The sequence below is a fragment of a genome, unplaced genomic scaffold (genome assembly GCF_019419815.1).
Source record: "Pyrus x bretschneideri cultivar Hongxiangsu unplaced genomic scaffold, Pyrus_bretschneideri_v1 Contig8, whole genome shotgun sequence".
NCBI classification, from domain to species: domain Eukaryota; kingdom Viridiplantae; phylum Streptophyta; class Magnoliopsida; order Rosales; family Rosaceae; genus Pyrus; species Pyrus x bretschneideri.
In genome coordinates this window covers 4,421,808-4,490,180 of record NW_025999820.1, presented here as the reverse complement: position 1 = coordinate 4,490,180, position 68,373 = coordinate 4,421,808, and the positions used below count along the sequence as shown (strand labels likewise).

The 68,373-nt window shown below is 38.0% G+C and overlaps 12 protein-coding genes across 14 annotated transcripts in view; 5 read left to right on the top strand and 7 right to left on the bottom strand.

Annotated features, from left to right (window-relative positions):
- Positions 1-3,866: 3,866 nt before the first annotated feature.
- LOC103957171 (cysteine proteinase COT44) lies at positions 3,867-6,596 on the top strand. The gene is made up of 3 exons (XM_048575400.1): positions 3,867-4,379; positions 5,612-5,847; positions 5,948-6,596. The coding sequence occupies exons 1-3, from the start codon at positions 3,935-3,937 to the stop codon at positions 6,365-6,367; spliced, it is 1,101 nt and encodes a 366-aa protein (XP_048431357.1). The 5' UTR covers positions 3,867-3,934; the 3' UTR covers positions 6,368-6,596.
- Positions 6,597-7,841: 1,245 nt separating this feature from the next.
- On the bottom strand, positions 7,842-9,493 carry LOC103957155 (F-box protein SKIP2-like). The gene has a single exon (XM_048575399.1). It carries the CDS (start codon positions 9,352-9,354, stop codon positions 8,131-8,133), a length of 1,224 nt encoding a protein of 407 aa, XP_048431356.1. The 5' UTR covers positions 9,355-9,493; the 3' UTR covers positions 7,842-8,130.
- Positions 9,494-15,645: 6,152 nt separating this feature from the next.
- On the top strand, positions 15,646-16,305 carry LOC103957748 (cysteine proteinase COT44-like). The gene has a single exon (XM_048575371.1). It carries the CDS (start codon positions 15,666-15,668, stop codon positions 16,074-16,076), a length of 411 nt encoding a protein of 136 aa, XP_048431328.1. The 5' UTR covers positions 15,646-15,665; the 3' UTR covers positions 16,077-16,305.
- A 6,515-nt stretch (positions 16,306-22,820) lies between these two features.
- Positions 22,821-24,757, top strand: LOC103957757 (UPF0481 protein At3g47200). Its single transcript, XM_009369963.3, has one exon. It carries the CDS (start codon positions 22,977-22,979, stop codon positions 24,573-24,575), a length of 1,599 nt encoding a protein of 532 aa, XP_009368238.2. The 5' UTR covers positions 22,821-22,976; the 3' UTR covers positions 24,576-24,757.
- A 663-nt stretch (positions 24,758-25,420) lies between these two features.
- Positions 25,421-30,753, top strand: LOC103957138 (phosphatidylinositol 3,4,5-trisphosphate 3-phosphatase and protein-tyrosine-phosphatase PTEN2A). Of its 2 annotated transcripts, none has more exons than XM_009369233.3 (13): positions 25,421-25,554; positions 25,973-26,263; positions 26,960-27,061; positions 27,152-27,208; positions 27,431-27,496; positions 27,878-28,054; positions 28,183-28,269; positions 28,366-28,430; positions 28,723-28,799; positions 29,270-29,316; positions 29,423-29,553; positions 29,922-29,988; positions 30,122-30,753. In XM_009369233.3, exons 2-13 carry the CDS (start codon positions 26,027-26,029, stop codon positions 30,596-30,598), a joined length of 1,590 nt encoding a protein of 529 aa, XP_009367508.2. In that variant the 5' UTR covers positions 25,421-25,554; positions 25,973-26,026; the 3' UTR covers positions 30,599-30,753. The 2 variants fall into 2 exon arrangements, with proteins under 2 accessions (XP_009367508.2, XP_009367516.2); XM_009369241.3 differs by lacking the exon at positions 25,421-25,554 and adding an exon at positions 25,561-25,706.
- A 35-nt stretch (positions 30,754-30,788) lies between these two features.
- Positions 30,789-35,087, bottom strand: LOC103957127 (small RNA degrading nuclease 3). Its single transcript, XM_009369224.3, has 12 exons — positions 34,907-35,087; positions 34,452-34,634; positions 34,275-34,364; positions 34,061-34,129; positions 33,422-33,562; positions 33,204-33,320; positions 33,034-33,103; positions 32,758-32,858; positions 32,282-32,416; positions 32,086-32,193; positions 31,741-31,848; positions 30,789-31,503 (listed from the first exon to the last, which is right to left on the bottom strand). Exons 1-12 carry the CDS (start codon positions 34,946-34,948, stop codon positions 31,102-31,104), a joined length of 1,566 nt encoding a protein of 521 aa, XP_009367499.2. The 5' UTR covers positions 34,949-35,087; the 3' UTR covers positions 30,789-31,101.
- A 2,849-nt stretch (positions 35,088-37,936) lies between these two features.
- On the bottom strand, positions 37,937-39,889 carry LOC103957116 (F-box protein SKIP2). Its single transcript, XM_009369213.3, has one exon. It carries the CDS (start codon positions 39,769-39,771, stop codon positions 38,167-38,169), a length of 1,605 nt encoding a protein of 534 aa, XP_009367488.2. The 5' UTR covers positions 39,772-39,889; the 3' UTR covers positions 37,937-38,166.
- A 10,909-nt stretch (positions 39,890-50,798) lies between these two features.
- Positions 50,799-52,521, top strand: LOC103957180 (cyclin-D3-3). The gene is made up of 4 exons (XM_009369294.3): positions 50,799-51,460; positions 51,547-51,748; positions 51,892-52,022; positions 52,142-52,521. Exons 1-4 carry the CDS (start codon positions 50,960-50,962, stop codon positions 52,400-52,402), a joined length of 1,095 nt encoding a protein of 364 aa, XP_009367569.2. The 5' UTR covers positions 50,799-50,959; the 3' UTR covers positions 52,403-52,521.
- A 3,677-nt stretch (positions 52,522-56,198) lies between these two features.
- LOC103957188 (ADP-ribosylation factor 2-B) lies at positions 56,199-57,868 on the bottom strand. Of its 2 annotated transcripts, none has more exons than XM_009369303.3 (6): positions 57,727-57,868; positions 57,439-57,598; positions 57,236-57,306; positions 56,845-56,964; positions 56,629-56,747; positions 56,199-56,433 (listed from the first exon to the last, which is right to left on the bottom strand). In XM_009369303.3, the coding sequence occupies exons 2-6, from the start codon at positions 57,584-57,586 to the stop codon at positions 56,331-56,333; spliced, it is 561 nt and encodes a 186-aa protein (XP_009367578.2). In that variant the 5' UTR covers positions 57,587-57,598; positions 57,727-57,868; the 3' UTR covers positions 56,199-56,330. The 2 variants fall into 2 exon arrangements, with proteins under 2 accessions (XP_009367578.2, XP_009367585.2); XM_009369310.3 differs by having other exon boundaries at positions 57,439-57,595; positions 57,727-57,863.
- Positions 57,869-58,035: 167 nt separating this feature from the next.
- LOC108867998 lies at positions 58,036-59,034 on the bottom strand. Its single transcript, XM_018650044.2, has 2 exons — positions 58,885-59,034; positions 58,036-58,800 (listed from the first exon to the last, which is right to left on the bottom strand). Exons 1-2 carry the CDS (start codon positions 58,903-58,905, stop codon positions 58,576-58,578), a joined length of 246 nt encoding a protein of 81 aa, XP_018505560.1. The 5' UTR covers positions 58,906-59,034; the 3' UTR covers positions 58,036-58,575.
- Positions 59,035-60,351: 1,317 nt separating this feature from the next.
- LOC103957207 (microtubule-associated protein RP/EB family member 1C) lies at positions 60,352-62,603 on the bottom strand. The gene is made up of 6 exons (XM_009369330.3): positions 62,422-62,603; positions 62,180-62,335; positions 61,932-62,038; positions 61,169-61,421; positions 60,982-61,095; positions 60,352-60,859 (listed from the first exon to the last, which is right to left on the bottom strand). Exons 1-6 carry the CDS (start codon positions 62,527-62,529, stop codon positions 60,581-60,583), a joined length of 1,017 nt encoding a protein of 338 aa, XP_009367605.2. The 5' UTR covers positions 62,530-62,603; the 3' UTR covers positions 60,352-60,580.
- Positions 62,604-66,197: 3,594 nt separating this feature from the next.
- The window catches only part of LOC103957217 (probable LRR receptor-like serine/threonine-protein kinase At4g37250), a 3,183-nt gene continuing 1,007 nt past the window's right edge, over positions 66,198-68,373 (bottom strand). The window contains exons 1-2 of the mRNA XM_009369342.3: positions 67,604-68,373; positions 66,198-67,075 (exon numbers count right to left, since the gene is read on the bottom strand). The exon at positions 67,604-68,373 is cut by the window's right edge and continues 1,007 nt beyond it. Coding sequence (XP_009367617.2) covers positions 66,390-67,075; positions 67,604-68,373 — 1,456 coding nt within the window. The 3' untranslated portion in view covers positions 66,198-66,389. The remainder of the gene's footprint in view (positions 67,076-67,603) is intronic.

Genomic DNA, 68,373 nt, shown 5'->3' with positions numbered 1-68,373 from the left:
AAAAGGATGAAGTAAGGATGTGGGGTCGGAGAAAATGTGTACGCAGAAATTTCAAATTTGACTGAGCATCTTGGCTCCAGCAAGACAATCCTAGGATTCCAGAATAGATGAATGGCTCAAAGACAAGGCTAGCAAAAACTTGAGTCTCGGGCCCATTTACTGGATAAAAAACTGTAGCTCTTAAAAGGAGAAGGTAGCTGGTGAGGGCAGTTCAGGGAGAAACATTTCAATGTATCAGAAATACGGCTCAATATATCAAGTATTATAATTTAAGTAGTTAAAAGAAAAGTTTAAATTTCAAACCACTTGTATCATGATATTTGATGTACAGCATCGTCTTCTCGACATACCGAAAAATCTCTTTGGCTGAGGAGACTTCCCCACAACTAAGGGGTGCCACATTGCTCTTGGACCAACGATATCATTTTACAAATTTACATAAGAAATTTAAAATGGAAGCATTTTTTATATGACCTTTTCACTTTATGGACATTAATTCTTTTGATTTGCTCAATGAAAATTTAAAGATAGACGGTTTAGATTGCTGAAGTTTGATGTATAAAATGAAGATCTTTTTACACCAAAAAATGAAGATCCCTCTAAATAAATGTTGTATATATACATATATGGAAGTCGAACACGTGTTCTTTCTTGTTTGATTAAATAGAATACAAGTCTACTTCACAATTTAACACTCCCCATCACGCCCCGTTTAGAGTATGGGTGAGTTAAATGTATGTAGGATTTGGTTTTGGAAGTTTATATGCTTCTTGTAGCTACCTAGGGTTTTCACAAACTCCATAACTTGCGATATGGGTCTAATATATGGCCTCTGCTACACATTTAAGGACTAGGGTGTGGGATGGAGCGGTGGAAAGAGAGTGAGGGAGGGAGATTGGGTATGGGTGCCTGTGAGGTCTGAGTTCATCACACATCAATTGTTAGTTGGATATCGTATAATATAAGGGTGACCTAACATTCCAAGTGAAGGATGGTGTAAGTTGACCCATCACCCATGCCATATCTCATTTTTATCAATAGATGGATGAGATAAAGTGATGCTATTCGCACACTCATTCTTACTTTCTACACACGTCTTAATTAATTTTTGTAAGTTAATCTTCTTCAGCTCATTAGATTTGACGACTGAAAATTAAAAAAAATGATGTGTGGATAGCACATCCCGTGTGATATATTGGATGGACGGATGGATAAATAGAGCGTGTGGCTTGTGGAAAAGCAAGCCCAATTCTTTTGCACATGCTTTCATCTTTGTGTGACTGGGGAGGAACATGCTATTATCTTCTTCTTCAACTTCTCTTATCCGTGAAGGCAAATGCTTTATTTATTTATTTTATTTATTATGAAATGAGTGATTGAGTATGAAGAAGATTTTTCACAATTTGTAGGGTTCAAAACTCTCAAATTAGCTATGTTTTCAATTTCAATATATTATTTTGTCTATATTCTATTATGCTCCACCACAATGACATGCAACAACAAAATATTCAACTAATAAAGCTCTCATGATTGCAGCCGTCCAAATGCTAGGTCAATCTAAAAAAGTTCCCTGTCAAAAATTAAGTGATCAAAATCATTGAGTAATATATCAATTTTCATTTTGATTGAATTTTTATTATATAAAGTATGACAATAAAAATAAACAGTTCAGATCATGAAATCACGTAGAACTTAAAATAGTTAGCATTTCTTTGGGCAATGAATCTAACTACATTTGCAGTCTCATGCGCCTCAAGTTGTTACTAAAAATAAATATAAAATAAAAAAGAAAGAAACAATAAAATGAAAACCATTTTATATAGATTCAATATTCAAATAGTAGATGTCATCGATGAGCACATGAATCTTTTTGTTTGGTTTTGTACCTTCATCTACCAAGCTAGTTCTTGCATATGCTTTGACTGTTAGATGGAATAGAGGAGGGAGAAATTTTTTATTATAATTGGAACACAGATGTACATCACATGTTTTTATATAAGTGATAAAAAATTGTATTTTATAATTTATTAACTTTTTAACACATATCTTATTATTTATATAATAACACGTGATATATCATCTCGTGTTCTGATTACATTAAAATTCCTCGGGAGTAGGAAAGTGTACACTTTACCTCCAACTTAACCAGTAAACACAAGCAGGGAGGGAGGGGGAGAGAGAGAGAGAGAGCAGTTCCTTCAAGTTGGCAAATTCTAAGTTCCAATCCCACAATTATTGGTTGCAGCTTGCGTGCTTCGTCTGTCGTCCATACTCCATACACAGTTGGAAAATATCTAGCGATTAATTAATTTACCCAACTCCCAGAAGGATACGATTTAGCCCTCCTTTCTGGACTCCTGCTCACCACCCACACCACATGGTATGTTTGAAGTATGAACACGTTTTAATCCCAACCCTACATGATCCCCTTTTCCGGAAAGGGATCCTCTCCCTTCTTACTAATTTATCAAATTAAAGGATTCGTGCTATTAAAAATTAAACCAAATATTACAAACAAGAGCCAACTTTAAAAGTTATAATAATTTTAGCCGTTTGATTACATTTCAACGGTATGAATTTTCTGATTTGGTAAATTAGGAGGAAGCGATCAGGAAAGAATCCCCTTTCTCCTTTTCTCATGAACTTGCCCTTAATTTATACTGATTTTTGGATTAATGACACAAAAGATCTTTTTGTTGTCAATGGAAACATAAATTACTAGAGCTATGTGAACAAAAAGAGGTTATTGATTGTGAATCTAAATTGCTTAGATCATCTCTAAAAGAAATGTTAAATTATATTTAATGGTTGATATAGTAATTTGAAATTTTATGTCAAATTTTGTACTTTTTTAACCGAATTATCAAATGTTATTTTATTATTTAAATAGTTGTTATTCTTAAATAAATGTTGAAACAAAATTTTATTGTTTGAAATGTTAGTGGAATAAGGAACCCATCGCTAAAATGAATTAAAAATATTGACTCAAAATCACAAAGCTTTCAAATCCATACAACAAATAACATTTTGGTTGAAGAGACTTTTGATGTCAAATATGTATAGTGGCATTCCACCTAAGATTTTGACATCTCATTTGGAGATGCCGTTACTAGGTTAATTTTTGTAAAAATGTTCCAAATAACTTGTACTTAGTATTTTGTTGCTAAATTTTATATGATTGACTATATATCGTTATGTGTTATTCAGTATTTGATTTTATATTAAGAGTTGAAACTAAGTTACTAGCCACTTGCAAAAACAACATAGTTACAACACCAAAGCCTGGCATCGAACCTTAGTAGTCCCAAACAACGAAGTAAAGATGAAAATAACAGTTCTAGGTTATAGCTTTCGAGTACACATACATTGATTCTATACTCTTAATGTCAAATTTAACTCTTAATATCAAATTCAACAAAAAGTGATCATGTATTTATTGATCATCTTATAACTAATCTACCTGCTGTAATATAAATTGTTGAAATTATAATTTCATAAGTAGGTGAAATTAGACTTTAAGGCCTAATATTATTAACGTGTTTCACGTAAAATAATTATAATCTAGATTCAAAGTCTAACATAGTAAATATCGGATTTGGATCCTCTACTGAGCCCAAGGAGAGGATCATTCTGATTAGGAGTGTGGGCCGTTAGATGAAAATTCAACGGCTACAAACAGAAGGTTCTTTTAAAATTATAATAATTATAACCGTTGGATTTTCATCTAACGATTCACGCTCCTTGGGCTCAGGAGATGATCCAAATCCGTAAATATCTGTATATACAAATACAAATCGGACAAGAAACTTATGGGACACCAACATTCTTGAATATTAAACTCCCTTGTTTTCCTTTATAAACCCAAACTCTTCACCCTTTTTGCACACCTCTCTCCTTGGAGAAACCACAAACACCAACCTCTCTCCCAAAATCCATGGCATCTACCATGTCTCTCGCCATGTTTACCATCCTTTTCCTCTCCTTCACCCTCTCACAGGCCTCCCCGATTGTCGGCTCTCGGAGCGAGGCCGACGTCAGAGCCATCTACCAAGAGTGGCTCGTGAAGCACCAGAAAACATACAACGGCATCGGGGAGGAGGAGAGGAGGTTCGAGATCTTCAAGGACAACTTGAAGTTCATCGACGAGCATAACGCAGTGGACCGTCCGTACAAGGTCGGTCTGAATGCTTTCGCTGACCTGACCAACCAGGAGTACCGTGCCAAGTTTTTGGGCACCAGGAGTGACCCTAAGCGCAGGGTCATGAAGGCCAAGAACCCGAGCCTGAGGTACGCTTTTCGCGCCGGCGAGAGGTTGCCGGAATCTGTGGATTGGAGAGTCAAGGGTGCCGTCAATCCCATCAAAAATCAAGGAAGTTGCGGTGAGTAATTATTTTTTTCTTGTACTGCGACTTTTTGTCAAGTTTCTTTATGTTGATACCTAACATGTTGATTGATTAATCGTGTCACGTTCAAATTGATTCTGAATTAACCACGTCATGTTCAAATTGATTTTCGGCGTGACACAAATTAAACACGTAACTAAAGTCAGATTCTTTGTATTTAGAACTAACCTCACTAGTTATTCATGATTAACTATTTGATTAATTTGATTAATCGTGTCACGTTTACAACGATGAGTCCAACTAATTATTCCGGTGTCATGTTCTGATTGATTCTTAACGTGACTCAATAAGCAAATCCATAACCAAAATCTCTACTAGTTTTAGTGTTTTTTTTTTCAATAATTCGAGTAGCCTTTATCTTCTCAGAAGAGACGAGGCACATCTCCATGGCCAGGAGAAAAGGCCTCGTGATATTTATTATTATTTTTTTTTCAAAAAGAAAAAGGAAAAAAAAAAGGTGTTTTGGTCGGTGGGAAAAGGTGAAGTCTTTGAATGGTGGGATGCCCTGCTATGCGCTCCACCACTGTTGAATTTTAGTCATGCACGAAAGCGATAAAAGTGTTGTTAGTGGAATGTTAGATAAGGTGGCAGAGGCTTGCTGGTGGTTTGGACTTTCAGTTGGAAGTTGGGATTCCTTACCCCTCACGTCAATATAAAATTGGAATATCACTTTTCTTTGTGGAAAAAAATTGAAAATGATTTCTTAAAGTCTTTTATAATATTTTATGATTCCTTTTTTTTTTTTTTTTAGGTTTTTTGTTTCAAACGATAAATTTTATTAAATTAAATGTTAAATTAATCATCGATGATTATTTATTAAAAGTATATTTATTTCGACCTCCCAAAACAAGTTATATTATTGGAAAACGACTCTTATGGTGGTAATATCATGACAATTTGTACTACTAAATAATATCACGTACAACGACTTTATACATAATATTATATCATTGAAATTGGATATAATGGTGTTAGTGTGTTTGTGTCATGAAATCCTTCTCGTAATATTGATTTGGGTGACATTATCCTTCAAACACTGGCTTTTTAATAACGTAACATATGTCCTAATAAATTCATATAGTAATGTTTATTAAGCACTAAAATGTTTCTCCAAGCTCACCCAAACCCGAACATGGCTACAAAAGTTCGGGTTAGGCCCACTGGATCTAATTCGTGCTCACAAAAACCTTGATATTTCTTGGTTGCAGGGAGTTGCTGGGCTTTTTCAACAGTGGCAGCAGTGGAGGGCATAAACCAAATAGTGACCGGAGAATTGGTGTCTCTCTCAGAGCAAGAGCTCGTCGACTGTGACAGGACTTACAACGCCGGATGCGATGGTGGTCTCATGGACTACGCCTTTGAGTTCATTATCCTAAACGGCGGCATTGACACTGAATCCGACTACCCTTACAAAGCATATGACCAAAAATGCAACGTTGCTCTGGTCAGTCCAAAGTTTTCAATGCCAATCCCCTATTTATACTCTTGTAGGGTAATATTTCATTTTTTCTAACGTCTTGCTTTGTTGCGCTATAATTTTGCAGGAGAAAAATACGGTTGTTAGCATCGACGGGTACGAAGATGTTCCGTCCTACGACGAGAACGCTTTGAAGAAAGCCGTTGCACACCAACCCGTTAGCGTGGCCATTGAAGCCGGCGGCATGGCCTTACAACTCTACCAGTCGGGTGTTTTCACTGGTGAGTGCGGATCAGCATTGGACCACGGTGTCGTTGCTGTCGGGTATGGCACTGAAAACGGCACAGACTATTGGTTGGTGAGGAACTCATGGGGAACCAACTGGGGAGAGAGTGGATATTTTAAGATAGAGAGAAATGTTGCAAGCACGTACACAGGCAAGTGTGGCATTGCAATAGAGTCTTCTTACCCAACAAAGAAGGGCCAAAAATACCCATCAAGCTCCTTCTCTGCTGAGCAAGACATCAAGATGGTCACAACTGCTTGAAGTTGAAATGATGGGGGCCTTTTCGTCAATTGCGGTACAAAATGCCCAATGTGTTCCCTTTTGTTGTCTAAGTTTACGAAAATGGTTGTGGGCTATTATTGGTATTATAGATTTGGGATGAAATCATTGTTTGTAAATAGATTTAAATTATGTTTAAATTGCACCTAGCAAAACTTATAATTTGTGCAATCACATTCCAAGTTTCAATCAAAAGTTACTTTTATGTGCACATTACTTGATTTACTGTTGTTTGCCTACTTTTTATTTTGTTGGGTATTCGTAAATCAATGGTATTCATCATGAAATTTTTTTTCGACCGTGAATCAAAACACACACGTAATATGATTGCAAAAACAATTGTTCTAAAATTCAAAACTAAAAGCGAATAAAAATGGCACGATCAACTTAAAAAATTCATCACCAGAATTTAGGAACCTGTATTATTTGCAAGAGTAACTTCAGAGAATCAATTGATTAATCAAAATGTGACATATGATTAACGAGAAAATTGTGTTATTAGGTCAATTTGGAGGTTCCTTAATTACTTCACCTTCATATTAAGGTCTATGACTTTTTGGTCCTTGTTAGACGGAATAATAGAATATTGAATCAAATATTTAGTTTAGAAATTAAGGCCTACAATTATATTGGTTAATTAAAAATAAATAAATAAATTCAAAAATATTTATAAAAACAGAAATAATTTGCTTGCTGCATAAATATTTATAAAAACAGTTTGCCAACAACGTGGAAATTGAGGCCACGATGAATTGATGATGATTGAACAGAGAAGGTAGGCATGGTTTTGTTTAAGTGTTGGCTCTTCCCACCTTGCTACCACGTGCAATAAAAGGTCGTAGGACCTTGTTTGCTTCAATTAAACTTCCTATGTGTATATGAAATACTTTGAGAAAATTGTAAGTGAATAACTAACTACGAGTTTAATGGTACTTCTCAAAAAGATATTACGAGTTATTTTAGCATTTCATTTTGTATTCGAGTATTGTGTTATGCCTAAAACAAATTTTTCCATATCAATCTTCACCTTTTTGAAGTTTTAACATTAAAAATGTCAAAATATTATTATGTTCACCCGTCTGTTTTATTTTGATTTGTCATATATATTTTAGTTATAACATGAATGAGAAAACGTGACAAGGAAGTTGGTATAGTTATAATACTTACAATTCATAGATGATCATAATGCTAAAGTGATTTTCGAATACAATTTTTCTTCCCAGCACAATTTTTTAACTTTTAATTTAAGTGGGTTGAATTTTGTGAGATGTTCCAACCACTGCTGAATGTGATTCCAAGAGCAGAATAACCCATAAAAGAGAATGTTTAACTGATCCATTTCGGATCGACTGAATTGGTACAGAAGTTGTAACATGGGAAAACCACCGAAAATACAACTTATTTGAATAACTTGGTGACCTCCCAATTGTAGAAGTAGGATCTTTGGCAAGCAATAAGCACTTCAATAGTACAATTTAAATGTACCGTCTTCTTTATCATTTCGGGAAAAACGTGCGAAAGGAAAAGGAAACAACAGAGGGATCTGAATCGAACCTAAATGGGAATGAAATGAAAAGTTTTTTTCAAAACATAGCAGTAAGGGCGTTACGATATACAAGAGGAATGGAGAAAAACTCATGATTGGTGTGGAGGGGAGGATCTGTTTATGATATAGTTCAAGAAAGAGTCGTCTCTTTTACTTACTTCTTTGTTCTTTCTAATTCATTTTGTTCTTTCTGATTCATTCACCTCAAGGCTCGTTCTGAATGTCGTGTAACATCATCTTCAACTAACATTAAAGGACAAAATGATCCGCTACCGCAGAGCGCCAACCTCTCCAATTTTTGGCAATTGGAGGCAATTGCAGTTAGACTCAAAGAGGTAGGATTCACACCAATCAGAACAAGCTCCTGTATGTTTGGGCACTCTTTGGCTATGGCAATCAAACCTTCGTCCCCAATCCTATTCGTCCTCCATCCATCAATGTGAAGCTTCCTAAGCATCTTGCAGTTTTTGGCAACACAGATAAGCCCGAAATTTGAACACTCAGGAGCCTTAACAATGTGCAAAACCTCCAAATTCGAGCATTTCGAAATTGCCGACAGCCCCAAATCGGTCACCTGCAACCTCTCCAGGTGAACTTCAATCAAACTCTGGTTTCCATTTTCAAGCTTTTCTAGAACCGTATCCCAATCCCCCAAACAGCGGATTAGCTTCAGGGTCTTGAGATTCTTGGAGCCGACGATAAGCGGCCCAAAGCACTGTCCGTTCAGTATCTGCCTCAAGGTTATCGATTTCAGCGACGACGACGCAATTTTGTCGCCGATCAGCTCCGAGCCGTCGTGGACACCGTGGAGCCGCTTCACGGAGAGCTCCTCGAGCGCCGGGCAGTGCTCAAAGACGGCGTTCATGGCTTTGGCGCCGAACAGGCAGGAGCCGTAGGAGAGCTTCTTCAGGCCCTTACAGTTCTGCGCAAACGCGGTCATTCCGAGGTCGGTGATTTCCCGGCAGCCGCGGAGCTTGAGGCGCGTCAGGTTTCTGCAGCGAATCGAGATCAGGAACAAAGCGTCGTCGTCCAGGCTGATCGATTTGCGATCGCATCGAAGCGCGAGCTTCGTGACCGAGTCGAAGCGGGCGAAGAGAGCAGGCAGGAAACGGAGGAGCCCGGCATGGGCGTTGAGAGAGAGGCGGTGCCGGCTCCGGCCGTCGACTCTCAGCCACCGGTGGCAGACGAGCGAGCTTCGTTTCCGGTCTCCGGCACCGAGGAAGTGAAAAATACTCGCCAACAACTCGTCGGGAAGATCGGAGGTGTAGTCACGGCCCTGGGTGACTTCCCCGTGAAACTCGGACTCTTTGTCGTTCAAGGATGAAACAATCGCCACCGGGTTGAAGCTGAAACGGCGGCTCGTTGATATTTCACTTGGACTGTGCTCCGCCGGAGACTCAGGAAACGAATAGGACTGTCCCATAGCGCAGCTGCGAGTGAACTGAACGCGCCGCCAAAGGGGAGAGAGAGAGATGGTGGTTGGTTTTCTCAAAGTTATCTAAAAATGTGAGTTCTTCTTGTGAGCATATAAAATGAGTATTTACCAAATGGAATGTGATATCCACCTATCCCATTTTATTTCTCACGCCTTTTTTTAATTTTGATCATTGGATATGATGAATTAAAGCAGATCAACGGATATAAATTATCAAGGGGTGTGTGAGAAGTAAAATGAGGTGTATGGATACTACACCCCTATCAAATATAGCAAACAATTAATCCTCAATTTCAAAAATGTCATTTTTTATAAAAGCCTTCAGATATATCCAAAATTTCATCTAAATAGACACAAATATCCTCAAATTTAACAATCAAATAAATTAAAGACTTTTTAGCCAAAATGATTCGTGACATTGACATAACTCCTTAATCTGGTCCTTAACAATTAATGATAACTAATAGTAGTGTTCTTGAATCTATCTATTGTGAATCATTTTAGTCTTTCTTTGAATTTGTCCATCGTGATCATTTTAGTTTTTTCGTGAAAAATCTGTCAATTGCTGACACACCTCGACCGAAATCAAGGCGTGCTGGGCATCACGTGAAGGTGACGTAGCCATGTGCACAGTGTGGAAGCAAAAATAATACAATTACGAATAAATAAAAACCAAACTACTAGATAAATTAGTTAAAGTAACACGCAAGTGCAAGACTAAGTGTGATAAACATAATCAGAGCACAAATAGCCTAAGTGCAGTCTAGTAGGACGAATAATAATTACACAACAACCAAAGGTGATCCTACACTGATAATAATCTGTCAGGGATGCCGAGAATTCCTCGTAAGCCACCACAAATCACTTCAAACTAGAACTTGGAGGGGCGCAAAACGGAAAATGTGAGTGGGCAAAAACAAAGTTTTTCAAAATCATCTCATTTCTCAAAAGTTTTAACCCCTCGTCGTAAAACCTGTATAATTTCCCAGAAAATAGAATATATCGAAACCATGCTCGAAATAGCAAAATCCACATATGTCATGTCAAATATCTCAGCATAAGATGTAAGTAACCCAGGTGATATCAATCAATGCAAATAATATGTCAGCCGGAGTCACCTAACGTGACCTGTACGGCTGAATCTAGAGCTCAAATCTACATCTAGACAACTATACCTGCACACGAGTCAGAATCACCTAGAGTGGTATGTACGATAGGACTGGATGTAAATAAATACGCTCAAGTGTTACAATTCCGTGAAGACTGTGCGAATAATCGCGGGTCACCTACTAGTCAAAACCACCTAAAGTGGTCTGTATGACAGGACTGTGCACCTAACTTGGATCCAAGGTGAGCGTATGGTGCGGGAGGTGAATATCACGTGAAGAACTATGCCCTAACTCTGGGCGAGAGCACTAACACCGAGGTGCAGGTTTATGAGCTCTCAATGCATCTCACATAACCACCAATTCACAACCATAAACTATAAACTTGCCTGGCACTTGCCTGGCACTTGCCTGGCACTTACCTGTGCGTCCGCAGCACCAAACATATATATATATGCAACTACTAATGCATAAATAAATAGGTAGACACTTTGCATGGCATTTTAAAACATATAAACATTCAATTTCATTTTCTGGGAAAACTCTCAAGTATATAGGTATATACGGAAAGCCAAAAGCCCACTCACTGGTATGTGGAAGGGTCGTAGCCCTCGAGCCTTAAGTTACTGCGCTCGTCCTCAGGATAGGTCTCACTTATATGCGAAATAACTATAAAAACGTCAATTAAAAGCACATAACCAAAACTAGGTAACAACTTATCATACAATGCTCAAATGAGGTGTTTGAATATATCAACGTGATCTACTCAACTTCACGAACATCCCCATAATTTTAAAATAATTTTCTGACCACCCACGCACCGCCATGCGCAGGCACGTGCGTGGCACACTGACGGTGGTAGTTAACGCCGTCGTAAATATTTCATCCAAAAGCAAGCATATTTCTTTAAAACTAACCTGACAATGTTACTGTCGTTATGAATATTCCATTAAAATTAACGGAATATTCTCCTTTCTTCTCCGGCTAGGCGCTGGACTCCGTCACCGTCGCCGGAAACTAAGAAAAACTTTCATTCGTCAAATCTCACTCATTTTTCAACCAAAATTCATGAATTTTGTACAAAAATGAAGCCCACGACATAAGGAACAAGTTCTCACCACTTTCAAGCCCTAGAACACACTGAAACTTGCCGGATAAATTCGAGAAGACCGGCCAAATCTACAACTCGAGCTTCCTGGCATCCAAAACACTTCAACTTTCTTCTCTGAGCTTCGTGAGAGTGTTCTAAAGCTCTCTATGACCTTAAAAATTCCTAAAAACCTGACATTAAATAGTGCATGAACTCTGAGGCTAGGGTTCTGGAGGTTTTCGAAGGTTTCAAGTCTCACAAATGGTATATAAGAACTCAGAAACTTACAAGGAGTTCGAATCTTACCTTCTAGACGCCAATCTGTGTGTGTAAGGTTGGTTTTGAAGTTCGTCCGTACAATTGTAAAGGAATGGAAGAAATCCGAGAAAGAGAGAGAGGGTCACGGGAGTGTGGTACGGGTGTGTGTGTGTGTGTGTGTGGTCCTGTTAAGTCAACAACCAAAAACAATTAAACAACACCCCACAACGCCAACTAACGTCCAAGGGCAATTTAGTCATTTCACTCCTACGATACAAATAATTCGAGACGGGCTGTCACAATTGATATGTTAGTGTGATGATGTGGCGCCACAAGGGTCTCACAAATACAATCATATAACAACATGTGGATTAACTTTAAAAACTATTTTTATATTTAAAATTAAAAGTGATATTAGTAAGAAAAAAGGCATTGAAGGCATGATTGAAATTCTGCTGCTCCCACTTGTGGTAACCGCAGCGTCGCTCAATGTCGGTGATGAGGAGGTCGAAGGGGATAAGGTTGTGGTGGTGGAGTTTAGAAGAAAAGGTGAAGTTGGACCGGAGCTTGAGACAACAGTAGCTAAAAAGCCTTTAATTTATTTAATTGTTAAATTTGAGGGTATTTGTGTCTATTTAAGTAAAAAATTGGATATATTTGATTTTTTTTTATAAAAAGTGACATTTTTGAAATTAAAAGTTAATTTTTGGCTATATTTGATAAATACTTCATATAAAATATAGAAAACTAGATTTTAATTCTTAAATAAGATGAAATTCAAAAAAATGTCTTACACAAGATTAAAAATTGATTTTAGTCCCCATACTCTATTTAATGCCACCATATGTATTCAATGTCTCTTATTTTTATTTATAATTTTATGAATTTAAATTTTAGGAAAATATTATAAGTTTTAATTCTCATTATAGTAAGCATCTTATATAAGAAAATATTTTCGTACAGATTTTTCAATGCACTTATTGTAACATCCCACATCGCTCAGGGAAATGATCCTTAAATGTATATTCTTATCCCTACCTAGCACGAGGCCTTTTGGAAGCTCACTGGCTTCGAGTTCCGTAGGAACTCCGAAGTTAAGCAAGGAGGGGGCTAAAGCAATCCCATGATGGGTGACCCACTGGGAAGTTGCTCGTGAGTTCCCAAAAACAAAACCGTGAGGGAATGGTAAGCCCAAAGCGAACAATATCGTGCTACAGCGGTGGAGTTGGGCACGGGAAGTGATCCGCCCCGGACGGGGATGTGACAATTGGTATCAGAACCTAACCCTGGTTGTGGTGTGCCGACGAGGACATTGGGCCCCTAAGGGGAGTGGATTGTGACATCCCACATTGCCCAGGAGAGTGATCCTTATATGTATATTCTCATCTCTACCTAGTACGAGGCCTTTTGGGAGCTCACTGGTTTCGGGTTCCATAAGAACTCCAAAGTTAAGTGAGTAGCGCGGACCTATCCCATGATGGATGACCCACTGAGAAGTTGCTCGTGAGTTCCCAAAAACAAAACCGTGAGGGAATAGTAAGCCCAAAGCAGACAATATCGTGCTACGGTGGTGAAGCAAGCCCGGGAAGTGATCCGCCCCGGGCTGGGATGTGACAATTTGGTATCAGAGCCTAACCTTGGTCGTGGTGTGCCGACGAGGATGTCGGGCCCCTAAAAGGGTTGGATTGTGACATCCCACATCGCCCAGGGGAGTGATTCTTATATGTATATTCCTATCTCTACATAGCATGAGGCATTTTGCGAACTCACTTGCTTCGGGTTCCGTAGGAACTCCGAAGTTAAGCGAGAAGGGGACTAAAGCAATCCCATGATGGGTGACCCACTGGGAAGTTGCTCGTGAGTTCCCAAAAACAAAACCGTGAGGGAATGGTAAGCCCAAAGCGGACAATATCGTGCTACAATGGTGGAACGGGCCCGGAAAGTGATCCGCATCGGGCCAGGATGTGACAATTTGATTGTAACATCCCACATCGCCCAGGGGAGTGATCCTTAAATGTAAATTCCTATCCTTACCTAGTACGAGGCCTTTTGGGAGCTCATTGGCTTCGGGTTCCGTAGAAACTCTGAAGTTAAGCGAGAAAAGGGCTAGAGTAATCCCATGATGGGGTGACCCACTGGGAAGTTGCTCGTGAGTTCCCAAAAACAAAACCGTGAGGGAATGGTAAGCCCAAAGCGGGCAATATCGTGTTATGGTGGTGGAGCGAGCCCGCGAAGTGATTCGCCCCGGGCCGGGATGTGACAGTTTGGTATCAAAGCCTAACCCTGGTTGTGGTGTGTCGACGAGGATGTCGGGCCCCTAAGGAAGGTAGATTGTGACATCCCACATCGCCCAAGGGAGTGATCCTTATATGTATATTCTCATCTCTACCTCGTATGAGGCCTTTTGGGAGTTCATTGGCTTCAGGTTCCGTAGGAACTTTAAAGTTAAACGAGAAGGGGGCTAGAGCAATCCCATGATGGGTGACCCACTGGGAAGTTGCTAGTGAGTTCCCAAAAACAAAACCGTAAGGGAATGCTAAGTCCAAAACAGACAATATCATGCTACGGTGATGGAGCGGGCCGGGGAAGTGATCCGTCCCGGGTCGGGATGTGACAATTTAGTATCAGAGCCTAACCCTGGCCGGGTGTGTGCCAACGAGGACATCAGGCCCCTAAGGGGGGTGGATTGTAACATTCCACATCGCCTAGGGGAGTGATCCTTAAATGTATATTCCTATCCCTACCTAGCACGAGACCTTTTAGGAGCTCACTGGCTTCGAGTTTCGTAGGAACTCCAAAGTTAAGTGAGAAGGGGGCTAGAGCAATCCCATGATGGGTGACCCACTGAGAAGTTGCTCGTGAGTTCCCAAAAACAAAATCGTGAAGGAATGGTAAGCCCAAAGCGGACAATATCGTGCTATGGTGGTAGAGCGGGCCCGGGAATTGATCCGCCTCGGACGGAGATGTGACACTTATGTTTTTACATATTTTCTTATTTGTCACTAATTCATTACAATATATTTAGTAACGAACATTTTGGTACACTGAGTTAGTATAATATGTTTAGGTACATACATTTCGGTACAATAGTTTAGTATAATATATTTAGGTACCGACATTTCGGTACACTAATTTAGTATCATATAGTTAGGTACGGATTTTTCGGTACAGTTATGGTTTTACATATTTTCTTAAGTGTCACTAATTCACTACAATATATCTCTTCAATAGCGTAACATTCAACTTTTTATGATCGAGTTAAGTCTGCTCACTGTAACATGGTGTTATTAACTCTTTTGCGTTTTATAATATTTATTATTTATCTATTAATACTATACCTTATAATAATATATGTTCTAATAAATTCATGTAGTTATGTTTATTAAATACTAAAATGTTTCTCCAAGCTCATCCAAACCCAAACATGGTTACATAAGTTTGGGTTAGGCCCACTGGATCTAATTAGTGCTCACGAAAACCTTTCCATTTCTTGGTTGCAGGGAGTTGCTGGGCTTTTTCAACAGTGGCAACAGTGGAGGGCATAAACCAAATAGTGACCGGAGAATTGGTGTCTCTCTCAGAGCAAGAGCTCGTCGACTGTGACAGGACTTACAACGCCGGATGCGATGGTGGTCTCATGGACTACGCCTTCGAGTTCATTATCCTAAACGGCAGCATTGACACTGAATCCGACTACCCTTACAAAGCATATGACCAAAAATGCAACGTTGCTCTGGTTAGTCCAAAGTTTTCAATGTCAATCCCCTATTTATACTCTTGTAGGGTAATATTTCATTTGTTCTAACGTCTTGCTTTGTTGCACTATAATTTTGCAAGAGAAAATTATGGTTGTTAGCATCGACGGGTACAAAGATGTTCCGTCCTACGACGAGAACGCTTTGAAGAAAGTCGTTGCACACCAACCCGTTAGCATGGCCATTGAAGCCGGCGGCATGGCCTTACAACTCTACCAGTCGGGTGTTTTCACTGGTGAGTGCGGAACAGCATTGGACCACGGTGTCGTTGCTGTCGGGTATGGCACTGAAAACGGCACAGACTATTGGTTGGTGAGGAACTCATGGGGAACCAACTGGGGAGAGAGTGGATATTTTAAGATAGAGAGAAATGTTGCAAGCACGTACACAGGCAAGTGTGGCATTGCAATAGAGTCTTCTTACCCAACAAAGAAGGAACAAAAATACCCATCAAGCTCCTTCTCTGCTGAGCAAGACATCAAGATGGTCACAAGTGCTTGAAGTTGGAATGATGGGGGCCTTTTCGTCAATTGTGGTACAAAATGCCCAATGTGTTCCCTTTTGTTGTCTAAGTTTACGAAAATGGATGTGGACTATTATTGGTATTATAGATTTGGGATGAAATCATTGTTTGTAAATAGATTTAAATTATGTTTAAATTGCACCTAGCAAAACTCATAATTCGTGCAATCACATTCCAAGTTTCAATCAAAAGTTACCCTTATGTGCACATTACTTGATTTACTGTTGTTTGCCTACTTGTTATTTTTGTGGGTATTCGTAAATCAATGGTATCCATCACGAAATTTTTTTTCGACCGTGAATCAAAACACACGCATAATATAATTGCAAAAACAATTGTTCTAAAATTCAAAACTAAAAGCAAATAAAAATGGTACGATCAACTTAAAAAATCCATCATTAGAATTTAGGAACCTGTATTATTTACATGAGTAACTTTAGAGAATCAATTGATTAATCAAAATGTGACATATGATTAACGAGAAAATTGTGTTATTAGGTCAATTTGGAGGTTCCTTAATTACTTCACCTTCATATTAAGGTCTATGACTTTTTGGCCCTTGTTAGAGGGAATAATAGAATATTGAATCCAATATTTAGTTTAAAAATTAAGGCCTACAATTATATTTCTACATTTATATTCGTTAATTAAAAATAAAACAAAAATGTCAATTTTTTTTATAAAAACAGAAATGATTTGCTTGCTGCATTTGCCAACAATGTGAAAATTGAGAGCCACGATGAATTGATGATGATGGAACAGAGAAGGTAGGCCTGGTTTTGTTTGAGTGTTGGTTCTTCCCACCTTGCTACCACGTGCAATAAAAGGCTGTAGGACCTTCTTTGCTTCAATTAAAATGCCTATGTATATATGAAATCCTTTGAGAAAATTATAAATGAATAAGTAACTACGAGTTAAGTCGTACTTCTCAAAAATGTATTATGAGTTATTTTGACAATTCATTTTGTATTCAAGTGTTGTGTTATGTCTAAAACAAATTTTTCCATACCAATCTTCACTTTTTTGAAGTTTTAATGTTAAAAATGTCAAAATATTATTATGTACACTCGTCTATTTTATTTTGATTTGTCATATATATTTGAGTTAATACATGAATGAGAAAATGTGACAAGTAAGTTGGCATAGTTATAATGCTTACAATTCATAGATGATCATATTGCTAAAGTGATTTTCGAATACAATTTTTCTTCCCAGCACAATTTTTTTTTAACTTTTAATTGAAGTGCTTGGATTTTGTGAGTTGTTCCAACCACTGCTGAATGTGATTTCAAGAGCTGAAGGAGAATGAATACCACATAAAAGAGAATGTTTAACTGATCCATTTCAGATCGACTGAATTGGTGCGGAAGTTGTAACATGGGAAAACCACAGAAAACACAACTTATTTGAATAACCCGGTGACCTACCAATTGTAGAAGTAGGATCTTTGGCAAGCAATAAGCACTTAAATAATACAATTCGAGTGTACCATCTTCTTTCTCATTTCGAGAAAAAGGTGCGGGAGGAAAAGGAAACAACGGAGGGATCCGAATCGAACCTAAATGGGAATGACATGAAAAGTCTTTTTCAAAACCTAGCATTAAGGGCGTTACGACGATATACGAGAGGAATGGAGAAAAACTCGTGATTGGTGTGGAGGGGAAGATCTGTTTATGATATAGTTCAAGAAAGAGTCGTCTCATTTCCTTACTTCTTCGTTCTTTCTAATTCATTCACTTCAAGGCTGGTTCTGAATGCCCTGTAACATCATCTTCAACTAACATTAAAGGACAAAATGGACAAATAAATGTAGAAAAAAGAAGGGAATTTTAACAAAACACTCTAGGTACAGTTCACTTTTAACAAAAAATCATATTTTTACATTTCCCTGGTACTATTCACTACACCTTTATTTATCATTTTTCATTAAAACTAAAGTTTTTTTTAAACTTTTCGTTAATTTTCTTAAAAAAGAAATGAGCATGCAGTAATTACTTTCTCTAAATCAGTCTATATAGAGTTGTTAACTTTGTGAGATGACTCCCAGTCTCCCAAGTTGATATTCTCCAAGTCTTCGAGTTCGACAGATGTAGTGGGAATTTTTAAACAACTGTGTGACAATGTGATGATGGAACAACAACATACATACCCCCACTAGGTTAAAGAGACGCAAGAATAAAACTTTGTGTTAGCGTGAGTCAATATTAGGAAAAATAGGGAATGTTAATAATAGGAGTCATTTATTAAGTAGGTTTGTGTATATGTTTTTTGTTTCCTTGTAAAACTATGATAGGTTTGTGTATATGTTTTTTGTTTCCTTGTAAAACTATGATAGCACATGTATATATTTCTAAACAAGTAATAGAAGAATTAATTCCCATAAAAGTTCTATTTGGTATCAGAGCGCCGAAACCCTAGTTTTTCCGCTGTGCTTGGTTGACTGTTTTTCTGCAAATTTTCTGCAGAAAACAGTGGTACCGTGTGTGTGTGTAATCTTGCTGCGTGTGCAGCAGCGTAGGTGGTGCTGTTTTTTCTGCAATTTTTCTGCAGCAAACAGGGTTGCCGTGTGGGTGTGGTACTGCTGTGTGTGCAGTCTGCTGCTGTGTATTGCTGTGCAGTGCTGTGTATTGTTGCCGTGTGGGTGTGGTACTGCTGTGTGTGCAGTATGTTGCTGTATATTGCTGTGCAGCGCAATATATTGCTGCTGCCGTGAGGATCTGCTGCTGTATATTGCTGTGCAGCGCAATACATTGCTGCTGCCATGAGGATTGCTATGTTTTTTTTTTCCTGCAATTGTACCGTGTATTGACGTGCAGTGTGTACTTGTCTACTGCTTGTCTGTTACCTTAGAAAGACTTGGGGCTGCTACGGTATTGGTGGTGTGTTTCTCAAATCAGAGTTGTTATCGGTTTGTCCTGCTTCAGTACAGATTGCAGGAAGCCGTAAAATTTTATTAATGGACTCAGGTACCGTGGGATGTGTTCTCTTAGCCTCTGAAAATCAGCACCATACATGTTGGATTCTGGACTCTGGGGCAACGGATCATATGACATATGATAAAAATATGTTTCAATACATGACCACATCTCACAGGAAAAATATATCAACTGCCAATGGTACTTTGGCACCCGTGTGTAGTGCCGGCACTGTGCATCTTACCCCTACACTTCCCCTACATCATTGCTTGCTTGTTCCTTCTTTATCCCATCATCTGTTATCCATACCACAGGTTACTGAACAATTGGATTGTGTTGTTCTAATGTATCCATCATTTTGTCTCCTTCAGGATATTCAGACCAAGGAGATAATTGGGCGTGGCACTAAGAGAGAGGGGTTGTACTATGTGGACGACGTCGTTTCTGGCAGAGCTAATGCGGTTCGAGCGTCCCGGTCTAGTAATTTACAAGAAGTGTGGTTGTTGCATCGTCGGTTAGGGCATGCATCTTTTGGGTATTTACGGCATATGTTACCTAGTCTATTTAGTGGAATAAATGAATCAGACTTACATTGTGAAGTATGTATTCTTGCTAAAAGCCATCGAGCTTCGTTTCTTCCTAGTATGAAGAAAAGAGCTTTACCGTTTGAACTTGTGCACTCTGATGTTTGGGGACCATCTCATGTTGTTACTTCTTATGGGATTAAGTGGTTTGTTACGTTTGTTGATGATTGCACTCGTATGACGTGGTTATATGTGGTGAAAAATAAGAGTGATGTTGGTATGGTATTCCGAACCTTTTCTCAAATGATTCAGACACAATACTTATCTGTAATTAAAGTTCTTCGTTCTGATAATGGTGGTGAGTATCTTAATTGTGAGTTGTCGGAGTTTCTTTGTGATCAAGGCATTCTCCATGAAACAACCTGTCCCTATACTCCACAGCAAAATGGAGTGGCTAAACGGAAAAAATCGCCATATCTTAGAAACGGCCCGTGCTTTACTTCTGGGCGCATTTGTTCCTAAGATTTTTTGGCCTGAAGCAGTTACTTATGCTGTCTACGTGATTAATCGTATGCCCTCTCGGGTGATTGACTTTCGAACTCCTCTTCAAGTCCTCACTCAACATGTTCAGGTGATGTCTACTCATACTCTCAAGCCCCGGGTATTTGGTTGTGTGGCTTATGTGCATGTTCCGAAAATTCATCACACTAAGTTGGATCCGTGTGCCCTTCGATGTGTGTTTGTTGGTTTCTCATCTCACCAAAAAGGATATAAATGTTATCACCCTGAGACTCGGCATATGTATGTTACTATGGATGTGACCTTTTCTGAATCGGAGTTTTTTTTATGCCCCCGTATCTTCATCTTCAGATCACCAGGGGGAGAGCTCTATTGGTGATCTGGAATGGTTGGACTTGGGAGAAAATATTGTGGTTGATGCTGCGGCCGTGCATGCTGATGCCGTGCCTAATGCGGCAGTGATCATACATGCCTTGCCAGATGCTGCTGAAATACCAAACATGCCACGGCATGAGTCAGAAGTTGCTGCCGAGAGCAGCATGCAGTCAGAAACAAAAGATGCCGAGAGTGATCTGGAGTCAGGACAGTTCATTGTCGAGCCTACTTTTGTAACCCTCTCTCTCTCTAGCTCCACGGTGATGCCCAATGATTCTTCTCTGAATAAACCTGAGGTAAGTATTGTGGATGATTATGTAACTAATGCAAGTACTGATGTAAATACATATAAGTTGCCACCGAGACAAAATCGGGGTGTGCCACCTGACAGGTTTTCTCTGGAAGGCAAAGTAAAGTATCCGATAGCCAACTATGTCTCATGCAATGGCCTTGCACCAGAGCGTAAGACCTTGATAGACAATATGGAGGCTATTCGAGTACCAACTCGTGTGGAAGAGGCTTTAAAGGATCCAAAGTGGGCAAACGCAATGGATGAAGAAATGTTGGCGTTACAGAAGAATAATACCTGGGAGGTGACGTCCTTGCCGAAGGGAAAAAAAAAACAGTTGGATGCCGGTGGGTGTTTACTGTCAAATACAAAGCCGATGGATCAATAGACAGGTACAAAGCAAGGTTGGTAGCTAAAGGATACACCCAAACATATGGTGTAGATTATCAAGAGACGTTTTCTCCCGTTGCCAAGATGAATACGGTACGTGTCCTGATATCTTTAGCCGCTAATATGGACTGGCCATTAAAACAGTTTGATGTGAAAAACGTTTTTCTCCATGGGAACTTGGAGGAAGAGGTATATATGGATTTTCCTCCTGGGTACAGTGCTGGTAGAAGTACCGAAGTATGCCGGTTGCGTAAGTCTCTTTATGGGCTGAAGCAATCGCCTCGTGCATGGTTTGATAGGTTTACTCAAGTTATGAAAAAGATTGGGTATTATCATAGTCATTCTGATCATACATTGTTCGTTAAACGGAGACAGAAAAAAGTGACAGCCTTAATCATCTATGTAGATGACATGATTATTACTGGAGATGATTGTGATGAGATTTCAAGATTACAGAAGAATCTTGCGACTGAGTTTGAAATGAAGAACCTGGGGGATTTGAAATATTTTCTTAGAGTTGAAGTTGCTCGATCTTTGAAAGGTATTTTCTTGTCACAACGTAAGTATGTTTTGGATTTGCTAAAAGAAACTGGTATGCTGGGATGCAAGCCAGTAGATACACCCATTGTTGAAAAACATCATCTATGCGTGGATTCGAATCAGAAATCAGTTGATAAGGGGAGATATCAGAGACTTGTAGGGAGACTAATTTATTTGGCTCATACACGACCTGATATTGCCTATGCAGTAAGTGTAGTAAGTCAATTTATGCATTCGCCAAGTCTAGATCATATGGCTGCTGTTATGCGTATCTTAGCATATTTAAAGTTTGCACCTGGGAAAGGAGTTCTATATCGGAAGTATGGACATTTGAGAATTGAGGGGTTCACGGATGCTGATTGGGCAGGGAGTGTAGGTGACAGACGGTCTACTTCGGGATACTTTACTTTTGTAGGAGGTAATTTGGTTACATGGAGAAGTAAAAAACAAAAGGTAGTATCAAGATCCTCAGCTGAGGCTGAGTATCGAGGGATGGCTCACGGCATTTGTGAGATTCTCTGGCTTCGAAAGCTTCTTGAGGGGCTTGGGTTCAAGCCAAAGGAAACCATGAGACTATACTGTGATAATAAGTCAGCAAGAGATATAGCTGATAATCCGGTACAGCATGATAGGACAAAACATGTGGAAGTTGATCGATATTTTATTAAAGAGAAGCTTGAAAGGAAGATTGTGTCAATACCTTTTGTGAAGTCAGAGGAGCAACTTGCAGACGTTCTAACTCATGCAGTATGTAGTCGAAGGTTTGATGACTCGCTTGTCAAGTTGGGCAGGTGTGATATCTATGCACCAACTTGAGGGGGAGTGTTAGCGTGAGTCAATATTAGGAAAAATAGGGAATGTTAATAATAGGAGTCCTTTATTAAGTAGGTTTGTGTATATATTTTTTGTTTCCTTGTAAAACTATGATAGCACATGTATATATTTCTAAACAAGTAATAGAAGAATTAATTCCCATAAAAGTTCTATTCTTTGCACCTAAAAGTCACATTAAAAAGGTTCCACGACAACTGCACCATTGGTCTACATCTATTAAATTATTAAACAACCATATAAGCCACCTTATATCGTGTTGTTAGCAACCACCCCATCATCTTTGAACCCTTGACAGTTGACCCCTTACAAGCAAAATCCAACGGTCCTATGTCACTAAATTTACGTTGCTAGATCAAATCCAACGCTCAAATATGTATCCGCACTAAGTGATGCGTGTATTCAAGAAAAAATTGCTTTGCAATCTCTGCTTTTTATTGCTTGGATTCAAGCAAAAACCAAGCTTAGGACAGCATTTTTGAGGGAAAAAAAGTAATGGTTGCTGTGTTCAACAAGGAGCTCCTGAGCTGGTACCTCATTACAGTCAAACTCCGAGAAACAGTGGAATCCGGAATTGCGAAGACTACTACTTCCATAAACAGATCAATTGAACTGCCACAGCAACATGTTCATCATCAGCAGCAGCAACCATCTGAGCCACTCCAAATTGTGATCCAAAATGGTTGTGATCAGAAATTTGAAGAGGGACCCAAGTCGCCGGAATCCGAGTGGATGATCAACATCAAAGACAAACTTGATCAGGCCGGCCAGGACGACGCGGCGAGTTCGTGGGCAAAGCACTGCATTTACAAAGTCCCACATTACTTGAGAGAAGGTGATGATAAAGCCATTGTGCCTCAGATTGTGTCCTTGGGGCCTTACCATCACGGCAAGAGGCGTCTTCGCCAAATGGACCGCCACAAATGGCGGTCGCTTCATCGGATGCTGAAGCGGACAAACCAGTGCATAGAGCTGTATCTTAATTCTATAAAAGAAGTTGAAGAAAAGGCTCGAGCTTGCTATGAAGGGCCAGCTGCATTGGGGCTCAGCAGCAATGAGTTCGTCGAAATGATGGTGCTTGACGGTTGCTTTGTGCTCGAGCTGTTTCGCGGCGTTGGTGAGGGATTTAAGCAACTAGGTTACCCTCGAAATGATCCCATATTTGCAATGCGTGGCACAATGCATTCGATTCAGAGGGACATGATCATGCTTGAGAATCAGCTTCCGCTTTTCATTCTTGATCGGTTATTAGGGCTGCAGTTGCGAGATCCTGAGCAGAAAGGACTTGTAGCTAAGCTAGCACTTCGGTTTTTCGATCCATTGATGCCAACTGACGAGCCATTGACAAAGAGCGATAGGAACAAACTCGAGTCATCGCTTGCATACGCAACCACCTTTGATCCGCTGTCTGAACAAGGTGGCCTTCATTGTCTTGACGTGTTCAGGCGAAGTCTATTGCGCACGGGGCTTCAGGCTGTGCCGAGAGTTTGGATCAAGAGATGGTCACACTCGAATCGGGTTGCAGATAAACGGGGGCAGCAGTTGATTCATTGCGTTACGGAGCTAAGGGAGGCTGGGATCAAGTTCAAGAAAAGGAAGACGGATAGGTTTTGGGACGTGAAATTCGAGAATGGGATTCTTAAAATTCCCAGGCTCTTGATCCATGATGGTACCAAGTCTCTCTTCCTCAATCTGATTGCGTTCGAGCAGTGTCATCTGGATTGCAGCAATGACATAACATCCTACGTGATCTTCATGGACAACTTGATCAACTCTCCACATGATGTAGCGTACCTCCATTATTGTGGAATAATTGAGCACTGGCTTGGCAGCGACGATGAGGTTGCTGACCTCTTTAACCGCCTCTGTCAAGAGGTGGTTTTCGATATCAACGACAGTTATCTCTCCCGACTGTCAGCGGATGTGAACCGCTACTACGACCACAGGTGGAACGCTTGGCGTGCCAGCTTAAAACACAACTACTTCAGCAATCCCTGGGCCATCATCTCCTTCATCGCCGCTGTCGTGTTGTTGTTTCTCACTTTCGCACAGACCTTCTATGGAGTCTACGGCTATTACAGGCCACCGAACTAAGTTCAACATGCCAATGCCTTTCCTCTCTGAGTTTTGGGTTGCAGAGTGTGAGTGTTTTGTTTTGTGACACAAAATTTCATGTCATATTCTGGTTTCATCCTTTTTTACAAGTCGGCATGCTAAACGTACGAGTTTGTAGATTCTTTGGAAACACATTGTATTTGTACCTAATGCATATAATTTCTATGATCTCGTGATTAAAGCAATCGAGCATGACAACTTTTTTTAACCCAAAGCAACCCTCGATCATCGGCAAAACAACGTCCTCCAATGTCCCAATCAATGTCATCACAACTACACCAGAAAAGTTTCATTGCAATTCTCGGAATGACAACGCTATTACCGACACAAGCGTTAGGAAAAAACTAGTAAGCTAAACCATTTTGCTCGCCATAAGCGAATGACCATATCACAATTACAACATAAACGAATCTTCAATATAGTAAGTGTATGAGAAGTATGTTCTTGAAGCATTAGGTGTGTAAATTGAACTTTTGCCTAACTAAGTTAAGGCCCCTTAAATTTAAGGGAAGGAATCCTCATTTAAAAAAAAAAAAAAGGAATTAGTTGTAGCATCTACTTTACATCGAATATATTGTAATAATGATCTATGTAGTGCAATTTAAAAAATAGATAGCTCGAATCGTTAAAGTTCAATGTGGTGTGGGCCTTACAACTACCCTCTATTATTTTTTTTTTTAGAAAAATGGAATCCCTTCCTAAAGCTTCCGAAAAGTATTTTACTCTTGGAAGCATGCGAAAAGTATATAATGAACCAACGATGAACGAACAACGGCCAGTAATTGAATCTTCCTGCCTGGTAAATGGTAAATGGTAAATGGTAAATGGTAAATGGTAAATGTCAACATTTCATATCTTGGGCAGCTTTCAATTCAACATTTCAATAAAATTTCAAAAGCCTGAAAGGATCTCCGCCTCTATACAGACCCAAATCCTCCGATTCAAACCTAGACTCCCGGTAAGCCACGTTGCCCACTCTATACGCATATTTACACGATTTGGCACCAAATGTTTTGAATTTGTCATTTCGATTGGTGATAGCCCATGAAATTTTCACATTTGCCATTGTAAAGATGAATCTTGGCACATCTTCCTACGTTTATTTGTGAGGTATGAATCTTACGGTGCAATGTTGTTCATCAAGAACTTGAATGCTACAAATTTAGGCTAAAACCCATGTTTCTGATTGACTGCTTGTTGGTTTTGTATGTTGAAATGTATTATTCTAACCGTTAATCTTCGTTTTCAATTGGGTTTTTGCGATTCAGCTTATATTCCACGCACGAAATCCTTTTGCCCAAGTTTTGATTCATTTCTTTATGTTGTAATGCAATTACTTCACTTGGTTACTTGTTCCTGTTGATGTGCTGTTGTAGGATCTCCATTGAGTTCTACCTGGGTAGTGTTAGGATCTCCATTGATTTCCCTGAATGGAGTCGAAAGCTACTGACCCGTCAACTCAACCTCCTGCTAAAGATTCTGGGGTTGAAAATGCTACTGCTGCTGCTGCCTCTGGTCAAGATAATAATAGCACTCAATATGCAAAAGCGGTATCTGGGGTATTTCTGTCATTTACAAAGGGTTTGGTTAACACGTCTCAGAGCGCAGTGAAGGCTGTGCAGGTCAAGGCGCGCCATTTGGTCTCCCAAAACAAACGAAGATACCAGGTACCTTACCAGAATTAATGAGTGTGCCTCGGTTTTGTTTCTTGATTAATAATGCCGAGTCTGTCACAAATTCAACTACTTTATTTGCATTTCAAATTCTGATAGAATGTGAATGTGGGTAATGGATGTAGATTGCTAGCTTAGTTCTATTCTCTACAGACAACAATATCAACAATATTACATACTGGTCATAGATTGGAATGAGTGTTTAGTCATGCGGTGACTAGGTGATGACGAACTTTTCCTTCATAGTCAACCCATCTTACTATTCAACTAATCATGAGATATATGAAATGAGGCCACTGATACCCAGAGTATATACACCAGACCTGTTTTTTATGATAATAAAGTACTTGGTGAATAGAAACTTCAATGGCATTCAAAGTCCATTTCTTATTTCCTTGTATTACTTGGTCATGCTGACCTTTTAAACAATTGTGTGAGAAACTCTACTAATCATGTCTTCGTGTAAACATTCACGAATTATTATGGTGTATGTGCATATGTGTATGCTTTCCCCATTTATTTTGTCAAACTCTTAATTATTGCATGTAGTTACATTCAGTTCATTTGATTGCAACTGCTTGCATTTTTCTTCCTGTGACCTACTACTACCTTTGTCTTCACCTTCAATAAAATGGTGATTCTTCTACAAAGAATGTTTCCCATGACACTTATTCTGCACTAAATTTGCAGGGGGGAGGTTTTGATTTGGATCTGACATACATTACTGAGAATATAATTGCGATGGGTTTCCCAGCTGGAGATATAAGTTCCGGCCTATTTGGATATGTTGAGGTAATAATCTTACGTGGTTTATGTTTGAAATTCAGCAGGCTAAGTTTGGTTGTATCATTTTTAACGTACCAACTAAAACATGTGATGCAGGGTTTTTATCGAAATCATATGGAAGAAGTCATCAGCTTTCTTGAAACTACTCACAAGGTGAGAAACGGTTTTCAAATCTGAAGGCATAAATTTTTTACTTTATGGAACATGAAAATCTGTTTACAATTCAGGAAATATATGGTGGGCTTAAGAACATGTTTTTACATTTTTCTAGCTTATTTCCAGTTCCGGTTCTGTTCCTCTTTTATAATTAAAGCTTTGTATTTTTGGCCAATAACTAGTTAAAAAGTTTCTGTCAATTTGACATTTGTTTTGCAGGGAAAATATAAGGTGTACAATCTTTGTTCAGAGAGGTTGTATGATGCATCGCGATTTGAGGGGAAGGTGTATTTTTTGTCTTCACTTGCTTTGTGTTGAAAGCTTATTGCTGCTAGGTGAAGTGCTTGGCACTTTTTTATATGCAAAAAAAAAAAAAAAAGAAAAAAAAAAGAGAATTCTGTGTCATTGATGGAGCTATTAAAGTTCTTCACTTTAACATCTTGATTAAATAACAAAATGGCCGTTGATGAAATCATAAGATATTTGTGTGAATGATGTGATGACTTAATGAGGGCTATCTTGTATGTGTTAATATATTGGGAAAGAAGAAAGTTGAAAGTATAGTCAAATAGATTAAAAATTTAACTTTTTTGTTGCTGTAATTCTGTTTTTCAGTCATGTTGAATAACAGCTTCTTCTATATTTGGCTTCTCTGAATGTTTTAAGGCTGCAAGTTTCCCATTTGATGATCATAATTGCCCCCCAATCGAACTCATAGAATCTTTCTGTCGAAGTGCTCATTCATGGTTAAAGGAGGGCATTGAAAATGTTGTGGTGGTTCATTGTAAAGCTGGTATGGCAAGGACAGGAGTAATGATTTGTAGCCTTCTCTTATTTCTTAAGGTAAGATCAATAATCAGCACCTTAAGACCTGGGGTTGTATGGTGGAAATGTTGGTGCTTCTTTTGGTTTTATATTTCTTGCACTTATGACTATAACTTTTTCTTGTTTGTTTTTCCATGTATATGCAGTTCTTCCCTACGGCTGAGGAGGCCATGAATTACTATAACCATAAAAGGTGTATAGATGGAAAAGCTCTGGTTCTCCCAAGTCAGATTGTGAGTCAGTTAAATTTTTGGATTTCCCGTTTAAGCTTGATGTTCCTTATCTATCTACATCATTGGGATTAACAATTTTTTGTATGATTTTCCCAGAGATACGTCAAATACTTTGAGCATATCTTAAAACACTGCAATGGAGAAACTCCTCCAGCTCGAAGGTACACGTCTGATACACTTCTCCAAAATGTAGCAGTCTGACCTTTCACTTGTATATATGTATCTAAGCGGTACATTGGTGTTGTAATGAGGACCTAGTTTGAGGAATTAAGTTGAAGATTTGAGCTATTGAATAAGATATAAGTGATTAAGGTGCACAGTGGGTGAGATGCATTTAAATCGTCCATATCTAAAGTTCTGAAAATAGATTGCCTGCCTCTGTGTGTGTCTGTTTGTCTACATGTGTGTCGGTAAGACTCCATTATATAAGGTACTAAAGTTGCGATATTATAGGTGCATGCTCAGGGGATTTCGGCTTCACAATTGCCCTTATTGGATTAGGCCCTCCATTACAATCTCGGATCATAAAGGTAAAGCTTTGACACTATCATCCTTGCAATATTCTGTGATGTTTTGAACCATCACACTTTTTATGATAGATAATTAATAACAGAATATAAGTTGCTGTACTGTTCTTGATTCCCAAGTGGCATTTTTGTTTATAAATAGTGATCCTTTTTCTAATATTGTTCACTTCCTGAACTAGTTACTTGTCGAACCTTGAGTTTGTTTGGGTAGAAACGAGCACTTGTGATTAGGGAATCTAGTACTGGGTTACAGATAATGCTTCACAGAGTTGCCGTTGAGTACTAGGACAGTACTTGAAGTTGTGATGATAATACAGTTTCATACTGATCGATATGATTCATTGTGTCAATGTTCTTGCATGTGCGTATTTTTAGAGCCGTGCATACATGTCCATTCCGAAAAATGCCTTCACTCTTTCCACGTTCAGAAGCTGTTTTATGTCACTTATCAAGATGTTTATCCCAATGCACAGGAATTTTGTTCTCATCAAGGAAGCATCCAAAAACGAAAGATCTAATGGTAAGCGCTTGTCAAAGTAAAACAATTCATACTAATTAAATTTATTATATACACATGTAGAAATCCATTGAATTTCTAATTTAAGCCCACCATCTCATTCTTTTAGCCACAAGATTTTTGGATCAATGCACGGAAGAAAGGGTTTGTGGTTTTCGCTCTTCCAAGGGAACCTGGTCTGGCTGAGTTAGTGGGGGATTTCAAAATCCAATTCCAAGATAGCCATGGAGATTTCTATTGGTATGTACATCGGTTCCCCTATCTTACTCTTGTTTATGTTATGATGTAACTTTCCTTCACTAATTTAATGACGAATGTTGAATCTGTCATGCATTTGTTTCACAGAACCTGCTCCGTAATATTGCTATTTTCCTACCCAAAATTTTACTTTCAGCAATTGCGGTACAAGAAACAGGAAAATTATTCCATGCTACAAAGCATTAAATGCGATGAGCATTGGATGGCCTGGATTGGTTTGAATTATTGCTTTTATAGTAGTCCCATGAATCCAGGCCATCCAATGCTCATAGCATTTAGTGCTATGTAGCAAGAGACTAGACTGCCAGATTGAATGATTGAATTCCTTTATATTCTTACCCCTTTTTCAGCTGGTTAAATACAATGACGGAAAACAGAAAAATCCTAACTGCAGATGACCTCGATGGTTATGAGAAGGTAAATGGTTTGACTCTAATTACTTCTGACTATGATATACGTCAAATGTTAGATCATCTCTCTGTTTCTCTACCCTACATTTCTGTTTCTTCGCGGTGCTTGCTTGTGAAACACCGGTGGTTGTTATTTGCAGAGAAAATTACCTTGTCCCGGATTCCAGGTTGAAGTTGTGATGATAGACTATGATGGTACTACTTTACCTACAAAAGCTAAAGCAGATTCTTCCGGTAGAACACCTGAGGGTAGCGCAAGTGATGCCAATGCTTCAAGCCATGGTGTTGCTGGAAATCCCAACCACAGTAAAATCTCTCAGCGTGAAGATGGTGATGATGTATTTTCGGATAGTGATGGAGATGAGACCGAGGATAAAATGAGCAGGCAAGCAGAAGCGAATTCTAGTGCTGGACTTTCTGCATCTAATCATCCATCTAACACCAGAAGTGTGGATAGCCCGCGGAGTAATTCCAGAAAACCAACTAATGATGGGGCTGGAAAGTCTCGCCCGGGCCACTCCCGCAAGTTGAGCTCATCTGGGGGAGATGATATTAGGGCAATGGCCGCGGATGCTTCAGTTTTCTCTTTTGGGGATGACGATTTAGATAGCGAATGAAGCAGTTGAGTTTTCCTTGAAATTGTACAAGAAACACCAGTGTATTCACTATTCGAAACAATAGATAACGCAGAGTTCCGGGACGAACATAGGAATCAGATATTGGTTGATTGACCTCATTGTTTCAATAGAGCTATCAGAGATTCAAATGGTGATTGAAAAGGCGTTATCCCGTCATTTTTCTCAATCGTTTAACGATAAAAAAGAATCGAATATTGTATCACCAATAAAAGTTGCATATAAATATTACATTGCACATTAAAAATCTGTATCATTGGGAAAAAAAAAAAAAAAATCCCACCAGTCAAAATTGATCAGCAGCAAAAGTGACGTACTTCTCGACGGGAGCCACGGGGAAGCCATAATTTCCGAGAATGAGGCCTTCAACCTTTCCTTCGCGAGGCCTAATGTTATCTGTCCATCACATTCAAAGAGCTATAAGCTATTCCAACGCGGTGAGCACTGACATGCCTTCCAGAGCTGAGATAATTCTCGGGGCCATACTAAAGTCTACTTCCCTTTTTCTTGCCCCCTTGGAGTTTGGAAACAATCTTATTCAGCGTAGAAATTTCAAACTCTTTATTTTGGAGTTGCTGCTTCAGTCCTTCGATCTCTTTTAATTGATCAGAACACTTCTCTGTGGCCTTCTGTTGTTCTTGCTTCAACCGTTCTATCTCTTTAAGGTGATCGCAGCACTGATTTAGCTCTGCCGCCGTCTTGTCTTCTATTTTTTGACCTGTCTTTTGTTTCTTATGTACCCCTGAGTTCTCTTCAACTTCTAAAGCTCTCTTAGATGAGACTTGGGCAGAGGAATCAATGTTTGCCATTTTACGAACGAATAAATCAGCAGTTACACCAGTGCTGAGCTTAAATGCAATAAGTTTCTGGGGCCGTCCACATGAGTCCTATAATAACATAGATTAACAACGTTATGTTTCTTTACAACCAAACAAATCCGAGTGCCTTGTAGACTACAAAAATACCTTGTAATGAAAATTAACCTCATCACATGAAAGCACACAAATGAAAATCAAAGGGTATAAAAATATACTCATGTGAAAAGAATGGCACGTACAAACTAAACTACCGTATATATGTGTTCAACATTGTTAATGGTATAAAGATATATCTGTCATATGTACCTTCTCCTGGCTGCCTTGGACTTTTTCATATGCCTGATGTGCTTCTTGTGGACTCGTAAAGATAGCAAAGGCAGAATATTTATCTCCTTGCGCTTTCACAGATGGTTGCTGGAAATGTTTTAACTATATTAACTTCACAGTAACAAGCAGGGAAGAAAGTGGGAAGGGGGGAGAGAAAAATATGAGACCGAGACTATTTTACCCAAAATGAAAGCCCAACCTCAGTATCTATGATATGATGTGTGAAGGTCTTTCGGAAGTAAAACCATAACATTATACCTCTAAAGCACACAGAACATGCATTCTATTAAAAAAAATTAAACAATTAAGGGATCTATATTGAACCTTGACTTGTATCGTATAGTTCCCGGGAATGACATTGTGCAGTTCTTCACTAGGCACTGTTATTGGTATCCTGTGGAGAAGTAGCTTTGCCATATTAACTTCCCGTACCTACAATTGAAAGAGTTATTAAGACAATGATGATGTACCTGGAATCCTGTCTTGAAGTTTAAAAAATGATGAAAAACTAAAAACTCACATCCTCCTGAGCTGGGGGAGCAATAAAGCCAACTTCGCCCTTTATCTTAGCAAGAACAAGTTTCATTGCAGCACGAGCATCATCTAGACAATTGTGTGGAGAACCTTGCTTCCGGACTTCAGAACCCAATACAGACTGGAAAAGATAATATGGAAATATAAGTCAACTATCTCAAAAAATTCCAACCCATTATTTCTTTGCTTTCATTCTTGTGATTTATGCAATGCCAAAAAACAAATAACAATATGCAGACCACCATCCTAAATTGCCTAAGTTAATAAATAATTGCCCACATTGCAACAATCAAGAACTTAAGGGTCAAAAAAGTCCAAGTCATTCCTAATTAAAATGGACAAAGAAAAACTGACACTGAATTGCAGAATCATGCAATAGACTAATTACCAGATTCCAGAGCAAGAGGTATGTGAAAATTCGACTGATATATAACAGCGATAAACCAGCTTCTTATAACTTACCTTACACAAATTATTTAAGGAAGGTTTTCTAAGGATAGGGCCATCAGAGTATTGGAAGATATATGCAGTATCAATCACTCTGACATGTTCCAACTTCAATGCTGTGAGCAAAAAAAGAGTAATATTAAGAACAATGAACAATACAACAGAAATAAAAAAAGAAAGACAAAGCCATACTTAAATTGCAGAAACTGAAAAGGAAAACAAGAAGATACAATGAGTTGTTTGAGACATCAAAAAGGCCTAAACATCTACTTATGGAACAACAGAACTTACCTTGCAGGTCATTGCATAAGCTATGCCCCACTAAAATAGTACCATCTGACAACAACTTCTTCAAGCGTTTCTACAATATAAACCAACAAGTCAGGAAAAAAGTGTCGTGCATAATCCCTTGAAATCAGATTGAAAAAAATCCCCTTGAAACGTATAAATAACCTTAATACCTGTATATCCTTCAATGTGCATGTAACTCCATCCAAATCGGCTACTGAAACTCCTGTAATCTCAGATCTGTAGTCAGCAACTTCTTTGCAAGGGTTTACAAATTCATTCAGTTTGACCTGAAAAGCCAAAGTCCAAATTCATACGGTTATAGAAGGGGGAGTTCAAAAAGGTCTAGGCACTAATCAGATAACTAGTCTAAGTCGTAGAGCAGCTATACCTGTAAATCTGCATCCACAACGCACACCTTTACTAAAGCTTCAGAGCCATCTTCACATAGAACCATCTCACAATCAACAGCAACCATTGCATTTGAGGTCATCACCTTAGACTTTTTACCTAGCTTTGTAGCTACCCAATCCTGCTTCGCCATTTATACAAGTTAACAGGGAGACAAACCACGTGACCAGGTAAAACTTACAGCCATTTGAAAAGCTATGATTTCTACAGCATATCACTTATAATTTAGTCAAAGTAGAAATGCCAAAAGTTTTTGTAATCAGTTTTACAAAATCAGGGCCATGAAAAGTATGATAGCTACATATAAATGGAAATAAAATTCTATTGCTATTTGCCATTCAGTGTACAGCGACAAACAGTTTGCTAAACAAAATATCACAAGTTATCCCTTTCCAACCAGAAAAGATAAACGTGGACAAACAACACCGTAAAATACCTTAACCTTAAAATGGATCATAGGCAAGTAGGAAAATGCATATCCTGTATATGTAATAAAGAAATCTGAAGCAATGCAGAAAGCAAGAAGCAATTTCACCACAAGGATTCATATGGATGTTAAGACATTCACAATTAATGCAACTTTAAAACAAAAATGCAAGCAGAGATACTGCCAGATAACCTGATCATTTGATACGACCGAGTAATCCAATGGATATTGTGGGTGTTCCAGAGTTGCACGGACAAGCTTCTGCATGGCCAACATCATAACAAAATTAATACTAACAAATTGTGCATATTCAAAATTAAAAGGCAATTAACAACTAGGAAAGCCTGCCCCTTTAAAATTACAGGCCCATCCAAACCAATAACCAAACTGCAACAAAAAAACATACCTGCTCTGGGGATTCATTTTCCGGAAAATTCTTTAACAATTGCTCAACAGCTTGGCGATTTGTATGGCATTGGACAACTTTAGCCAAAACCTGAAAACACGAAAGGGAAGACAATAATCATTGGAGCTAAACAACTGTTCTATCAAATTAACATACAAACTGGACACAGCTGATTACCTTCAAATCATCCTCATTGTTCAATGTCTTTAAAAATGCAGTCAACACGTCATTAGACCGCCTCCCGGGATCACTCAAGCTAGCCCCAAACTTCTTATCATAACTACTTAAAAACTGCTTCCAGTCTCCTTTATCACCCTTCATTCCTCTCTTTTGGGCCAATTTCACAATTTCCACAAGAACCTATCGACCACAAATTTCAGAAAAATCAACAAAATTCACAAAAAACAAAAGCATCCAACTTTTCCCACAATTAACCCAAACAAGTTACAACCCAATAATGCTTAAACTTAAAATTTGTTAATTTGTTAGCTTAATTTGCCTTTTAATCAGTTTTATCGGCATCCCAGAAAGTAGAACAGGCGAATTATTCGAATTGAGTAAAATAAAATGCAAGGTGAAAACTCAGCTGAGAGACTAAAAGTATGAAGCTGTGATATAGAGAGACAAGGAACCTTTTTCTCTGCGGTGGCGAATAAATCATCCATTGGAAGCATTTTCCGGTGACGACCAAATTCAAGGCGGAGAGCAGCGGCGCAAAGTTCGTGTGGCGGGCGGCTGGGGTACTGGGAGGGTTTATGGTTTTTCGTATATAGGGTTTAGCCTATGTTCCAAAGAAGGATCCTTACCTCAAGGGTGTTTTTGATATTTTCGGGATTCGTGGGGAGTGGCCTACGCCTGATAATGGGGTTTGTTTTTTATAAAAATCAAATTAAATATCTCTCACTAACAAGTAAAAAAGAATATGGAACTCGTTTTTTTCACAAGAATCCAACGGAATATCTTTCACTTACAAGTAAAAATGAATATCACTAAACAGAATTAGGTGGTCCTTTATTAATTTATTTGCTCCATTAAGCTATCTAATCTCATTTTACCTTTAAAAACCAGTATTGTCTTGCTCTTTAAAATTGTTATTTTAGTATCATTAGTCTCAGTTGACTTTGTTTTCCTCAATTTCGTCAAATAAACATTAAATTAAAGGTTAGTATGGACATTTTCTTTTATGAACAAACAATAGTATCTACATTATGAAGGTGGGGAAGTGGGCTAAATCTTATAATGAGCTTAACATAATAATGTGGTTCAACTTCATCTTTAGCAAAGATCGAATTAAGATCTTTCACTTACAAATAAAAAAGAATATCATTAGACCGTATTATTAATTGACAGTATGAACATTTCTTTTTACACAACTATTTGTCCCAACTTGCCTACTAAAACAATCCCAACTCCATTTTTTATAACTCTAAATCAAACTCCGCATGGATTAGTTTTTTTGCAGATTTGTGCGGAAATGTAGTTGCAACCATTGGATTCAATGAGTGACTTGGATTACATTTTGAAACACAACCAATTATTTCTTTTGATAATGGTTGCAGCTACAACTCCATAGCAATTCGCAAGAGAGACGAATGTGGGTTTTAATTAGAGTTGCAAAAATAGAATTAGGATTGTTCTAGAGGCCATGTTTAAGGCAAAGAGTTGTGTCAAAAATAGAATGTTCATACTACCCTTTAATTTAACGTCTATTTGACGAAATACACAACATAGGGTGAACTTAAACTAAATGAGACAAAAATGGCAATTTCAAAAGGGCAAAGTGAAACAAAACTAATTTTAAAAAATAAAATGAGACTAAATGACAGTTTAATAGGGAAAATCAATTGACAAGCATTTTTTTTTTAATTATTATTTTATGGTTGACAATGGCCCGAAAGAATACAAAATTACATTAGAATGCTATGAGCCAAGAGGCAAGCCACTCTTAAGGGCCAACTAGATTTTGTTGTGTTTAAAAAAAATTGTGTCTGTTATGCTTTAAGAATAATCAAATATAAATGAAGTAGATGAGTATTTAATAAACTGTATTTTTAAAAGTGTTGTAAGTATGAAAAGTAGTGTAAAAGAGTGGTAATTTTCAATGTAAAAATGATAAAATTGTATATAATGACAAAAATAGATATGGTAGGGCGTGGCAATGACAAGAGAGGTGGGGGAAGTGATGGTGATGGTAGCGACAATGGTCGGGGGTATGAAGGTGGTGTCAATAGTGGGGTGGTGGTTGGGATGCAAAGGTAACAATGATCATAGGGGTAGCGGTAACAACTATGGTTGGCGGTTGTGGTGGCAATGGTGTCCGTTGTGGCAGCAGTGGTGGCAATGGTGGCGGTGGCGGTAGTGGTAGCAATTGTGGTTGTGGTGGACGTTGTGGAACCAATGATTGTGGCGGAGGTGGTGGTGGCGGCAAAATTTTACGAGACTAATTTCTATGAATAAATCACGATAATTCATAACTAAACATCTTAAAAGATGATTACCAACTTAAAAAAAATATATAGCTAAATCTGAAGCTAGTTTTTTTTTTTTTTTCAAATGAAAAACAATAGAAACTCACTTTAGTACTTTTGTTCCACGGGCCTAATGAGGTTTATTTTTGTAAATTTCCTAAAAACTAATGTTACTATGAAACACTTTAGGGTACGTTTACATACATGAAATCAAAACAAGAAGTAATCAAAGTGAGCATGATATCGAAAGACCAACCGATTAAAGTTTTCACTAACAGTTAGGAATCATAAAGAAAATTAAGTTAAATCCCAACAAAGTGTTTACTAACGGAATAAAAACTAGTTTGATTACTAAAATACTCTTAGAGCATGTTTACTTACAAAAAATATGAATTCAAATCATATTAATTCTTGAGTTCTATGTATTTACTATAATATAAAAAAATGAATCATTTCACCGCATAACTTTTCCATACGTCTACGGGAATCGGAAAAGAGTAAATTTTCTTTTAAAAATCCATAATCAAAGACCTGTAAGCGTGACCTTCAAAATCATATTGTGCTGTGGGTGCAATCGAATGTCTACCGCCGTATTAACATAGTTCATATGGAACATAAGCGCAATTAGTGCTGCATAATCAGCTGATTTGACTAATCTATACGCATCACCGATTACCTATTAGTACTATTATTCAGAGGAATATGTCAACCCGATGGCAACAAACGCGCATAGATTAGTCAAAGCAAAACAAATATTCTCGTCGCCCTTTCCCGTGGGCAAAGCAAAACAAAGCAATACTACTGCTGCCAATTCAAAAGCATTAACCATGTGCTTAATTAAAATGTTTCAAGAAATTCAAAAATAAGACTATTTGAAAGCACTTTTAGAATGATTAAAAGCGCTTTTAATGAACCCTTGAACGGATGGCCTCTCAATTAAACAATATCAGTCAGGTTACAAAAGTTAAATGCAGCATCAATTCAAGTACATTCACCAACGTTTCCACACAGAAGAGTAAATACAAACACAAGCAGTTTCAAATTCTCTTCGAATGGTCAGAAACTGAACACCTTCGGCATATTGGGAAAGCAATTGCACGAAACATCGCCACATTAGGCTGAGCACTATTACTTGCATTGTACGCGAGACATAACTAGATTGAGCTCAGATTAAACCGAACAGGCATCCTAAACTTAATCAAAACGAATGTAGTTTCGAATTCTCGCATAAATGTTGATATCATGGAAAGAGTAAACAAGTTATGTAACGAACAAATTACCAAAAAATTCAAAAGGACATCACGAAAAGGCCCAAAACAGGCCATGAATACAGAAGAATGTTCATTTGACGAATACACTGTAAACAACGTACCAAAGTGAGCTGAGGCCCCGACGGCAACTTTTGCAGCCCACAAAAACTTCACCTACAAGTTTGCACTGGAACTACTCTGATTAACCGACCACCTTCCGAATGTGCATGGAACAAAACTCCTACCTGAAAAAAAACCAAACTTTGTTCTAAACAATGCCATTGGAGTATTGCTACTTGCTGGAGCAATGGCAACCGCTACATGATCAACCGGAAACTCCACAGCGCTTTGTACAGCTCCACCTGCATAGCCACTAGCATCCATTGATCCAATTTCACCAGCATCCCAATTCACAGTCAATGATCCTCTTCGTTCCCTCAACCACTCCGCCACCTCGCCACTCACTCCTCTGCACTTCTTGACCTTAATCTTGGCCAAACTGGGACAACCCCAAGCAAGCATTTCAAGCCCGACATCGGAAATTGGGCACCCCTTAATACACAGTTTCTTCAACGCCACACATTTCTCAGCAATGCAAGCGAACTCTGCATCTCCAAATGATCCGCTACCGCAGAGCGCCAACCTCTCCAATTTTTGGCAATTGGAGGCAATTGCAGTTAGACTCGAAGAGGTAGGATTCACACCAATCAGAACAAGCTCCTGTATGTTTGGGCATTCTTTGGCTATGGCAATCAAACCTTCGTCCCCAATCCTATTCGTCCTCCATCCATCAATGTGAAGCTTCCTCAGCATCTTGCAGTTTTCGGCAACACAGATAAGCCCGAAATTTGAACACTCAGGAGCCTTAACAATGTGCAAAACCTCCAAATTCGAGCATTTCGAAATTGCCGAAAGCCCCAAATCGGTAACCTGCAACCTCTCCAGGTGAACTTCAATCAAACTCCGGTTTCCATTTTCAAGCTTTTCCAGAACCGTATCCCAATCCCCCAAACAGCGGATTAGCTTCAGGGTCTTGAGATTCTTGGAGCCGACGATAAGCGGCCCGAAGCACTGTCCGTTCAGTATCTCCCTCAAGGTTATCGATTTCAGCGACGACGACGCAATTTTGTCGCCGATCGGCTCCGAGCCGTCGTGGACACCGCGGAGCCGCTTCACGGAGAGCTCCTCGAGCGCCGGGCAGTGCTCGAAGACGGCGTTCATGGCTTTGGCGCCGAACAGGCAGGAGCCGCAGGAGAGCTTCTTCAGGCCCTTACAGTTCTGCGCGAACGCGGTCATTCCGAGGTCGGTGATTTCCCGGCAGCCGCGGAGCTTGAGGCGCGTGAGGTTTCTGCAGCGAATCGAGATCAGGACCAAAGCGTCGTCGTCAAGGCTGATCGATTTGCGATCGCATCGAAGAGCGAGCTTCGTGACCGAGTCGAAGCGGGCGAAGAGAGCAGGCAGGAAAGGGAGAAGCCCGGCCTGGGCGTTGAAAGAGAGGCGGTGCCGGCTCTGGCCGTCGACTCTCAGCCACCGGCGACAGACGAGCGAGCTTCGTTTCCGGTCTCCGGCACCGAGGAAGTGAAAAATACTCGCCAACAACTCGTCGGGAAGATCGGAGGTGTAGTCACGGCCCTGGGTGACTTCCCCGTGAAACTCAGAGTCTTCGTCGTTCAAGGATGAAACAATCGCCACCTGTTTGAAGCTGAAACGGCGGCTCGTTGATATTTCTCTTGGACTGTGCTCCGCCGGAGACTCAGGAAACGAATAGGACTGTCCCATGGCGCAGCTGCGAGTGAACTGAACGCGCCGCCAGAAGGTGAGAGAGAGAGAGAGAGAGAGAGAGAGAGAGAGAGAGAGAGAGAGAGAGATGGTGGTTGGTTTTCTCAAAGTTATCTGAAAAAGTGGTGTGTGTGTGTGTGTGTGTGTGTGAGTTCTTCTTGTGAGCATATAAAATAACTCTCTGAGAAATAGGCGCGTAGAGAGTGGGCGACGGCGTGGAGTCTGTTTTATGTGACCCGTCAAATGGGATGCTCCGTGGCGTCCTCGCAATCTACACGGGCCACGGCCGACCATCATTATTCAACCTTGGCCGTCAGATACGCGCCTATTTTATTGTTTTTACTTTTAATTTTTTAGGGTCAAATTTAGATTTGTCGCCTAAACATTATGGACTATTGCAACTTGGTCCTTCATTGTTTTTCCCTCCCAAGTGTGTTTAACAAGGGTCTACCCCGTAGATTGGCTTCGTTATAAAAGTTGACAAAGTTAATGACGGATGAAATTCAGTTTGATCGATTTTTTGGACAGAACAAGCCATTATATGATCTATGTCGTTAAAGAAACATCTCATATAGAGCAAGAACAATTGCAATACATGTAGAGTATTTTTGCAAACAATGGTATTGAAAGCATTACTTAGATTGCGACACATGTAGATAAATAATTTAAATCATATTGTTTAGTCCTGTCAGTTTTCGTCAATTTTCTTAACATAATCATGACTTTTTATTGATTATGTCATGTTTATTGTAGATATACAATTTACAATAAACCAGATGGAAAATTTCAACTAAGATGATTTTGAAAGCACCAAAATGAAGAAAACCCAAATATTTAAAGGGCGAATTTTGCAATTAACCATTTCTGTTAAAATTTTCAAGTACACAGCTTTAGCCTAATTGTGCGTGGAATTATTAAGCATGTGGATTATTATTAGGATTATGTGATTCAGTGATTGTGTTTTTTGATACCCCACATCGTGCTTTCTTGTTACTTTTCCTTCTTTTGGGTCAGCAGTCGGTTGTTCGACTTCGTCTTCTGATTTGCCGTCCGAATTTGTATGCTACTTTTGATTTATGTGATTTTCAGAATATTAGTAAACAAGTTTATGTACCCTTGACTAGGACTTGGTCTACAATTAACCCAAGCTTTAATTTAGATTTGTTGTCACAACTTACTGTAGTCTATTTTAAGGGGGAGAGAGGGAGAGGTGTGATACAAAAAGAAGGAAGGAAAAAACAAAACAAAAAAGAGGCTTAAGAAATTTCGTGATCAATATTTTTTGTTTTTTGACGCATCTCGTGATGAATATTTAAGGTAAGAAAAATTTGCTCTCTAAGTAATTCAAGTACTGATAAGAAATATATTCTAGATGTAATAGGATTCATACATGATCTCTATTTAGGATTTACACAATGAGACATTTACCTATAATTCTAATTTCTAACTATAAGAAAAGAATTAAATAGTATAGTAGTGGTATTCATATTTAATTGTAAGTTAGAAGTTTTAAGTTTGACTTACTTGGATTGTGAGCTCAATGCCAATTTGTTATGGTTGCTCATTGTACTATGACTTATGAATACAACTATATTATTCACACTAAAGGGATGAGAGACGAGAATGAACCACACAATAGGTTAGCTATTTAAATTGATATTGAATTTGTTGTTCACAAAATTCGAACCTAAAACCCTCCTAAATAAATAGAAATATCATTAGGCTGTATTACTATATGACTACTATAACGAAATATCTAGTTGGTGAGTCATGCATGAATGAGTATTGTTTTGGGTGGATGAACATTTTTCTTTTGCTTTTTTGTTTCTGAAAAGGGAATAAGTAATGAATGGAAATGGAGAAAGGAAAAAAAAGGGAAACAGAATAAACCCTCAAGTGCTATCTCCACCAATTTTTTTTCTTTTTCCTTATCCCTTTATTTAAAAGCCATGCCATGACTCATTCTATATTTGGATATTATTTTGAGACCCTACCACACTCATGACTCATGAGTCACAATATTTCTATTTTTGTATAAAATCGTATTTGGTATTTGGTATTTAATTTTTTTATTTTTATTTTTAAGCAAATCAAAATAAAAAGTAATACTAGAGAGATCCCAGTTTTGAATTTATATTAATGTACCATTTTATGTGGCAATTGATGCATAAATCAACATCTGATAAGATATTCATTAATTAATGTAGCATGTACACATTACTTGTCACATCATATAGTATACCAATGTAGTATAAAGATGTAGCCTCCTTAGCATTTTCTCAAAATAATTCAATCTAATTCAATATGTTTTGGATCGACCTTAACTCTTGGGGTAAATTCAACTAGCGAATAAGAATATGATAATAAATTAAGATTATGATAAGTTTAAGGTTTGATTTTTTTTTTCTAATATAAGGTACAAAAAAATATAACTAGGACTATAGTCTAACAATATTCTTCACTCAAGTTTGATTCACTTGTCATTTCAAAAAAAAAAAAAAAAGTTTGATTCACTTGTATGACGAGTTCATTACATATTATTATGACTAACTCATTGCAATCAGTTGATTAATTGGTTTCGTGAAAACGTACAACTTGGGAAGCAGCTTGGGGTGACAATGAGTCACTATGTATGGGAGGTTTTTTTTTTTTTTACTCGCTTTGAGCGGAAAGAAGTATTCTAATATTGTAATTAATGACTAAGGGCTAGTTTAAAAGTACTTTTAACATAATTGAAAACGCTTTTGGATCCAAAAGCACTTTAACTATTTTTTGGAAGAAGCACCAGATATGTGATTCTTACAGGAAGCACGTATAGTGTTTTTACAAGATCCACTTGAATGTTTACTAGGGATTGGTTTCAAAAACATTTTCACCAAAAATCGCTTTCAATCATTCTAAAAACACTTCCAAACGAGCCATAAATCCGAGAATATTAGTTCTTCCTCCCCATTTTGTAAGGGTAAGAGAATAAGGGTACAATAGTAGTCCAACAACCAAACTTCATGAGTAGTTTGATCCACCTAATTCTTCAACATCCCCTTTTTATTTGTTTTCATCTTTGTATTATTTTTTTTCTTTTTTAATAAATATAATATTGATTTTCTTCATGAACAAAAAGAAAATGTAAAACTTGGATTTCATGAAGAAAAATGGCATCTAACAACGGTCAAGATCCAAGGGTTCATTTCAACGAACGGTCACATACGTTTGTGATCAATTATAACTGCACTATCAACTTCATTTTGAAACGTCCAATTCGGGAACGATCGTTTTCAAGTGAAGTGGGTCAAAAAACAAATACTAATATTTAGGACCATCGTGCTCACCATTATTCAAACAGGAGGCCCTTTTTCTGATTAAAATCCTACCAAATCAACAACTCAATCAGTGACTAGCCTTCAACTTGTTGAAAAAATATTCAAATGATAGGATGATTGCAACAAGAACTTTAGGTTGAGACGTCTAAAAATACAATAGCAACTTGCATAAAATGTTTATTTAAGAGAAATTTTATTTGAACCCATGTAACCTCTTTCTACATCCAACTTAAATTTAAATTGTTAATTGTCTAGTTTACCCCATTGCATAATTACTATTAATGTAACATCCCACAATGCCCAGGGAAGTAGATCCTATAAGCCTTATATGTATATTCCCATCTCTACCTATCACGAGGCCTTTTGGGAGCTCATTAGCTTTGAGTTCTATTGGAATTCCGAAGTTAATCGAGTTCGCGCGAGAGCAATCCTAGAATGGGTGACCCACTGGGAAGTTCTCGTCTAAGTTCCCAGAAACAAAACCGTGAGGGTGTGATAGGGGCCCAAAGTGGACAATATCGTGCTACGGTAGAATCGAGCTTAGGATGTGGTGGGGGCCCAGGCCGAGATATGACAATTTGGTATCAGAGTCAATCCTTGGCCTAGTGTGCCGATGAGGACGTCGGGCCCCTAAGGAGGGATGGATTGTAACATCCCACATCGCCCATGGGAGTGGATCTTGTAAGCCTTATATGTATATTCTCATCTCTACCTAGTATGAGGCATTTTGGGAGCTCACTGGCTTCGGATTCCATTGGAACTCCGAAGTTAAACGAGTTCACGCGAGAGCAATCCCATGATGGGTAACCCACTGGGAAGTTCTCGTGTGAGTTTCTAAAAACAAAATTGTGAAGGTGTGGTAGGGGCCCAAAGAGGACAATATCGTGTTACGGTGGAGTCGAGCTTGGGATGTGGTGAGGGCTCAAGCTGGAATGTGACAATTAAGTACAAAATGAAATTAATAATAAAATTCAAATTTATCAATAAACTCATTAAACTCTACCATCACTTCTTGTTTCTCATACGTTCATTCTAACTAAAACTCTAATAGGTCTTGTAGAGAAAAACAAACTTTTTAATTGATGGATGGTGATTTTGAAGTTTTGAATCCTCCAACTAAGATATGACTCAATTTATGAATATTTTGTTATTTTGATTTCAATTTTTTTAAAGTTTAGAATATGAGTATTTGGGTTTCAATTTTTTTCATCAATATCCTGAATGGTTTGTTAAACTTTTTGCAATTGGAAAATTCCAAGGAAAAACTTCTTACCAATATTCTTAAATTATAAACTTTCTTGCTTGTTGATAAATATAAAGGGATGAATTGTTTGATTTGTTGCTTATGCACACCAGTAGAAATAAAAAAGGCAAATGTTTGAGTTTGGTAGCAGAAAGAAGGAAAAAAAAAAAAAAAATAGCCATGGAAAGGCTATTGGAAAGAGGGGTGGAGCAAGGACGCCCACCCCTCCTTTTTTTTTTTTTTTTTTTTTTTTTTTTAATTTCAATTACATATGTTATTTTATAAAGGAAATGAGTGTAAAGATAATTTAACATTTTCAATTGGGTTAGAGAGGATAGTTTTGGTAATAAATTTGGGTTTAAAGAGAGATTTATTATTTAATAAAAAACAATATGGGTGAAGAATGTAAGTTGGGTATAAAAAGAGATTATATGGGTTCAAATAAAATTTTTCTTTATTTAATTGTTGGTCGTGATGAGTTGAATATCTCCTACTCTTATGTTATTTTATTATCTCTTGTTTTTTTTTTTTCTTCTTTTTGTCTAACGGGGCAGCCTAATTTTAAGAAAACCTTAATACCAAATCTTGTATAGACCACAGTTCTTGGTCTTGGGTTTGGTCTTTTTTATTTTGCTACGATACAACCATCAGTTTGAATTTCATTTCAAGCCTTGTTAGTTTATGGTTTTGATTTCATGAAACCATTTTCTAATAATGTTTATATATTGTCGATGTTTTCTTGTTCGTCAAACAAATATTCATGTGTTTGGAGCTTTGGATTGTTATTTTGGAAGTGTTTGAATTGCTAACTTGATAAAAATACATATATTCCAATATTTGATTGTTTTTAATTCTGAATGACAAATCTTTTTTTCTTTTGAAATATTTTAAATTGGCGTGTGCAAAATCAAGAACTCTAAACAGTTAATAATGTTAGCATAAGAACCCAAGTCTATTTGTTAGGCAAACTTATTTTTGATGGAAACTGGAACGTACAAACAAATTTAGTCAATGTTTGATCGATATATTGTCAACATTAGATTGATTTGTCGTTAATATTTAATTTTTTCCAACTTAACAATTACAAGATGTGCATTCATCATTTCAAGCTCTCAACCTATAAAGAATTATTAATAGAATAATGCTTATTGCTCCCCTTCCGTATACATGCTCATTTGAGAAGCTTAAAAATAGGAAAATACTCCTAAAAATAAGAAGTTTTAACGAAAACCTACAGTACTGTTCAACGAAAAATCATATTTTTATACTAAAAAGTCAATCCTGGTACTATTCACTTTATCCTTTATTTCAATATCTTTTCATTAGTTTTCCTATTGAAGTTGGACCCTTAAATAAGGAAGATGATCCTCTCCGGATCCACTTTGTGGCGATCCTATGGATCTCCACATCATAACCATTCATCGTACATCGTATGATCAGTTTTCGTCAAGTACTATTTGTGTTTAATTTTAAATAAAAAAGTCAAATAATTTCTGACCGTACGATACACGATGAATAACTAAGATATGAAAATCTCTAAAATTCCCACAATTTGGATCCGGATGGGATCTAAATCCCTTAAATAGAATGCAAACTTCTAAAAGAATAACCAGGCCATACCAACCCAGGTTAACTATTCTGTTGATTCTGGTTGTGAAACTGAGAACAGTACTACACTATAAGCATATACACTTACATTTTTACCCCCAAGCACACAACCCACAAGCCACATGCGTAAGTGCCGAAAATTGTCGTCGTTCGCCGTTATTGGTGCCGAATTTTTTCAACTTATTGTTCAACGATGACCTAAAAATTTAGCAATAGGTGCAAATTTGTCATCTTAAATTATGTTTGTTGTGTGGTTTTATTGTTTTTATATGTATACACAACAAAATTAGAGAATTTATTAGAAAATTCATCACTTAACATGTATTTTTTTTAAAGCCACTCTTGGACATCGACGGTCGACCTTGAGACCAAAATTTGACTGGCTGGTTGGAAAATGTGGTAGGATTTAATGGTAATTAAGTAATCATTTTGAGTTATAGTAGTATTTTTTGCTTATTTATTTATAATTTATACTTGCAGAGCTTTTTATTTTATATTTTATCGTCATATACCTAGTTGAATACTACTCCGAATGAGATACCTATTTAGGATTTTTTGTCCTACGAGTTTGGAGTTGTATATCGTATCGAAAATTGTCAATAATTTTTTTTAACTCTTTGTTTGGTGAATAAGGGCTCGTTTGGATGTGCTTTTAAAATAACTGAAAGCGTTTTTAGAGAAAATGTTTTTGGATTCCAAAAGCACTTGAATTGTTTTCTGCAAGAAGCACCAGTTATGCGTTTCTAGGATTTACTTGCATTTTTTTAAAAACATTTTTATCAAAATCGCTTTCAGTCATTTTAAAAACACATTAAAACGAACTCTAAATCTCCTAGAACTAACTTCAAATGATTGGTCAATGGAAAACGAGTAAAGATCTGAAATTCCCAACTCAAGTTCAAAACACCCATAAATGCATTTCTTGGGGCCACCATCTCTGTTTTGAGCACCACTTGACTTGGAGGCCAAAAGTTTGTTAACGGACGGCTCATGTTACACGACGTTACATGAAAAAGGGGATCATTGCATCATTAATCTGTGGTACGTAGAACATCTTCAATACTTTAACAACAACTCGTAAAACTTGCCTGGATATTGTTTATGGGCTTTAATTTCCTTCGGCGCTTTGGGGCCTTCGGCCCAAAAACATTTTTGTAACTTCAGCATGGAGGGGAAAAGGATATTATTTAAAAAGGAAAAGCTTTAGCATGCACGCCAGATTCTACTTACTGTTGTAAATCTAATTACGGTTGAGTATGGCAAGAGATTCGTAGCTCGGATAAGAGCGTTTACAAAATCTTATATTCAACTCCCTTCTGTTTTAATATCGCTTATATAAAAATAAAAAAAAACACACATACAAATATATACTGATTCAAGCACCATGCAAGTGTTGAACCACATTACTTAATGGATAATCCGTATTATGTCAGTATCACGTACTAAATACCAACAGAAAATGGACCAAATTGATGTCGGTAGTGCTGTAGTTTAGACTGTAACAGTCACTCTTTGTCGTAAGAAAATGTTAGAGCTATCCTGTATGATAGCGAGTACTCATGCAGAAAGAAAAACAAAAACCAACTTGTTTAATTACTCTCTTCTCTTTAACTTTATCTCTTTGAGCAAATAACAGATTATTTTTATCACAACTTTGGCTGATAGCAACAACAGTATACCTTTATCGTGAAAACACAAAGACCCTTGCCCTAGCCAAGCTGCCATATATACACAAGTAGCCAATATTACCAAGTTGAAAAACTTAAAAGAGGATCAGTCTAGCTGCTCTGAGCAAAAAGAGATCTGGTCAGTGCAAGCTGCATGCATACATATATCTTAAACTTATTAAAAGATGTTGGAAACTATGGAAAAAGCATGCATAAGAGAATATCATCATCGTGTAATCTTTGTCAAGAGTCTTTTTCTTCTAATAAACAAAAGGAAATTAATTATAATGCATATTGCAATTCAAATTTAATTCCGTCTACGTATCTAGCAAAAGCAAAACCTCTCTCAAAAGGGAGGAAAGTCCTCCTTCTACGTACCCTAATGTGATATTATACTAGCATATAAATATATCGGTATTGTCAAATTCTCTTAACATCATGTAAAGACCATCTCTTCAAGAAATTATTAAACGTGGAGGCTGTTTAGTCATCCATATATGTCTATCGAAAAAACAACAATTCTAGTAATAGGTAGATCTATTTTTTACTAAAAAGAAAGGAAGAAAGGAGATGGTAATAAGATGGAAGAGAATCTTGTTCCTTCTTTGTCTATATAAATGCCAAGTGAGAAAGCAGTAAAAAGAGAGTCTGATTCGGTCTTTGAGTAATTGTAATGAAACAGGTCGCAGCAGCAGCAGCAGAAAGCATGCAGGGAGCAGGTGAGGTAAATCGAGTGTATTGTTTGCAATAGTTTATAAATAAATGCCAAAGTAAATGGTAAATCCATATTTTCTACGGCGCAGAATGGGCGGACATCAAATGTGGCGTAGGGCATGCCGTTTCGGACAGACAATACGGCAACAAATGTTAAGGAAATTGTGTCACTCTGTCGCTGTCTCCCCTTCCCAGTTAATTTCCATTAGCAAGTTTCGTCTTCTCTTGTTATTATTTGTCATGGGGCATGAGATGTCCCCTTTATACGATGAATTCATATTTCTTATTTTTACAACTTAATCAAAATCATGAGATTAGTTGACCATTTTAGCAATTGATGTATTCTTATTGCATTAGATGTTATGAACTTATGTGGTCAATCAACTCGTATGAGTTTGTCCGGTTATAAAATACGGTTTTTATCATTTGAGAACAACTTTAACGAGGTTGTTTTGGATATATGTGAGTGTCGATTAAAATATTGGCAGTGCAACTAAAAGTAGGAACACAATTAACATTTTACATGTAAAGAATCATTAATCAAATTGTATCCTATGGCCTCTCTCCTCTCCACTCTTGTAAATGCACGAAATTATCCAGTTTTGAAGTGAAAGCTACTTTCCAAAAAATGAGAAAATGAAATGAAAGCCGTGTAGCGTTCTTTCAAACGGACCAAAAGTGTTGTTGGGCCTCACTTAACAATGCCTTGGTAGGAACTAGGAAGCTTCAGTTTTGATGCACATGGACAAGATCCCCTTCCTATATTCCTAATCAATCTCCACAACATGCTTAAAGAAAAAAAATTATGAACTTTCCATACGCTAGGAAATTTCCCTTTGCTTTTTTTATTGGAAATTTTATGGTAGGATTTAACTTTCTGTTTATAATGACTCGAAACATTTACATGAAACGGATTTTATAAATATGTGATACTTAAGTTCTTATCTATTACAGTATCATGATAATAAATTACTACCACATGATAGTAGTTCGAGTTTGATTATCTCATTCTTAAGCCCTAAACAATATAATCTTCATAAAATATAAGTTGAGTCATTTGGATGAATTTTATAAGTTTTGATGAAGTGATTTTGTACTTGGGTTATTATTATTTTTTTTTTAAGAGGAAACGATAGTTGATTTTATTCACAAGTTTAAGAAATGATATAATTTTGAAGGAGGACATTTTGGAGAAGATTTCCTCAAATAAAAAACTAGAAAAATTAGAAAATAAGGGCGAGTAGGTCATTCTATGTGCCGCATAATTAGTGATTCTACGAACATGATGAACTCTAGCGGATTTAAAACCCTGTAAACTGGGCTTAATATCCTCAATTAAGGCTGCCAATAACTTGAACAACCTAAAGCGCATTACACTCGAGTATAACTTGCAACCAATTTCTTTGAGATGCCAGCCGAAGACCCTTACGAGCAGCTAGAATCTCGTGCGAGATTTTCCGAACGAAACCTATAGCATAACTACCGTCATCGTGTCAAAAAATCAACACCGATTGCCCGAGAACATGTACTTGCGATTTTAATTTTTCTTCCACGTGAAAAAGAACTGGTAATATATTTTTCGCTGAAATTAGCGTAAAAGACCTAAAAGCTGCTTATAATCCAGTAGTAAAGTAAAGTAAGCTGTAAAAGGTAAATAATAAGTTCTTGTTTGAATTCGAGAGCAAGAAACCGAAAGACCAAAAGAAGAAAAAAGACGAGTTGTCAGTTGAGCATCTCTGATGAATCCGAAAAATGACTGTTCGTTATTCCAAAATTGCACTGTTTCTGTTACCGGGTTGACCATCTTTTACTTTCTATTGGTACACGTGTCGGTCTGCATTACATCCCCCGGTAATTTTCTAACGGCGTTCCAGGTATACGCAGTCAACGCTTTTCCCACTACAACAAAGACCTTCCTTAATTTTTGACCGCGTGACCAGTCACGTTTCCATCTCAACCATCAAAATATCCCATCTGACGGTGTTGAAACTCCCAAGATCTAAACTGTGCTTCACGTGATTCTAAGGAAAATCATTCGCTTTTTTAACTTAAATCAGTGACCAAATAAAATTAGGGCTCGTCTGATAAGTCTGATAATTGTTTTTAATAATTGAAAATATTTTTAGATAAAATATTTTTTATTTCAAAAACATTTGAAATGTTTTTTTAAGAAGAATTAACTTACATAAAGTACTTTAAATGTCTTTTCAGTATCAATTCGTATTTTTACTAAAAATTAATTTTATAAATATATTCTGTAAAATCGTTTTTAATTATTTAAAATACTTGTCAAACAAGCCATTAAAAGCACTGGAAGTAGAAATGTTCACAACTTTAGGCCACATTTATTTATTTTTCAATCAAATCTGATTTCCTCTAATAATATAAAGTAATGGCTGAATGCGAACGCCAAAAAAAAAAAAAAAAAAAAAAAAAAAGAAGGGACAGGCGTGAAGGGTTCTGAGATAAAACCCCTTCGCATGCTTCCTGCGTTTGGCGCTCTCTCTCCTAAAAAAGTAAAGAGAGAGAAAGGAACAGACTCAGAGATGGATATCGGCATGAGCTCAACCCTTTCTCTCTCCCTTGTTCTTTTTGTGTAATGACCAAAGCTTTTCTTCTCTTCTTCTCCGAAGAAGATGGCTCTGCAAGAAGAACCTCAAGAGCTCCAAAACCCTCCAATGGCGTTCGATCCTTCATTATTCTGCGAAGAAGGATTTGAGGAAGATTTGGGAGACAATGGTAGTGAGGAGGAGAGCGAGAACTGTGATGGGTTTTCAAAAAAGCAATCATCTTTCCCTTTGATTTTCCTGGAAAGTGATATGTTCTGGGAAAATGATGAACTTTCCTCTCTAATCTCCAAAGAGGAACAAACCCATGTGTGTATCAGTGGAGAAATCTCAGATGGGTCTTTGATGGCGGCTCGGAAGGAGGTGGTTGAGTGGATTCTGAGTGTAAAGGCACACTATGGCTTCTCCTCTTTGACCGCCATTCTGGCTGTGAACTACTTTGATAGGTTCATTGCCAGCCGGCCGTTTCAGAGGGACAAGCCGTGGATGAGTCAGCTCGCTGCCGTCGCCTGCGTCTCGTTGGCCGCCAAAGTGGAGGAGACCCATGTGCCCTTTCTCTTAGATTTGCAAGTACGTGTAAATTTCCATTTGTAATTTGAGTGTTTGTGAAATTGCTGGACTGTTGTGTTTATTGGATTTCTCGTGATTGTGATTAGGTGGAGGAAACAAAGTATGTTTTCGAAGCGAAGACCATTCAAAGAATGGAGCTTTTGGTGCTATCGACTCTCGGGTGGCGGATGAATCCAGTGACCCCAAATTCGTACTTTGATCACATTATCAGGAGGTTTGGTTTGAAGAGCCACCTGCATTGGGAGTTTCTGTGGAGGTGTGAGCGCCTACTTCTGTCAGTCATAGCGGGTGAGCAATCTAAATAAGCCTTCATTTCGTTTTATAATCGATGAGTTTATTAGTATCAAACATGTATCAAGAAGGCATAAATGTATTCATAATGACACCAGTTGGTACTGAATCTTACATTTGATACGGTGTTTTTATTGCAGATTTGAGATTTACATGTTATTTGCCTTCCGTATTAGCCACTGCGACAATGCTGTATGTAATTGATGAGATTGAGGCATTTAATCCTGTGGAATACCAAAACCAGCTTATGAATGTACTTAAAGTCAGTAAGGTTTGTACTTAATACATCGATTTCTCACTTCTCGTGTAATTTCATCTCCTGCTTCTGTAAATGTAATTCAATTCAAGCTTGATGTCTTAAATAGTAGAATATTATTATGTCCTTTACAGGACAGAGTAAATGAGTGCTACAAGCTCATCCAGGAACTAGCAGTCAGCATCGAAAACCAAGACCACAAACGCAAGCATTTATCGGTACCCAGCAGCCCAAATGGAGTTATTGATGCATCTTTCAGCTGTGATACGTCAAGTGATTCGTGGGCTATAGCATCACCGGATCCTCGATTTAAAAGGAGCAGACTGGAGGACCAGCAGATGAGGTTGCCCTCTTTAAATCGTGCGTCTGTGGACGTGCTGAGCAGCTCTCGTTAGTCTCTAATTGTCTTTTGTCTACTATTAAACATAAAATCCCTCTTTTGCATATTATATTATTGGCAGTATCTACTTTGAGAACATTCTCTAATATTATCATCATTGCTTTTGTGGCCAAACTGTGAAAATGAAACGCTGTGAGATTAAAACTCCACCTCTCTTACCTCTTTCTTGAGATGTGGTTTGGGGGTGGTGGTTTACGGATGAGTCGAAGAAATCCATCATGCTTGATCTGCCATATGATAGTGTTTAAGTACTTATATCATGCATACACCCACAATTGACACAATTATATATTATCACTTATTCATTTTGTTATATGTAGTTGTCAAGAAAATCCTCTTTATGCCCTTTATCTACCTTGACTTAGCTTGAAACTAAACCTAAGGCGTCCATGAGCACCGCAGTGGGTGGGATGAGGGTAGATGTAGAAGTGTAAGTTCAGTTCCTCTAAGCAAAAGGGAAATGGAACAATAAAAACGCCAGATATGGAGACGGGCAACGCTAGTACTTCATACCAAACAAAAAGAAGTAAATGTTGGGCACTGAAAGTCTTTGATTGTTCAGCATGATTGAACAAAACAATGACTTTGGAATTTTCTAATTATAGAGAGGTGAGAAATGAGCAGTGTGCTTGTTAGTTGGTTTGTTGAGCTACATTAGAGAGAAGTTTAAATGTTCAAAGCCCTATGATTAGGTGATTTGATTGGGTTGCTCTTACAACATGATCAAACTCATCATTAGACATTTGCAAGGTTCCAAACGACCGAATATTTTCTTGCCAACATTTTGTCCTGCCTTAGAGGCGTTTAACTTTGTGTTTGTGCCTGTGCACATGTCCAAAACCAGTACAGTACTCATAAAGTAGTCTCATATTGGTATTATGCTAATTGAAATGATATACATAGTCCCAAACTAGAACAATCCGACTAATACGTTTATCTATTCTTTTCACTTGTACAAATGATTGTTGTGGCTGAGTAACTAGTCTGATTGGTGTAGCTTGATCTAAGTACATGTTCAAACAATGCATCTAAACAACTTATCGTAAGGTTATTTAGCCACATTGATTTGTTTCTCTGTCGGTCTTTTTAGGTCCCCTGTCAACACCTACTCCCTTCTTTGTTTTGATTTTGATCCAACACCATATTTCAAATCTGCAATAGTCAATTGCTAAGAGAGTGAGCAATGTATCTTTTGCAAGCAGGCAATGAGCAATTTAGTAGCGTTGTCTTCATATGTTTGTAGAAGTCCGTAGTCTGCAAGTTTAAGCACCTTGTTTGTACATTTATGCATCTGAATGCCCAGCTACATTTGTAAGTCAGACTCCATCCGTTGATTGCAAATGCAATCAGCAAGTAGAGTCAATGTTTATAGTAACAAGCGTCTTATGTTTAGTAACGATGCATTGTGTTCATGAATTATCATCCATAAATTTCTGTAAGGAAAGGTTTGAAATTGGGTTTTTGAAGGATATGGGAATTTGTGAGGAAGATGTCTTTGTTCTTGTTGTCTGTGGTCCTCCCCTGCCTTTTTTTTTCTTTAGGTTGGTTAAAGTTTTAGCTACATCCCTTTCGTATCATAAGTCGCATGCAGAGAAAGAAGAAGATGATGATTCATGACAGTATAAGATTCTTCAAAAAATTAGAGCAAACAAAGCAGAACTTGTTTGCATCTATTTTTCTCCATCTCCTTTTTCCTCCTGTCCTTAACATTAGGCGTGCCATAGTCGTTCGTACTGTGAAATTTGAAGAGTCAAGGGTCAGAAATTTTAACTTAAAACGTATGACCAACAAGAAACAACTACTTATGTTGTTTTGTTTCCCATGTTATTCTTCCAGCCAGATGTCAAGCACCACGTTGTCAAAACGAAAATTGCATATGATGTATCTGTCTGTCTCACCAAACATTATTATGTTTTTGATGACGAAGAGGGCTGACCAGTTCAAAGCTGATGGACAGGCACGGTCATGTTGGTTGTAAATTGATTTGGGTTTTAAATGACAAAATTAATGCTGAGGTCAGATGAAGTACTAGTTTTGTTTGGCGATTACCACCTAATACCTGGCGCTTAGCGATCTAGTGGAAATTGGTTGGTAGGACGACAATAGGATGAATTGTAAATCTAGACATTAGTCGGTCAATTCTCGATTGATTCTGCGAGTCTCGATTTGACCGTCACCCGAGTTGTGGTAGTGGTTCGTGTGACCGGGGTATGCTTTATGTCTTTTATGGGATACACAACTTCTAAGATTGCCCGTGGGTGCGGGGTCGGAGGGAGGGTTTTATCCTTGATACAAAAGAAAGAGATATTAAAAAATGCTGGCAACCTTCTCACTTCTCGTAATCTTCCGGTGCATAATTGTAGCAATAACTAATAAGAAAGTTGAAAGGCGTTTAGCATATTAGATAAAGTGGATTAAGTTGGGAACACTGCAGAGGTAGAGACAAGAAACCACTCCTGCATCCAACTCAGACTAGGACGAGGAGTACGAGAGTGGGGTCCTCTCCGAATGAGCAAAAATTAAAGGAAAAGTGGCTTCACTGGTTTGCAATTATCATGCATAAATGTTGTGCATCCACCAAATTTACTGACCAGGAAGAAAATGGCTCCTGTTTGTTATCTGTCATCCATTTTATTGATGAGCTTCTCATGAACATAAATCGTAGAGTAGCTCATTTCTTGTAGCTTTACCTTCCTCTATTCGTTGTGTTTGGATAAACACCTTTGCAGAGGAAGGTAATCTCGCTTAATCCTAAACGACAGTGTCGAAGACATAATTGACCCTAAACGTTAAACTCCAAACCTTGCATGTGTGCGAAACGAAGGGCGGGAGCAGAAGCTGCGTCATTAACCATTTTCCAAATAATTAATCTGGTTTAGCATATAAAAAGGAGTAAATCACAAGGTAAAATATGAACATATGTATTGTGGTTAATAAGAAATTATATAGAGGAAATAGTACACAAGACATGTGAGAGAACAGAAGTGAAGAGTTGTTGAGAACAGCTAGAAAGTTTTGTTTCTGTATCTTTTTGGAGATATTGTCAAAAGTGTATCAATTGTTCCTATCAAGCTGCTGAAATGGCAAGTCCTCAGTGTTAATTCACTAAAAACATTTCAGAGAGCCTTTCATCTTCCACCTATTCCTTTTGTAACTTTGCGTTTTTTCTTAAATAAATTTAATGTATCAAACTATCTAATCTTTGAACATGATGTTTCCTTTTCCTTTTGGTATGCCCTAGAGACAAAGTTATAGGACTTCAAGAGAAATGTCATGTTGGTTGGTGCTTTGTCTTAGTCTTGATTTTGTTTGTGTTCTGCTTGGAAATGCTGGGTCAAGTTATACCCTAAAAAGATAAAAGACACTTATCTAAATCTAACGGGAGCGAATGAAACATCGGTGTGATGTACGTGAAGGACTCTTCGTGATCAAGTCAGAAATATTACTCAAGAAAGATTGCACAATTGGAAGTATATAGAGATTTAAGGTATGTGAGTTTACACCCTTTGCTCTCCTTTTTGGTTTGAGTATTCTTGATTTACCAAATGAAGTGACATACGACATAGCTGGAGATGCCGGGTTTTTACTCTCGTGTGAATTGCCATAGAAGGGAGAAGCGCGTGATGATTTTTTTTTTAGTGTGAATAATTATAAGCAAACCGACGACTACATATATTATATACCAATATGTTTAACAATATTATTACAACGTAATTAAAGTCTTGCTCCTTTGGGTCATTCTAAACATAATTAGGAAGCCAAAGCTTGCTAGACTGGATGGGTTATGTCTGTATATATGCAAAGACATCATCCAGTAAAAATACATTATGCAGTAAAAATATATAAGTAATGAAGTACTACATCCAGTAAAAATACAATCCAACATCTGGTAACTAAGAAACAAGACATTAAAGGAGACAGGCTTATCTATCATGCCTTGTTTGAGTCTTTGAGATGTTGCTGGATAGCCAATCGAGGCCCTCGTAGAGTCCTTGGCCGGAGGTGGCACTAGCAGCCTGAATGTACCTGTACAGATATGTTAAAACCATGGTAAGGCTAAGTCAAGTCATGTCAGATCATAAATCAAGACCCCTTCGGTAAGGCCGAGTCACGTTTATATCTTCAAGTTTGACAACAATATAACATGTCAGACTATCTAAGACAGCATTCCTTATCTTGTAGATGCTATAATATATGTATGTAGCACGTTTTAGTTGTTACCATCTGTGTTGCCGGAGTGAATGCAGGCCAAGCTTATCAGTGATCTCAGAGACATTCATGGCATTCGGAAGATCTTGCTTGTTGGCAAATACAAGCAGTGTTGCGTCACGGAGTTCATCCTGCAACAACAAAAGAAAAAAGGATCAATTGATATTTGTATAGTACAAAAATTAAATAGTTTTGATAGCAATTTATACAAGGAACAAGGAAACTGACCTCATTGAGCATTCGATGGAGCTCATCTCTTGCTTCCAAAACTCTGTCTCTGTCATTACTATCCAGCACAAAGATAAGACCTTGAGTGTTCTGAAAATAATGTCTCCATAGCGGCCGAATCTACATATAACATATAGTTAATCAAGAACAAATTCCCATTAGCTTAACCCTTCCTTTAATTTCTAGCTTCTCTAGCATAACAAAATCTCTCTCAGAAAAGGATTCAAAATAATCTATGTTGCAGTCACAAAGATCAGTACTACGACATATTATTAGATACACAAAACATGTACATCTGCACTCTCTACCAGATTGTTTGTGAAACCGACATAGCACTACGCCAGAAAAATTAGTTTAAAAAAAAAAAAAAAAAACAAGAATTAGCTAGTACCTTGTCTTGTCCTCCGACATCCCAAACAGTGAAGCTCACATTTTTGTATTCAACAATTTCCACATTAAACCCTGGTCACAGAAAAATCAATCGAAACCAATTTCCTTCATCCGAATTCGAATAGGTATATATACTTAAATATAGTAAGTTGAAGAAAAAATAACAAGTAAAAGTTGGGGTAATCAATAATCAGTAGTATATACCAATTGTGGGTATGGTAGTGACAACCTCTCCAAGTTTGAGCTTGTAGAGGATGGTGGTTTTTCCGGCAGCGTCGAGACCCACCATTAGTATTCTCATCTCTTTCCTTGCAAAGAGGATCTTCACCAGCCTTGAGATTGCCATGCCCATTGCTTCCAACTTCTTTAACCAAACAGGTAGTTAACAGGTAGTTAAAATAACATGAGACCAAGAAAACGAAAACCCTAAAGAAAAGAAAATCCTTTTTCCTATATCATTTACAGGAAGAATAAACTGAAGGAGCGAGTTACCGGAGCGGAAAATCAGGCGGCCGAGAAATGATATGATAGTTCAAGGGCTGATCAGAAGCACAGGGAAGTAAAAGAAATAGGCATTCGTGTGTTATATAAATTATAATAAATAAGGATTCTTTTACATTATATTTGTTTTTTTGTATATATGATAGTGGCAGCAAAGGAATAAAGGAGCAAGAGAACTGGATTCTGATGAAGATTGGAGGAGAATAATATAATTAAAAGAACGATTGCTTTTAATCGTTTGGGAATAATTTCATGCTGCAACTGTGCCGGGATGGGGATGGCTGTGATATATATACATTCACGTCGCAAGTTGGCGGGAAAAAGAATGTACATAGGATTTGTTGATCGAATATCGTCCATCATGGGGAACGTCGTAAGAAAATAACAGGCTGGTGTTACATGCATGCCTTAGTAGAATTTAGGGTTGATCAAATATCGTCCATACGACAGATTTTTACCGGACAGTATCTGCCATATGACAAGATATTCTACCCCGAAGTGCTCGTGTTTTGAGCGTAGCGGGATCTGATTGTATTTGATTCACAATTCCGAACAACAAATTATTGAAAACGTGTTCTCGACGGAATGTGAAAGCTTCCAAGGAGAGTAACAAATTTGTTAGCATTGCCTGAAACTGATTAAAGTATTGTGGGAAACCATGAAATCTAATCCAAAACAATATCATACATGCATATCATAACATTTTCATTGTACAGATGACAAATCAAAATTGCCAATTAAAAAGGGGACGAACTCTTTTTACAATTTTTAGTAATACTCATAGACAATTCATGACAAAATCTGTGATCATATACGTCTTGATATCCGAAATGTAATGCGCTAGTCATTTTTGGAGATGGCATCCTTGGCGGATTGAAGGGTGTTTGCCACCGCAGCTGCAGCAGTAGTCAGGACTCCGCCGCTGGTATTTGTCTTGGCGGAGGGATGTGGCTGGTGAACCACCTGCACATTCCTTTGTTCTTGGCCTTGCCCCGCAGATGACCGGATGTCTACTGTGTTCACCTTCGCCTCCTTGGCATGCTGTGCATTTATCTCCTTAATTTCCTGCATGAAATTCGATTCAGAAAACGAAGAAACTACAAGAAAAATGTAAAAAGTAAACAGATTAAAATTTGGGAGTGATCATACCTTGATGGCTTGTGCATTCATTTTGTAAGTGGTAAATAATTAACTCTGTCAGCTTCTTTAGGGAAAAATGGAGGTATTTATCACTGCATAGTGTTTGATGGGACGATTTCTCAGCCGAAGGAAGAGGAGCTCGAATGGTTGCCAAACATCCACAAGTTAACCATTTAGATTTTAGGACCTTTTTCATTTACTTTTATTACAAAATCCTACAACATTGGCTTCAAAAATCTTGTTAATTTATCAACCAGACTCATATTCTAGAACGCGTACCACACTTTTCATTAATAATTTTGTTCAATCGTAGAGTTTGGATGAAAAATTTTCAAAAGTTTGTAGGCGTTGTCTTTACACGCATTCCTATTAGTCTAGGTGGTGTTTGTGCGAATATCCGAAACATATTTTTCATTTAAGGGTTATTATACAAAATGATCCCTGAGATTTGCATGATCAATAGAAATGGTACAGATTGAAAATCAATAGCAATGGTCCCTGAGATTGTCCACCATCCATGATTTTGGTCATTCCGTTAAAAACGATTTTGGACAATTTTCAAAGCTTTGTAACTCAATCATTTCTTAACCAAATTCGGCCCATAATAAATCAAAATGAAGATAGGAAAGTGTAGAATAAGATTATACCATTTGGAAGCCCAATGGTTGCCGGATATGGCCAGCAAATAGCCTGAAAAGTGACTGGTCTGTAGGAAAACTGGAAAACTAGCCGAAAACTGGGTAAACTTTAAACGTTCATAACTTCTTCAATACTCAACCAAATCGACTGATTCAAAAATGAAAATAAGACTTCTTGACGAGACGAAGAGAAGAGTACCTTTTTCGAAGGCTAACTCGCCGTGATATGGTTGGACAACGGCTCGAAAGTGGCTAACCATTTTCAAGTTAGCCACTTTCGAGCAGTTTTCTGGCCAAACCACGGCGAGTTAGCAGTAAAAAAAAAGATACCATTTTCTTTGTCTCGTTTACAAGTATGATTTTTGTTTATGAATCACTCGATTTTGTTGAGTATTGAAGAAGTTATGAACGTTTAAAGTTTACCCAATTTCCGGCGAGTTTTCCAATTTTCCCGCCGACCAGTCACTTTTCAGGCTATTTTCCAACCATCTCCGACAATCATTGGGCTTCCAAATAGGTATAATCTTGTTCTACACTTTCTTATCTCCATTTTGATATATTATGGATCAAATTTGATTAAGAATCAATTGAGTTACAAAACTTTGAAAATTGCCCAAAGAGTTTTTAACGGAAGGACAAAAATCATGAATGGTAAACAAACTCAAGGACCATTTCTATTGATTTTCAATCTTAGGAACCATTTCTATTGATCATGCAAATCTCAAGGACCATTTTGTATAATAACCCTTCTTTTAATAAGGAACAAAAACACACATCAACAACAACAATAACAAAGTTTTTTCCCACTAAACGGGATCGGCATAAAGGGTATAAATCCTGTAGCAGAAATTAAGATATTTTCATTCATATTGTACCTGCTTCTTCTACCTTACAACAGAGAAGCATGAGACTGCTCTCAATCCAACAAGGCATAAAATCCCATGTCCCATGCCAATTACTTTGTTGAACTACATTTCGACAATTATATCAAACGGAACCGAAAATATAAGGGTAAGACTAAGAAGTTTAATGGATGACTGTTTTATGCAGAGATGGAACTGTGGAGATCAGTAAGTCATAAGGGGTGACCCACTACAATGGACATCAGAAGCGTCGGAGATCCTTTGTTTTGGAGATAATGTCGTCATGGCAGCAGCGTCAACGTCGAGATTCAGGTAAGTTTTCCTCTTTTGCGTCTCTGAACTTGCCTTCTCGTCTGAAGCTTCAATGATTGGACTCAAGGGCTCCACTTCCTTTGGGGGGCCAGACAGCATGGCTTGAGCTTCTGCCACCACCGATGCATTATCATCAGTTGCATATAGAATTTTCTGTACAGCAGCAACAACCTGTATCAGCAGCAATAAAGACCATCAGCTTGCAGTTTGCCTATTTGTAGTGGTCACAGAGAAAAGTTTCAAGTAATTCTGACACCAAAGAAAACCAAAACCGAAGAGTGAAAGTACAGTACAGTTAGGTGTTCAATCTCAGGACTCTGGCAAAGTATCTCAATATCCCTGAGCTTTGCAAAGTAGAAATCCCGCTCCTTCTCAAGGCTATCCACCGACAGCTTCAACTCCGTGATCTGCATTCAAATTAGCATTAGACCATCTAAAATTTGTTGACTGAATTCTCCCTCCTGTACTTTCTGAAAGTACCTGTTCATCATATGCAGGGGGAGTAGGGCCTCCACTAGAAGAAGGCCTCGAGGTCTTCCCTGATTGACTTGTGGAGTTCACAGAAGGTGCTACATCATTTCTTCGAGCAGTGTGGGAGGACTGAGATCTTTGGGTAGCTGCTGCACCTTTAGCTGATGATTGCAATTGGGCACCTCTCTTATTTCCTTCTTTCCCAACCTTGCACGCTTCTTTCCCTCCTTTGCAAGCTTCTCTTCTTTCCAGAGCATTGTAACTAACAGAGACAACAAAAGGTATATCATCTATACACACAATTTCCCCCTAATTTCTTTGAAATAGCTGAAAGGCCAAAAAACTAGCAAACTGTCTTGAGTTAAATATTTCATCGGTTCTGTTCCGTAAGTATCCTATTCAAGGGTATGTTACGAATTTGCAGAGCATGATGGAGCCAGTAACTCTCCAATGACTAACCTAACAGAAAGGTGCTACCAAACGGAATGCAAATGAGAGAGCATAACTATAAAATGTCGAAATTAAATTTGATTCCTACAAAGGCAACAAATTGAATCAAAATGAAAATTCACAAGAATACGAGTTTTAAATTCATAGATGGATGAATTGATGTGTTTCAGCATGCCTATCAGATTTACAAACACTCAAGAGTTCAATTTACAACAAAATGCAAACCCAGACAGCATATAAGAGTGATATCATTAAACCCCTAAATCGATATTAAATGAAAGGGAATTTCAAGAAAACAAATGCAATTAGGCGTCAAACTTACTTGCTCATACAGCCTCCATTGACAGAATCGCAGTATCGTTTCATCCACTGCATAAACTCCAAATTATCAAGCGGCCTTCCTTTCACGAGCTTGCTCACCTCAATGTACTAAAAAAACCCCCCAAAACACACACACACACACAGAAAACAAAAAGGGTAAACACATCGCAGAAATTGAAGAAAAAAATGAAGATCAAATCTACTCCGGTTAGATTTAAACTACAAGAAAGAAAGCGAAGAAGATTGAACCTTGGTGATTTTGAGTTTGTTGAAAACGTCCTGAAGGACCTTGTAGTTCTGAATCATCTCGTACTCACTCTTGGCATCAAAATTGACCTTGTGCATCGGCACAATACCATTATGAACGGCATCCATGAGCTGGCAGTGAACGGCACCGGAACAAGCCTACAAAACATAAATCGGAGAAAATCGATGAGCCGAAAGAGTAATTCGAAAGGTAAAATGTTAGGGTTAGGGTTTGGAGAAAATACCTCTTCGACTTTGCTGAGATTGAGATGGAGAGTGGAGTTGATCCATGCCAAGATCTCTGTCCTGCCTACGAAGTAAGCACCGTCCATCATACCAATATTCGTCGCCATGGGAGATTCTGGTAAGGTCTCTGCGTCGAGAGAGAGAGAGTGAGAGAGAGGGGAATTTAAAAATGGGAGGCGTTTTGGGGAGCGGGATCTTCTCAGTTTAAATTCAAAAGTGGCTTTCGGATCGAACCGTTTGTCTGGAAAGTTGGACAGCTGGGCTTTTAAACAGATTTACAGAAGCCCAAACATTAAGCCCAATATTCAGGCTGCTTCTTGAAAGTGCGTCTGTGTTATTTGCTTTTTTTTGTTTTTGTCAAACGATGGCAAAGCGTAATGTTGGGATAGAGTTCGTTTGGATGTAACTTTAAAATGATTGCAAACGTTTTTTGTGAAAATATTTTGGAAATAATTTTTAATAAAAATGCTAGTAAATTCTAAAAAAGCACTTCAAAGTGCTTCATGAAAAAGCACATAACTGATGTTTCTTGTAGAAAACACTTTAAGTGCTTATGGAACCTGAAAATATTTTCTCTAAAAGCGTTTTCAATTATTTTAGGGGTGTGATATCCACACACCTTATTTTACTTCTCACACACCTTTTTAATTTTCGGCCGTCAGATCAGATGAATTGAAGAAGATCAATGGACAGAAATTATCAAGGGGTATGTAAGAAGTAAAATGGGATGTGTGGATAGCACATCCCTTATTTTAAAAACACATCCAAACATGCCCCTAATAGTTAACATGGACTTTTGTCACATCCCTCACGATTTTGTTTCTAGGAACTCAGACGAGAACTTCCCAGTGGGTCACCCATCATGGGATTGACCTCACGCAAACTCGCTTAACTTCGGAGTTCCGATGGAACCCGAAGCCAGTGAGCTCCCAAAAGGCTTCGTGCTAGGTAGAGATGATAATATACATATAAGACTTACATGATCCACTATCCAGTATAATGTGGGATGTTACACTTTTGTATTGAGGGAATTGATTTTTGCACTTTTTTTTTTTTGACATTCAGCACTTATATATGTTTAATTGCGTCTCTTCATTATTTTTTATTTTTTAATTTCTTTTTTTTTTTGTACTTTGGTTCGATCCAATATCTAAAAAAAGAAGAGAGTCGTGCATTGCAAGAAGTAAAAAAAGGTTGCAAAAATCACTTTTATTGTACTACCTTATGAAGCAAGAATACTCTAATTTAGGTTCATATAGCGTAACACATACGCGACATACATGCATGTATTGGGGGATGATATTGATACTGGGGATACGTGGCGGTATGCAGAGAGACGAATAGGGAAGTAAGGGATAGCATAAACTTGTCTATCAAACTGTAAATATTGTAAAGACGACGTGCAATATGTTGTAGACATCTTCAAGAACATAGAAAACTTGCGGTGTGATTACTTGTGACTCACATCAATTCCTAGATTGTAGGAATATTCAAGAATATAGAAACTTATCTAATCTCCAATCGGATTAGGTTTTTGTCCTTTGCGAAACAAAAATGATCAATCTTAGCGAAGTCTGCAAACTTCAGCTACTTTTAAGGAATACAAGATGATGATGGCATCACTGGTCTATTTATGAATCAGAGTTATTGAGTTCGTGATCGAATTTTTAAAGTGTTCGTATTTTAATACGTCTTACTCTGCTCTACAAAATCACGGTCTCACAAAATCTTATACATTTTTGTAATACTAGGTAACAATTGATTGTGTTTGTAAGATAAACGATGGCACAAAAGTATTTATCAACATTAAAGTCACCATCATAGCTTAAATCTTTGACATGAAATGACCAACATCTGCATCATCGACAAATTGGCATATAAATTATAAAAATCTTTAGTCAATTGGCATACAAGGACACTATTACGTTCCTCTACCTCCTATTATTTTGAGGTCCAAAAATAAAGTCGTGCACGATTCTGGGAATATTTAATGGTATTCCAACAACATACCTAATTATTTGACAAAGCAACATACCTAACTAATGACCCAAGAACTTCAATAACTTTAATGTGCATGATTCAGCTACATTTGTTTTACCTCTTTTAACTAAGATTGGATTGCCACTCAGTACTACGTCTAGTGGTGTTTATTTTTATTTGAAAATGAAGGTTTGATATTCGAATTTCGTGAATTATGAATTTATACCAAATTAGACTGTTTATTGTGTAGCTTTACTGAACTTTCTATTTCTATAATATAAAAATCCCGATTTACTAAAAAAACCAAGACTGGCTTAGATACTACTATTGTCTCGTGTTTGACGATACCAGGACTTAAGAATAAATGAGTTTGGCTGGGACTTGCATGGCCTTCAGACCTCATTAACTGGTTTTACACAATCCTGCGTAGAAGTGGGGGATTAGCTTGACTACAGATTCTTTCCTCTTCCCTCGTCCGCAACTTCATCGTATCTTCAGTTCAACGCCGTCAATTCACGCTCCACCCCTGACAGACCATGCGCACCAAAAATTCCGATCAAAATGTTTATGTCAAAACCGTCAAGAAATTCCCACAAAAAATTCCGTCAAGATTAGTCATGCCTCAACCCTTTTCGTCATTTGACGCTGTCAAGAAACTCCGATTGAAAATTCAAAGTTCTTGTTGAAGCTCTGCCTTAAGAGCTTCACAAATCTGTCCAATTTGGGTTGGGTAAATCTGTCTACAGGAGGGGGTGAAGAATCACTGCGCATATTAAAATTGAGGACGTTGATCAGCTAACAAATTGTCAAATTTTCATCTAGGTTAACAAAATTGCCCAGAAGAAAATGGTCATTTTTGAAAGAGAAAGAGAGAGAAACGGAGGTGATGTAAGGGTTTATTTTGTTTTTTAGTTTTAATAATTTTTTTAAAAAAGTAAAAGTGTGAATTAAAAAAATGGTTAATTACACCAACACCCTCTCAGATTTATCGTATTCTCACAAAATCCCTTTACGTTCGAAACATAACACTAATATCCCCTAAGGTTCTAGTTTACTTTCACTTAACCCCTTTAGGGTTGACATCACCTTAAAATATTTTCTTAAAGACAAAGTTGCCCTCATTTTTAATTACTTTAAAAAATAAAAAATAAAACATTTTTAAAAATCAATACAAGGTTTAGGGCCTCCCCTTCGCATTCACCACATCATAATGGAAATTCTTAACATGTTTCACCTCCTCCCTAGCCGTCCTCACAAGAAGCCACTCATTTGTCTTGGTTTTTCAATCAATCAGCCTCTCCACAAGCTTGGTTTCACTCTTCGCCAGAAAAAATATGAAAATGGTCGAATTCCCAAGAATCTTCCTCACGAAATGCAAGTTGTCGTTGGAAACTTTGAAAGTTTTTATGCCAAATTCCGGAGAAGATCCGAGTACATGGTAGATAAAGAAAGATAACGATACTTCTTTAATTTTTTTTTTATTTTTTATTGTTTAATGTAAGATTTTAAATTGGATTTTTATTCTATTTATTTAAAAGATTTTTTGTTTTTTTTTAAAGTATAATTATAATGAGGGCAAATTTATCCTAAAAGGGTTGCGTGAAAGTAAATTAGAACCTCAAAGAGTGTTAGTGTTATGTTTCAAACATGAGAGGTTTTGTGAAAACACAACGAACCTGAGAGGGTGTTAATGTAATTAACCCATTAAAAAATGGTAAAAAGGTTTTTGGGTATTTAGTCCAAGACTAGTCTAGCATTGCAGCTTGTCTAGTTCGAGTTAGTTTGTCGTAACAAATGAGACCTAACAAAGATTAATTATTAGTTGATCAACACTTAACCTACTACAAGGACTAATAATCCCAAAAACAGATGGATTCATACTGAAAAAAATTGGATGGATGAACCAACTACAAAGACTTGAGAATAAAATAAATCATACATACATCTCTCTCTCTCTCTCTACAAATTAAGGGTACAAAACATGTCATTAGAGGGCATAATAATATGATGATGAAGCAGAAGATGGGAATTTCTCAAGGACTTGTAGAGCTTCTTTCATTGGTGGTCTCTTTTGTGGGACAGGTGACGCACAATTGTACCCCAACTTGAAGCAGGACAACAGGGCCTCCTCTTTGCCCTCCAATTCACCTCTGATTGCCATATCTGCCATCCGGAAAGCCCTGCCGCTATCATCCACTCCAACAAGCCCAAGACCCTGCACTGCCTCATCCACAACCACAACTTTCCCGGTTAGTAGCTCAAGCAATATCACCCCAAATGAGTACACATCCCACTTTGGATTCGGCTTCAGGCTCCGAAGCGATTCAGGGCAATGATAAGGCGATGTACCCATAGAGCTAGGGCTCGGACTTGGGCCTGGACTAGGCCCAAGTGCAAAATCCTGAAAGCTATCCCGTGAAGCCGTTGATCTCTTGCTTCCGAAATTTCTTATCGAGCTTCCAATTTTGTAACTTGTGTCGCCGGACAAAAGTCTCTCAAGTCCAAAATCACCAATCCGGGGCTCCATGTCTGTGTCCAAGAGAATGTTAGTCGGCTTGAGGTTTCCGTGGACGTGCTTCTTTTCGTGGAGGTACGCAAGCCCACGGGCAACCCCTTTCGCTATATTGAGCCTCGCTTCCCACGGTAAATGACAAGGCGACGAACCCACCTTCCCTGAAATTTTTAGGGCACATAATTAGTATCAAATTTCAATCATGATACATAGTACCAAATTTGGAAAAAAAAAACATATCTCATTCACAAAGTCATTTATTAGACAACGAGGGTGACTCTTTAAAAAATGAGACTCAACATGATTTTCTCTCACCTCATGTTTGTGGCATAATGTTTTATAATGTTAACACGAAAAATAACATTTAACTGTACTAAACAAGCAAAAACCATTGGCTGATATTATCATGTGAGTTAAATTACTGTGCGGAAGCGTCAATATCGGAAGACTTCTGGGGTAAGTGATGGTAACAAAAGGAGAGATACCACTACAGACGGTTGACTTGAATGCATTAAAAAATAAATGTTAAGTTATACCTACTTCACCGTTGGAGGAGAAATTTTTTTAGTGTGATTGTCACACTGTAGCGGTTGGTTTTCAGTGCACGTTAGCGAAACCCGATACTATTTCACTAACATGCACATGCACAAAACTCAGAGGAAAAACAGAGGGAAACAGAGAGAACTCACTGTAACGTGCGTTTGCGAGGCTGCCATTTGGAACGAAATCATAGATGATGAGCTTCTCGTCGACTCCCCAATAGAACCCACGAATTCGAACCAGGTTCGGGTGGACCAGTTTGGCCACAAGCTTGATTTGGTTCTCGAAATCCTTGAACCGGTCCACACTCTGCTCCCCGATCCTCCGAACCGCCAAAGAGCTTCCGTCTTCGAGCACCGCCTTGTACATTATGCTCGAACCGGTGGCGCCCAGAATGTACGCCGAGGCTTTGAGCAGCGTCTCGAGTTCTAGCTCCTTTGCGCCGTCGACGGTCACCAAGGTCCCGCCTTTGCTCTGTTCCTGCTCTTGCTGCCGTTTGCTTTCGTTACCCTTTTGCGGATTCTGCTCTGTCTGATGTTCTTCGGAATCGGAGGCTGTCGTGTCGGAGCTGTCTTCGTCTTCGCCTCTCTTTCTCAGGCACGACCATCTGGTGAACCCCTTCGATTCCGACGAGGAAGAAGACCAGTCATTGACTACCGGCGTTGAATTTGTATTAGCTTCTTTCTTGAGCTTTGCTGTGATCTCGGCCTTGGTGCTCTTCTTCTTCTTCAATCTGTATATGTACAGGAAAACGAGAGCGAGGATTCCGATTCCGGCTATGTCGCCGGCGACTATTCCGACAATGGCGGCTGGTCTGAGCCCGGTCTGGCTTTGTTGCGAATGCCCATTTTTCGATCTCCCCGAACTGGTCTCTGGGTTCCTGGGAATTGCAGCAAATGCCGGAGGAGATTTCGGAGAC

Coding starts and splice junctions, on each gene's coding strand:
- LOC103957171 (XM_048575400.1), top strand. CDS start 3,935: ATGGCATCTACCATGTCTCTCGCCATGTTTACCATCCTTTTCCTCTCC. Junction 4,380..5,611: donor CAAAAATCAAGGAAGTTGCG/GTGAGTAATTAT, acceptor TCTTGGTTGCAG/GGAGTTGCTGGGCTTTTTCA. Junction 5,848..5,947: donor AAAAATGCAACGTTGCTCTG/GTCAGTCCAAAG, acceptor ATAATTTTGCAG/GAGAAAAATACGGTTGTTAG.
- LOC103957748 (XM_048575371.1), top strand. CDS start 15,666: ATGGTTGTTAGCATCGACGGGTACAAAGATGTTCCGTCCTACGACGAG.
- LOC103957116 (XM_009369213.3), bottom strand. CDS start 39,771: ATGGGACAGTCCTATTCGTTTCCTGAGTCTCCGGCGGAGCACAGTCCA.
- LOC103957207 (XM_009369330.3), bottom strand. CDS start 62,529: ATGGCGACGAATATTGGTATGATGGACGGTGCTTACTTCGTAGGCAGG. Junction 61,096..61,168: donor CCCCTGCATATGATGAACAG/GTACTTTCAGAA, acceptor ATTTGAATGCAG/ATCACGGAGTTGAAGCTGTC. Junction 60,860..60,981: donor CTGAGATTGAACACCTAACT/GTACTGTACTTT, acceptor CTGCTGATACAG/GTTGTTGCTGCTGTACAGAA.
- LOC103957155 (XM_048575399.1), bottom strand. CDS start 9,354: ATGGGACAGTCCTATTCGTTTCCTGAGTCTCCGGCGGAGCACAGTCCA.
- LOC103957757 (XM_009369963.3), top strand. CDS start 22,977: ATGGTTGCTGTGTTCAACAAGGAGCTCCTGAGCTGGTACCTCATTACA.
- LOC103957127 (XM_009369224.3), bottom strand. CDS start 34,948: ATGCTTCCAATGGATGATTTATTCGCCACCGCAGAGAAAAAG. Junction 31,849..32,085: donor ACTATACGATACAAGTCAAG/GTTCAATATAGA, acceptor AAACATTTCCAG/CAACCATCTGTGAAAGCGCA. Junction 31,504..31,740: donor TCCAAGGCAGCCAGGAGAAG/GTACATATGACA, acceptor ATGTTATTATAG/GACTCATGTGGACGGCCCCA.
- LOC103957180 (XM_009369294.3), top strand. CDS start 50,960: ATGGCTCTGCAAGAAGAACCTCAAGAGCTCCAAAACCCTCCAATGGCG. Junction 51,749..51,891: donor ACTTCTGTCAGTCATAGCGG/GTGAGCAATCTA, acceptor TTTTTATTGCAG/ATTTGAGATTTACATGTTAT. Junction 52,023..52,141: donor ATGTACTTAAAGTCAGTAAG/GTTTGTACTTAA, acceptor TGTCCTTTACAG/GACAGAGTAAATGAGTGCTA.
- LOC108867998 (XM_018650044.2), bottom strand. CDS start 58,905: ATGAATGCACAAGCCATCAAG. Junction 58,801..58,884: donor TGAATGCACAAGCCATCAAG/GTATGATCACTC, acceptor AATTTCATGCAG/GAAATTAAGGAGATAAATGC.
- LOC103957138 (XM_009369233.3), top strand. CDS start 26,027: ATGGAGTCGAAAGCTACTGACCCGTCAACTCAACCTCCTGCTAAAGAT. Junction 28,800..29,269: donor TACAATCTCGGATCATAAAG/GTAAAGCTTTGA, acceptor CCCAATGCACAG/GAATTTTGTTCTCATCAAGG. Junction 29,317..29,422: donor CAAAAACGAAAGATCTAATG/GTAAGCGCTTGT, acceptor TCATTCTTTTAG/CCACAAGATTTTTGGATCAA.
- LOC103957188 (XM_009369303.3), bottom strand. CDS start 57,586: ATGGGCATGGCAATCTCAAGGCTGGTGAAGATCCTCTTTGCAAGGAAA. Junction 56,965..57,235: donor ATGTCGGAGGACAAGACAAG/GTACTAGCTAAT, acceptor TGTTATATGTAG/ATTCGGCCGCTATGGAGACA. Junction 56,434..56,628: donor TCACTCCGGCAACACAGATG/GTAACAACTAAA, acceptor ATATCTGTACAG/GTACATTCAGGCTGCTAGTG.